General features: G+C 54.6%; 3 protein-coding genes across 5 annotated transcripts; 2 read left to right on the top strand and 1 right to left on the bottom strand.

Annotated features, from left to right (window-relative positions):
• Positions 1-3988: 3988 nt before the first annotated feature.
• Positions 3989-9338, top strand: LOC102086427 (dehydrogenase/reductase SDR family member 4). 3 transcript variants are annotated; one of them, XM_065036261.1, is made up of 8 exons: positions 3989-4286; positions 4682-4859; positions 5557-5658; positions 5736-5806; positions 5893-5944; positions 6435-6591; positions 6857-6912; positions 7000-9338. In XM_065036261.1, exons 1-7 carry the CDS (start codon positions 4018-4020, stop codon positions 6868-6870), a joined length of 843 nt encoding a protein of 280 aa, XP_064892333.1. In that variant the 5' UTR covers positions 3989-4017; the 3' UTR covers positions 6871-6912; positions 7000-9338. The 3 variants fall into 3 exon arrangements, with proteins under 3 accessions (XP_064892333.1, XP_064892332.1, XP_064892330.1); XM_065036258.1 differs by having other exon boundaries at positions 4012-4286; positions 6435-6569; XM_065036260.1 differs by lacking the exons at positions 5736-5806; positions 5893-5944 and having other exon boundaries at positions 3998-4286; positions 6435-6569.
• Positions 9339-11578: 2240 nt separating this feature from the next.
• Positions 11579-18012, top strand: LOC102086244 (olfactory receptor 14A16). The gene is made up of 3 exons (XM_065036267.1): positions 11579-11722; positions 12046-12363; positions 16791-18012. Exons 1-3 carry the CDS (start codon positions 11579-11581, stop codon positions 17736-17738), a joined length of 1410 nt encoding a protein of 469 aa, XP_064892339.1. The 3' UTR covers positions 17739-18012.
• Positions 18013-25795: 7783 nt separating this feature from the next.
• LOC135575874 (olfactory receptor 14A16-like) lies at positions 25796-32447 on the bottom strand. The gene is made up of 2 exons (XM_065036257.1): positions 31445-32447; positions 25796-27017 (listed from the first exon to the last, which is right to left on the bottom strand). The coding sequence occupies exon 2, from the start codon at positions 26991-26993 to the stop codon at positions 26070-26072; it is 924 nt and encodes a 307-aa protein (XP_064892329.1). The 5' UTR covers positions 26994-27017; positions 31445-32447; the 3' UTR covers positions 25796-26069.
• Positions 32448-63502: the final 31055 nt, after the last annotated feature.

The raw sequence follows: 63502 nt of genomic DNA, 5'->3' as shown, positions 1-63502 counted from the left end.
TCCAAGTATGCTTTCAGGGTTGTGCATGTGCACAGAGCAATTTGGAAAGAAAAGGGACTTTTGAACTCTCAAGGCAAACATATCCAACATGCGGAGGAGATATTGAAACTACCAGAAGCAGTTCAACTTCCTAAGAAAATGGCAATCATGCATACTAAGGCACACCAGAAAGTGAGCTTGGAATTGGGAAAGGCTGACGGACAGAGAGGCAAAACAAACGGCTCAGCACAAGGTAAAAACAAAGTGCTCCAGTCCTTGGTGGGCAGGGCTCTTTAACAGGTAAGCCAGAGCATACTAAAGAGAATCGAAACTCATCGTAGACTTAGAGGAGTCATATCATAAGGAAGGGTGGGCTCACACCCCCCAGGAAAACTTATCATCCCCTCTCATCTAGTTTGGCCTTTAGTAAGGGAAGAACATAAGAAGGGACTTTGGGGAGTAGAACCACTATGCAAACATTTGATTAGGGAAATAGGAGCTAGAAATTTGTATATCACTGTAAAACAAGTGACAGCAGTGTGATCTTTGCCTCCAGACTAATCCCCAAAATATGCCCAAGCTAGAAATGGGTCAAATTGGGAAAGGGAATGGGCCTGGACTGTAATGGCAAATTGAGTTTTCAGAACTCCCAGGAAAAGGGGAGTACCGATATTTGTTGGTATTAACTGATACTTTTTCAGGTTGGACAGAAGCATGCCCTACTAGAACAGCAAAAGCTTAGGAGGTGACTAGAACATTGATACATGAAATAATACGAAGGTTTGGAGTTCCAGCTGTTATATCCTCTGATTGAGGGCCACATTTTATTGATATGTATGTGAAGTCTTTTGCAGAGAACTTTGGAACCATAATAGGAAGGTCCATTTCAAGACCTCCTGATATCTTTCACTGCTACCAATATTAGAGAACAGAATGCCTGGATTCACTATTCTAGAGTGAAGAAAGCCTGCGAAACACCATGGAGGGTAACCCGAGTGCAACCTGGAAAACTATATTTTTCACAATCACCTTTTAGTCCCTATGGGTGACCAGCCTGGGTGGTGCTCACCGCATTGGGAAGAAGAAACCTCAAAGAACAAAACAAGTAGAATTTTTGGTAGATATGGGGGCAACACTAATTAAAACCTGGAAAGAAGAAACTCCAGCCATGATGGGAAGGGCCTTTTCTTGTTTTGTTAACTACAGAAATGGCTGTTCGGACTGCAGAAAAAGGATGGACACACGTCTCTCGAGTTAAAGAACTACTGATGGAGGAAAGAACCCCAAAAGTGTCTCAAGAACCGGGGGAACTGAAATTGAAATTGACACGGGATCGGTGATGTAACTACTATTAGTATTATTAATGTGAATGCCCAGTATAAATGAAAATGAGAATGGTTTAATAGTTAAATGTGTTGAACAAAGTTGTATATGTAATTCTCTTTTTATATTTGATGTTTAGGTTGTAAATGGACTGTGGCATAAGCATATCCATAAAGGGAACTTACCAACAGGATTATGTCATAAATGTCTAAGAATAGAAGATAAGGAAACCAGAGCTAGGTTGAGGATTCTAGTCGTCACTGAAAGAATAGAAAAAGAATAGCGAAGAATGGTGGGAGGCATTTACTGAAGGGGTGAATGGAAATTTATAGAGTTCACCAGTGATGAGAAGAATAGTGTAGAAAGAGAAATCAAATTCCATGTTGCTCCTGTTGTCCCTGGGAAGCGAAGGCCAAGAGATGGGAAACGATAAAAAGTCGCCACACTAATGGCAGAAATAGGAAAGGTGGGGACACGGCCCTTGCTGCCAAGAAGATGACGAACTCGGCTGTCAGCTGCAACCTGGTCTGCCAGAGAGGCAGAGGGTGTACAAACCTGGACCTGATCCTCTTGCTAGGAGTGGTGACTTATTGCTCCCAACCTAGCCTGGCTAATCCCTGCACCAAGTGCTATGAGCATGTGAGAATAGGAGGACTAACCCAATATGTTCTAAATTATCACACTCATATTAATTCTGGATGTTATGATAGAACGAAATTGGAGAAGTGTGAAATCCAAGGGCAGAAATTATGGGTAGCAACTAACCCAGGGAAAGGTGTAGGCTCTGTCTCCTGCCCTAGGGGAGAACAGAATATCTGCTTTACACAAGCTGGTATGTGGGGCTATTCAGATGGAGGGGGAGTGCAAGATCAGTATAAGGAGGAGTTAGTTAAGAGTGCCACTCAGGAATTAAAAAGAAAGCAAGAGAAACAGAAATTGGTACAGAAAAGCAGTGATTGGTATGAAGAAACAAGGCAAAAAGACAAGGGATTAGAATTACCAACAGTAGGGAAAAACCTGTTTATAGATCTTATGGAAAAGATAGCCCGGGAATTAAATGTCACCTCGTGCTGAATATGTGGGGGGTCTCAAATGACTGAACACGTTGGACGAACCTCTTGTAAGTTAGTATTGCGGGCAAATTCATCAAAAACCTCTATTCCTCCCACTTGGGGGCCAGGTCCACCTCATGGATATTGGTCTCAAAATTGTAGCCTGGTGGAAGAAAATGGGGTTCATGATAGTATGTGCATTTCTGGGTTTTCTGTTTGTACCATGTATGATCCCGTGCTTTATTCGGTTAATACATTCAGTAGTCCAAGGCATGCAAATCTCAGCCATGCCTATATATCCTGAAATGGCAACAAAAGGAACGGGGTATAAATTAATGGTTTTAAAAGATAACACCAAACTGGACCTAGCCGCTGCTGGGCAAGTGCTAGCTGACTTTGAAACCAAAGCATGAATCAATGGGATAAAAAGAAAAAGGGGGAATTGTGAGAAATGCAGTTGTAGTTCGCGCTGAGATGTTTAATGTTTACAGATATAACCAAATGAGGCTTGGGCTCTGAACCTGGAAAAAGGAAAGGTGGTTAAGTTCTATGTAAAGAGTTATTAAACTTGTTTATGAAGTTATATTGATAGAGGAAACTAACATTTTAAGGGTTAACCAACCACATAATAAGGGCTTATTAATGAACTGACACTTTAAGCCACATAATGAATATCTAGTTTAGAGCTGTAGGTAACCAATTGTTTTAAGAAAAAAACAGAACCTCATCAAATGCCGAGATCAGAAGTTTTACAGCACCAACTGTAACCTTGAGGAGACAAGATCGCCAAGATTTACAGCAAAAGGAGGCGCCAATCTGGTTTCGGTCGACTTGGCAGCTAGGGTTCCAGTCAATTCAACATAATGAGCCAAAGGTACAAAGTTCACAGTGATGAAGCTGAAGGAGCTTCATCCAAAGACCCCAAAGACCCCTCCTCAAAGCCACCAAGTGACACTGTGCAGGCGTAACAGGGCGGGGTCAAGGGGGCGACTGCGGAAATCGTTATCTGAGACTCATTTTAAAAAGACGCGGGAAAGGTTATGAATATGTACAGGCGTTCCTGGGGTCATTATGAATATGTAACACCTTACTGTATTTAACCACACCTCTTATTGTTAAAAAGTGTGCGTGCTGGGCGGAGCGAATCCCCCGCGCACCCAGCGCCGTTTTGCTTATGCTCTAATGAACACGTGTTTAAGGAATACAATTAAGGAATTGGATTAAACGTTGTTTATCCATAGAAAAAGCGTAAGTTAGTTATTTCAATAACCTTTCCGAAACTCGCTGCCCTCCCTCTGCGCGCCCCGGGCTGAGGAAGCGCCGAGCGGAGCCGAGCGGAGCCGAGCGGAGCCGAGCGGAGCCGAGCGGAGCCGAGCGGAGCCGAGCGGAGCCGAGCGGAGCCGAGCGGAGCCGAGCGGAGCCGAGCGGAGCCGAGCGGAGCCGAGGCGCCAGAGCGGAGCTGAAGGGACCCGAGAGGACCCGAACTCTTCCGAGAAGAGCCGAACCCACCCGAAGGTGCCCGAACCCCCCAGAAGGGGCCCGATTTGCGCCAGTAGCTCCCAGTTCTCCCCAGTTCCCCCAGCGCCCCCCCTGCAGTGCCCCCCAGTCTCTCCCAGTCCCCCCCGTCCCTTCCATCCCCCCTAAGCCCCCCGTCCCAGTCCCCATGGCCGCCGTCCCCCCCAGTCCCCCCACTGCTCCCAGTCCCCCCGCTAGTTCCCTCCCAGTGTCCCCGGGGGCACAAAGTCCGGGCGCCATGTGGGGCAGAGCGGCCGTGGGGAGGCTGTGGGGACGGGGCATGGCGGCCAGGGAGACCCAGGCGTTCAGGGAGGGGACCCAGGCGTCCGGGGGGACCCAGGAGTTCGGGAAGGGAACCCAGGGGTCCGGGCGGCCGCTGGCGGGGAAAGTGGCCTTGGTGACAGCGGCCACGGCCGGGTGAGTGACTCATAGATCTGCCGCATAGAGCTGTCCCATAGATTAGCCCCATAGATCCCGCCCCATAGAGCCCCCAACCCCAGAGAGACCCATAAGTGCCCCATAAGTGAACCCCAAGCGTCCCATAGTGACCTATAAATGCCCCATAGTTCCCCATAAATGCCCCATAGACACCTCAGCCTCATCTATCCAGCCCCATAGATCACTCACAGTGCCCCATAAGTACACCTTAATGACCCCCAAGGGCCTCATAATGACCCCCAATTGCCCCATAGAGACTCATAAGTGCCCCATAGACCCCCCAGGCCCCCAGCTCCAGCCCCATAGACCCCCAGCCCTATAGACCCCCCAGCCCCATAGCTCCTGCCCACATCTGTGCCCCACATCTCCCCCAGGATCGGGCTGGCAGTGTCGCGGGCTCTGGGGGTCGCGGGGGCCTCTGTTGTTCTCAGTTCCCGCCGTGCCCCACACGTGGAGGCTGCTGTGGGGCAGCTGCGGGGGGAGGGGCTGGAGGTCAGCGGGGTCGTGTGCCATGTGGGGCAGCCCCACAGCCGGGAGGTGCTTGTGCAAAAGGTGAGACTTGGGAGGCCCGGACGCCTGGGTCCCCTCTGCCCCATGGGTCCCGGGAACTTATGGGTCATAATTATGGGTCACAGGGGTGGTTATGGGGCACAACGGGGGGACCACGGGGGGAGTTGTGGGTCGCACTCGTGAGTCCCGCATGCCTGGCTCTGCCCTGCCCCACTGTTCCTGGGCAGTTATGGGTCGCTATGGGGATCCAATTATGGGTCACAGGAGGCTTATGGCACACAATGGGGGGTTCTGTGTCACACTTATGAGTCCCAGATGCTTGGGTCCCTCCTGCCCCACACATCCTGGGCACTTATGGGTCACAGTTGTGCGTCACAGGGAGGCTATGGGTCACTATGGGATGTGGTTATGGGTCACAGGAGGGTTGCAGGTCACACTTATGGGTCCCGGACACCTGGGTCCCTTCTGTCCCCCACAGGTCCTGGTCACTTATGGGTCACAGGGGTGGTTATGGGGCACAGTGGGGGGGTTAGGTGTCACTGTGGGTCACACGGGGTGGTTATGGGTCACACTTGTGGGTCTTAGACGCCTGGGTCCTTCCCGGATGCCTGGGTCCCTTCTGTCCCACAAGTCCTGGCCACTTATGGGATGCTATGGGGGTGGTTATGGGTCCTGGGGCTTGTTATGGGGGGCGGCGGTTTGTCCCACTTGTGGAGCCCGGACGCCTGGATCCCCGCAGGCCCTCGACACCTACGGGGGCATCGACATCCTGGTGTCCAACGCAGCCGTGAACCCTGCCCTGGGCCCCACCCTGGACGCTGACGAGTCGGTGTGGGAGAAGGTGAGCCCCACCCCAGTACCGCCCCGCCCCGGCCCCACCCCCACCACACCCTTTGATCTCTGGCCCTGCCCCGGAAGCTCTTCCAGGTCAATGTGACGGCAGCTGCCATGTTGGTTCGGCTGGTGGTGCCGCACATGGAGCGCAGGGGGTGAGTGGCCGGGGGCGGGGCTTGGAAGGGGGGTGGGGAGGGGTTGTGGCCACGCCCCACAGGGTTAAGCCCCTCCCACCGCGCAGGGGCGGGGCCATTGTACTGGTGTCGTCGGTGGCAGCGTATTCGCCATTCCCGGTACGGACTGGTTTGTACCTGGCGGACTGGGGGTTATACTGGGGAACAGTGGGAAGATATTGGCATAAACTGGGTTGTGATGGGTCATACTGGGGGATACTGGATTATGTGGGTCTATACTGGGTTGTACTGGGCTATGCTGGTTTACACTGGGTTATAGTGGGGAATACTGGGGGATTTTTCTGGGTTACACTGTGGGTTAAACTGGGAGATACTCTGCTGTACCGGTTTATACTGGGTTATACTGGTCTTTACCAGGTTGTAAAGGGTCATACTGGGTTATACGGGACTACGCTGGGGGACAATGGGGCGTTATTCTGGTTTACACTGGCTACATGGGTTTATAGCTGGTGATACTGGTTCGTGCTGGTTTATACTGGTTTCTACTGGGTTGTGCTGGGTTATACTGGGGGATTATTCTGGGTTATACTGTGGGTTATACAGAGTTACACTGGTTCACGCTGGTTCATGCCGGTTTACACCGGAGCAGGCGCTGGGTCCCTACAGCGTCAGCAAGGCGGCGCTGCTGGGACTGGTGAAGGTTTTGGCCAATGAGCTGCGGCCCCGCGGGATCCGCGTCAACGGCGTCGCGCCCGGATTGGTCCGGACCCACTTCAGCGCTGCTGTGAGGGGCGGGGCCAATGGGGGTCAGTGGGGTGGGCATGGTCAGCAGCGCATGGTGGGCACTCAACGGGGGGGTGGAGCCCGGGGGTGTGGCCTGAGAGTGGGAGGGGCTTAAGAGGGCATGCCCTGGAGTGGGTGGGGATCACATGGGAAGGGGGTGGGGTCCCAGGGGGTGGTGGAGCCAAAGGCGGGGAGGGACTGGAACCTCGTGGAAGTTCAATGGGGTGGGCGTGGCCTCAGGGGGTGTGGCATATGGGGCGTGGCCATGACCACATCCTTCCCCTGCAGCTGTGGGAGGATGAGCCCACGCTGCAGCGCGTCATGGCCGCCATGGGCATCGACAGGTGAGCCGGGCCTGGACGCCTGGGTCCCCTTCCCCTCCACCCTCCCCTGTTCGTTGACCCCGAGTGACCCTGTGACCTCTCACCCAGGCTGGGCACCCCAGAGGACGTGGCCAAGGTCGTAACCTTCCTGTGCTCACCTGACGCTGCCTACGTGGTGGGAGAGACCCTGGTGGTGGCCGGGGGGGCGCCCTCCCACCTCTAGGGGGAGCTGGGAGCCCCCGGCGGGTTGGGCCACAGGGAACGTGTGGGGCCTGCAGGGCTGCTGTAGGGGGCGCTGCAGGGGGGAGTTTGGGCTGAACTTCAGGGGTTTGGGGACGTTTCTGTGCGTTTGGAGCTCCAATAAAAATGCTGGGACTGGCGGCTGAGCCGAGGGGGTGTTCTGGGCGGTCGGGCAGTGACGGGACCGTGAGCTGAGGGGAGAACAGAGTTGAGGTCAACGCAACCAGTTGGGGCCGGTGTCTGGTGGGTCCCTCAGGTCAGTTCTGTGACCCGTGCCCTTCAATATGTACATCAGCAACTTGGATGAGACTTAATTTTGTGCCCCCAAAATATGGAAATTTGCACCCAAAGCCCTTGATTTTTCTCCTCCCAAAGTCTTCACTTCTATGCCGCAAAATCTTCACTTTTGTGGTCAAAAATCTTCCCTTTTCTGGCCAAAAAAAAAAAAGCAAGCATTTCTGTGCTCAAAAATCACTTGCTTTGAAAACCCACCATTTTACATATTAAAGAAACCATAAACTTTTATTTTTTGGGAAAATCCCTGATTTGTCTCTTTACTCCCAGGAAACACTCCCCACACAAACAACCAAAACTGACCATTTTTTGCCTTTTTTTATCCAAACCCGCTTTTTGCCACATTCTGCCCTGCCCAGTACTATTTTACAACCCAATTTTAACCCCCCCCCAGACTATGGATTTTACCCCCATCTGGGGGTCGGAGGGATCACCCGGATGCCTGGGTCCCTCCTTGGCAGTGGCGTGCCCCCTTGTGGCTGCCACGTCCCATCTCCACCTCTCCCCTGATTGGCCGCCACCTTCACCCGCCTCCCTCTCCCTCAGCCAATCACAGTGCAAGATCCACTTTTTCCCCTCTCCTGATTAGTCAAGAGCTCGAGCTGGGGGGGGGATGGGGAAGACCCAATTCCAGCCCAATTTGCCCTAAAATGCCTCATCCTGGACTTTGAGGTTCTCCAGGATTTCTAGAGGTCTAGAACCTTCTCCAGATGCCTGGGTCCCCTCTTCCTGGATGCCTGGGTCCCTCCCAGACCCTTTAATTCCCCCCCGTGGGCATCCCGGTTCCCCAGGGACACCCCGTCTGACCGGAGAGCTCGTCTTGCAGAACCTCAGCAAACCAAGGGCCCTCAGGTCTGACTGGATCTCATCCCAGCCTTCCTGTCCCAAGGAGCCACCAAGGACACAGGGCCAGGCTCTGCACCATGGCACATGGCTGGAGGACACAAGACTATGGGTGGAATGGGAAAGAGAAGAGGTTCAGTCAGGACACAAGGACAATGTTTGCCCCATGAGCTCAGCCAGGAACCCAGAGGGGAGTCACAGTGTCATTTCTTGTGGGTTTTCAAACTTGGACTGTATCAAGGCTTGAACACCTTGGTCTGACCCAGTTTGTGACAGGCTGGACTGCAGACTCCTGAGGTCCCTTCACCCTCAGCTCCCTAACGATCCCATGATGATGTTGGGCCCTGGTTCTGACTGGAGATACTGAGGGACATGAATCCTCCTGTGCTATGGGTGACCATCTAAACCAACACCTAGACCAGTGAAGAGAGGTTGACACCTCTCTTCTGGGCAAAGACTGAGGAGTCCTGGGCAGGGAAGATTTTGGGGGCATGGGGCTCTGCATCATTTAATGTCAACGAAAATGAAAGTAAGAACTGAGGACAAAGACAAAGCAAAGAAAGGTGTCAGCACACATTTCAGCTTTTTTAAGTTTGGGGGGGAATTTCCTGTTTCTGAAAAGGAAAGTGTTCTCCAGAACTGGAATGGCTGTAGGACACAGATGTCTTCAGGTCCAGGGACACAGACACCTGGTGCCAGTGCAGATGTCCCGGGACCCGCTGCCTGGCTCCACCTGCACTGCAAGGTCCTCTGGTGTCCCTGGGCCCTGTGGGACAGATGGCAATCCCAGGACAGCACCTCGGGGGCACTGGGCCCTACGATGGCGCTGGCTGTTCCTGGTCAGACACCTGATGTCTGCCTGGGACGCTGCAGCACCATGAGCTGGTCCAGACCACGGGTGGTGCAGAGCGAGCCTGGCTCTGGAGCAGCACTGCGGGTTTGCAAAGGGTGTGGGGCTGAGTCCCCCAGCCGCACGGGCCAGCGCTGCAGACTCTACTCAAGGACGTCCCCGTGAACAAACAAACCAGGATCAGTGCAGAATGGACATTAAAAATCAAACATTTTATTCACTTTGCCTTTCTGCTTTGATATTTTTCACTTTGACTACCTGTCTGAATTTTCTCTAATTAACCACATTAGATCTGAAGGCTAAAGGAAAATCACACTCAGTCTTGGCTCCTTGGAGTGTTTTCCATGTCACTGATCTCTGCACATGTTCCCATGGTTTCAGTCCCTCTCAGCCCCTGGACAGCGAGGGCTCCGTGGACACCAGGGCTACGTGGTCACGAGGGCTCCGTGGGCACCAGGGCTCCGTGGACACCAGGGCTCCGTGAACACCAGGGCTCCATGAACACCAGGGCTCCGTGGACACCAGGGCTCCGTGGACACCAGGGCTCCGTGGACACCAGGGCTCCATGGACACCAGGGCTCCATGAACACCAGGGCTCCGTGGACACCAGGGCTCCATGAACACCAGGGCTCCGTGGACACCAGGGCTCCGTGGACACCAGGGCTCCGTGGACACCAGGGCTCCATGGACACCAGGGCTCCGTGGACACCAGGGCTCCGTGGGCACCAGGGCTCCATGGACACGAGGGCTCCGTGGACACCAGGGCTCCGTGGACACCAGGGCTCCGTGGACACCATGGCTCCGTGGACACCAGGGCTCAATGGACACCAGGGCTCCGTGGACACCAGGGCTCCGTGGACACCAGGGCTCCGTGGACACCAGGGCTCCGTGGACATGCGGCTCCTCAGTGCTCCAGATAACCTCAGGACCCGGGGCCAGTGCTTTTTCACGCCGAGCAGCACATAGGACTCAAGCTCTTCATGGTTTCCTCGGCTTTTGCTCCAAACTCAGAATCAGTGGGAACCAGATGGAGCCTCTTGGTCTGAATCCAATTAGACAGAAAGAGACACTAATGAGAGACCCCCCTTTGAGCAGACTGGGCTGAACTTTGTTCAGCTCTAAGTAGATGTAAGAAAAGGTGCTGCGAGGCTGCTCCAGCCCAGGTGACAGCGGGGCCGCTCTGGTCCCTTCACCGTGTGGCCTGGGGACAGAGGAGCGAGGGTGAGACGGGCAGGAGCTCTGGGGACATTTCTAGTCAGGCTGTGCAGCAGACACCCCCGTTGCTATGGAAGCGAGGGCTTTCCAAGGCCGGCCCCCCGCGGCGCAGCCCCTGTCGCTATGGTAACGGGTCCTTCACCGAGGGCGGCGCGCTCTATGCGGGTGGTCCGGCTGAGCGCCGGGCGGGAGTTCGGCGCGGCCGGTGGGTGACGGGCTGGGTTCCCCGGTTCCCCGGGTGGGCAGCGGGAGCTGTTGGAGGTGCAGGGGCGGAACCTCTCGGCGCCCGGATTCCCCGAGCGCGGCTGTCGGGGCGGGCCACGGAGGAGCTGGGCTGGGAGCTCTGAGGAGCTTCCCGCATCCAGCCCCGGGCCGGGCGGAGCCACGTCCTGCCAGAGCAACTCAGGCCTGGCACCAACACAAGGGATCAGAAGGAGAGTGCGGCAGTGGAACGAGAACAGCTCTGGAAGAGCAAGCGCTGGTGCTCCCTGGCACTGCTGCCGTTCCCCGACTGTGTTCCCCTCTACCCACGCACACGAACTGTCCCTGCAGCTCCACAAAGGCCTTTGAGAAAGGATCTCAGGGAAAAAAATTGTCTTGGAAAGTCCTTTATTTCATTTAAAGACCCAGAGAGCAGGGCTCGTCATTTGCCCAGCCATTAGGTATGAAAAGAAAAGCAGACAGTGAATCAGTAAAGGATGAAAACATGAACACAATTTTAAAATCGCACCATCACAACAAATAAAGAAGACAGGTCGAGCCTGCAGTGAGTTACATTAAGGCTGCTATGCAGCAGATAAGGGACAATTTATTGCTTCAGAACAACATCCAGTCATCAGTTTCCACATGGAGCCGCACATAATGTGAGGCCATATAGCTGAAATCAGCACGGAGAGAAGACTTTTGTAGGGAGGCGGCTGGTGGGTGCCTGGGGAGCCCTCCAGGCACCGAGGGTTTCCCATCCCTCTGCCCCTTCAGGCTTGTCAGGCAAGGACGGGGCTGAGCAGGGGACACTGCTCTCCTGCACCCCCTTCCCTGCTCCATGCTCTCCCCACATCCCCATCAGTGGCCGCTGCCTGTCAGGAGGCTGCTGCAGCGACTCCTGTGCCAGCTGCTGGGAAGCCGGACGGGAGGCTGGGCCTCAGTGGCCAGAGCCTTTTTTGCAGGGTGGTCTTTCAGCGCTTCACAATGAGGAAAGTGTGTTTCTTACAGGCCAGGAAAATACTGGTCCTGCTGCCAGACATCATGGACGCCGTGCAGTATGCCAGCACTGATGTCAAGAGGAAGGCCCTGGTAGTCTGCAGGAACATGACGGGTCACCTGGGCAGGGAGGAGGCGAGCCCCATCACTCTGCAGCTGGCGGAGAGCCTCCTGCGCCTCTTTGATGATGTAAGGCTGCCGTGGGAGCCCCTGCCCCAGCCCTACAGATGGGCACTCGGCAAAGACAGCTGCCCCTCAGCCCAGCCCTGTGGGCAGCCCTCGGGCAGGGCTCCCCTCGTGCTCCTCTTGCGTGGCCTTTCAGGGCTCTGGGGCCATTCAGCCTCAGCTGCGGCTCTGGCCCACGGCTCCTGTGGTGGGGATCCGACCCCTCACATCAGCCACGCTGACGCCCTTGCTCACCGTGGGCTGGGAGTGGCTGTTGCTGAAGTTCCCCATCCTCCTCCCTACCAGGAGTCCAGCCTGGTGCGGGAGGTTTCCATCAGCCTCTTCAGAGATGTGCTGGAGACTGTGGTGGGGAGAAACAAGAAGATGATGAGGAGGACAGTGAAGCTGGTCCTGCTCCCGCTGTTCCTCCGTATGCAGGACCAGAGCAAGAGCGTGGCCAAGGTGCAGTGACCAGAGTTGTTGGGAAGGGTCAAGAGGAGGGAGGGTGCCAGGTGTCCTCCCCTGGGCTGTGGTGCCATCTCCCAGCCTCTGCTTCTCTGCAGGCCTCTAGGGACACCCTGCTGGCCTGTGCAGAGTTCCTGGGCTGGAGGAAGCTCAGCACCCTGGTCCAGACGCATCAGACACATCGCATTGGAGAGTGTTTGGTGAGAACACCCCCCCGGGCCCCAGCGCCGGGCTGGACGAGGGCTGCCCCAGGTGCCTGTGGGGAGGGCTGTGCAGCTGAGCCTCAGCTGCCCTGTTCCAGCCCGGAGCCCACAGCCTGCAGCCACATCCTCCTTCCCTGCCTTGAAGCACAGACCCGCCAAGGGCTCTTCTCCAGGCCCCTCTCCCCTCCCTGCCCCCAGGTGCTAAACAAGACCCTGGCACATGTTGGCCCTGGCAGTGGGACAGAGGGGTCTCAGCACTGCCAGGCCCCCCGTGCCCTCTGCTCTCTCTGAACCTCAGCCCCACGGGGCTCCAGTCTGGGAGGGAAGAGGCCACTGGTAGGAAGGACTGGTCCCGGTGGCTGGGCAGTGTCTGGATCAGACCCATGCCCTTGTGCTCTCGCCAGCTCCAGCAGCACAGGGACGGGCCAAAACTACAGCTCTGTCCAAGATCCTCCAGAAACATCCAGTATTGTTTACATGTTATTTTAGTCTCCTTCTAGGCCATTAAAGTACCCAAGGGGAATTTGGGGTGATTGACCTGGAAAAAGCATTGGGTTGCTTAAGTAAGGCTATGTCTATGTCCTAATCCAAACTGCAGTTTTCTTGTCTCCCATCCTGATGACGCCCTTACCAGTGTCTCCTCTGACCCTCACCCCCAAGGTCTCACCTGACTTGTTCATCCCATAGAGGAGCTCCACATATCTAAGCAGCTCCTTCACATGGAGGACATTCCCACTGCTGAGCTGGCTTGTATCTTCTGATCATCCTATTTCCACACACCACCCCAATCATGTGAACTGTCCCAGAATGCCTCAGCTGTTATTACTTCAAACAAAGGGATGGCATGTGGGGCTCTGGCTCCTCCTCTCTGCACCTCAGGCTGAGGACATTGGTGCCCGTCTGGGCTGCAGCAGCTCAGCTGTGGCACCATGGCTGGGAGCAGGCTTGTGGTTGGGAAACGTGCACAAGACCTTCGGTGTGCAAAGGCTTTTCTTCAAGTAGAGGCTTGCTGGAGTGGATGGAAGAAGAAATGAAGTGCCCACAAAGAGAGTGAACCCTGCTCTCCCCAAGGCCAGAGGGAAACAGATCTGGGCTGTGCAGTCTGAGCAGGAGAAAGGTTTGCTGTCTCTTGTGTCTCTGCAGCCCTGAGGCCTGTGGTGGAGGTGAAGCTGATCTTGGGAAGGAAGAGTTTCTTTTGAAAATGTTCTTGGGTACTATACAGGCACATTGTGGCCTGATCCATGATTATATCATCAAGGGGATAGTTAAATGATGTGGGAGACAGCAACCAGTGTAGTTTAAGAGGGAATGTACAGGATTGGAGATCCTGGTGTGATGTGTTTTGCATTCATGCCTTGCCCAGCACCTACCTGACAGAGGTGGAAGAGACCTTATGTCACTGGACTGATGTGTTTCAGCCACTGGACCAAAGGCACCAAATCTGTTAAAGATGCCCTGGATGTTACCTAGACAATTGTTCTGAATGGGGACAGGGTTCCTGTGTAGGACCTGTGTTGTCTATGTCAGCTACATGCAGTTGTGCTGGAGAGACCTGGCACCTTTCCTAGCATTACAGGCCTGTATTTGGACATCAAATTGAGATCCAGCAGCCCTGAATCAGGTTAGGCAGTGGAAGAATGTATGTAAGACAAGTGCTGTTGTACTCAAAGAAGATGTAAAAAACACAGCTGGTGGTGAAGAGAATGAGGGAGACTCAGCTCTCCTTATGGCACCTGACTTCATTTGCTCAGCTAAATACCTCTGCAGTGTGCCCTGAGAATAATGAAGGAATAGGTTGTCACCCTGAAAGTGGGCTTCTGCTGTCATTTCCCCTGGCCAATGGACTTGCCCACCAGCCTCCAAGAAGATGCCCTCAGATGCCTCCCCGTCTCTCAGCATTGCTCTCTTAGACTTTGCATCTAGCTCCAGGCACCTTGGACCACTGCTGGCACTTCACGTATTACCAGGTGTTTGTTTCTGAACAGCTCGCTCCTGCCCTCCATCTCCAATAATTAACTTGGAGCTCAGACAAGGGTATTTTGTACACACTTGAATTAGGGCAAGAAGAATCCCACCACCTGTGGGTTTGTATTAGGTGTTAGGAAATAGAGTGCCTTAGCTTACTGAACTATTTGGTATACTTCTTCTTATAGAACTTGTTTAGAAATTGCTTATATAGAACTTGCTTAGTATAACTCACTTAGCATAAGTAACCAAGTAGGCTTAGGCCTCAAGGTGTGAACTTTCCAACTTTCTGACTAAACGGGCCTCAGAGCTGGTTCAAGCTAGGAGATAAAGGAGCTTTTGGTCATCAGCAGGAACTAAGTCCCTAGAGATAAGTAACAAAATGGGATGGCGCATCTAAAGACAAAAAACTGGAGAATATTTTGGTTATTGCAAAAGTCTATTTTTCTTCCCAGCTGAACACGCAAAATAGCAAGTGAAGGACAGGTCTTAGATTGACATGTAGTCTGGTTGGTGAAAACACAAACAATTACCCACAGAGACAAGAAACGGCCCACCTGATGAAAGCAAAGAGTTCCGATGAAGAATAGGGAGACCCCAGCCACTAATTTTACACTTGGCTGGAATTGACCCAAAGGTGTGGGAAGCTGAGCTTTTATGGGTAAAGCTGCCCAGGGTTTTCTTTGGTTGGGGTCCCTTTTCTGGAGGTCCCAGCTAAAGCTGCTCTCTACACTGTACTTTACCAATACATTATCTATTTAAGAAGAATTTCTGGAATCCATGTCTGAGTCTCCGCTTTGGCAAACCTAGGGAGAAGGAATTTTCTGTAACATAAGCATGGGAGGGAGCTGAGTCCCCTTCTAGCCCCAGGACTACAAACCCAGGATGAGATGCCCCAATTTACTCAGCTGGATGCTTTTCCTCAGCAGGGGTAAAGGAGATGTCTTCCTGACCATGACTAAGGATGGGCCAAGAAATGGTGATCCCTGGACCTAAATCTAATTCTGATAGGAGAAGTTACACAGTTGGAAAGAAGTGTCCCCTGCCAGCTGAGGGAGGGAACATCAGTGATGATTCAGCCTGTTTCACAGTAGGTTCCTCTGGGACACCTACAGGGGCAAAGGAAGTGTCACCTTGTGCTGCTCCTGTGCTGCTGAGCTGGGCTGGGCTCCTGGGACACAGGGAGCTCATGGAAGCAGCAGTGCTGCAGAGAGACAGCTCTGCCCAGGAGCAGCTCCTCTGCACATGCAGCAGGGCTGAGGGCTCTGCCTGCAGCACCGGGGGGAGATGGAAAAAGTAGATATTAAAGGCTTTTGGAAGTATGAAGACAACATACAGCTCTCCAGAGGCAAAACCTTTAGAGCCCCCAACATAATAAGTCTGTGGCTGCAGAGCTCTGCAGCAGATGGGGTTGCCAGAGTGGTCACCTGAAGATGGTACATCCCATGGCTGAGAGGATAAGGCAGGACAGCTCTCCCTGTTTCTGCAATGTGAAGAAGAAAATGCTTGAGAGCAGGATTTTTCTAAGGGGATTTTTCAAGAGAAAGGTCAAAGCAGGGGCTACCTGAAGGGGAAGGCACTTTCTGGAGCCTGTGCTTTCAGTTTGCTGCTGTGACACAGTGGCAAGTTGTACAGTGATGGAGTTGACAAGTTTGTACAGGAGACTGTGACTCCTAGAGCATTGTACGGGGGAGCTGTAGGCTGGCAGCTAAGCCATGAAGTTATTTCACCACCTCAGTGTACAATCAAAAATGTTTTGGTGTCCTCAGGGTTTATCTGAGATGTTCTGTACGACTTCGAAACCCTGACATACCCTTATACAGTGCACTGTCCCCCTGAGGTGAGCAGGCACTGGACTCCTCTGCTCTCAGCAGTGTGTGGTTTCTTCTCAGGGGAACATATGGGAGTCACTGTCCTCCAGCTTAAAGAGCTGCCAGACAGGGTAGCTGAGACCAGAGCTGATGGAAAGGCCAGATCGTTTAACCCTGCACTAAGGGGAGGTCCCATTGCCTCTAAGGACCGAAAAGGTTTCATTCTCAGAGAAGTACAAATACCAAATAATTCTGTCTTTAAAGCACTCCTCAGGTGTGGTGGCGTAATGAGAACTGAATACACCATGCAAAATCCCCACAGCTCTTCTCTTGAGTTGGGTGAACTGGGAGCAAAAATGTTGGAAAGCTCTTTGATATCAGGTTACTTAATCTGATATCAGTCCTTATTCCTATTTACCTGTTGCTGTAGGGCCAGACTGACTCCTGCAGAGCATAAGCAGAGCCCCTGAGCTAGCACCAACCACAGCTTAGGACAGGGACCTGCAAAAGTCTTCCTGAAACAGGAGACGAAGTGTGTGTTGGGGGGGGAGTGCATTGGGCACACCATGATGTTCTATGAGAAAAAGCATAGGTTTTCTTCAGAAAAATTGTACCCTTGTCTTTCACTGTCTTTTCCTCTGTGAATAGGTCCCCAAGTCCAAGAGGCAGAAAATGTCCAACAGCAGCTCCATCGCCCAGTTCCTCCTCCTGCCGTTCACAGACACACGGGAGCTGCAGCTCTTGCACTTCTGGCTCTTCCTGGGCATCTACCTGGCTGCCCTCCTGGGCAACGGCCTCATCATCACCACCATAGCCTGGGACCAGCACCTCCACACCCCCATGTACTTCTTCCTGCTCAACCTCTCCCTCCTCGACCTGGGCTCCATCTCCACCACTGTCCCCAAATCCATGGCCAGTTCCCTCTGGGACACCATGGCCATCTCCTACACAGGATGTGCTGCCCAGGTCTTTGTCTTACATACTGCAGCAGAGTTTTATCTCCTTGCCATCATGTCCTATGACTGCTACGTTGCCATCTGCAAACCCCTGCACTACGGGACCCTCCTGGGCAGCAGAGCTTGTGTCCACATGGTAGCAGATGCCTGGGCCAATGGGGTTCTCATGGCTCTGCTGCACACGGCCAATACATTTTCACTGCCGCTCTGCAAGGGCAATGCCCTGCACCAGTTCTTCTGTGAGATCCCCCAGATCCTCAAGCTCTCCTGCTCAGAAACCTACCTTAGGGATGCTGGTTTGCTTGTGGTCGGTGTCTTAACAATATTTGGGTGTTTTGTATTCATTGTGCTATCCTGTGTGCAGATCTTCAGGGCCGTGCTGAGGATCCCCTCTGAACAGAGACGGCACAAAGCCTTTTCCACGTGCCTCCCTCACCTGTCTGTGGTCTCCCTGTTTGTCAGCACTGGCATGTTTGCCTACCTGAAGCCCTGTTCAATCTCTTACGCGTTGCTGTATCTGGTGGTGTCATTTCTGTACTCAGTGGTGCCTTCAACACTGTACCCCCTCATCTACAGCATGAGGAACCAGGAGCTCAAGGATGCCCTGAGAAAACTAATGGCTGGATTTCAAAAGCAATAAACTGCCCAGCTTCTTCACATCACCCATGATATAACTCATGACATGTCCAGCCTTTCTTTTGTACAGTTTGTAGTTGCAGATTTTTGTTTGGAGTTTGGAGAAGGCTTGTTTCATTTTGCTGTTTTTATCCAGTGATAATATCGTTCAGAAACAAATGTCATTATTCATCCCAGTTCTAATTTACCATCTACCTTTACAGTCTGAGTCACAGACCTTGTAAACGAGAAGCCATGCTCTCTGTGTATTTAAACAAAATAAAGGACCATGCAGTGAATTGTTTGTCTCAGATCCTGCCTCTTAGACCTTTGTGAAGATGAAGGAAAAGTGTCTGAGTGCAGAGGTGGAGGGAAAAGAGTCTTAGCACAGCAACACTGCTAGGGAGCACCAGCCTTGTTCTTTCCAGAGCTGTTCTCTTTCCATTTCTCCTCTCTGCTTCTGTGCCCTTGTGTTGGTGCAAGACCTGAGTACTCCCAAGGCTTGGTCACAGTCCTGTGGCTGCAGACAGGGAGAGGCAATGGGCACTTTTGTGACAGAGCTGGCCTCAGACAGCACTTCCATTAGCAAGGGGATCTCCCTAGCACAGTGCCTGAAGCTTTAGGTCTTCTTTCAAAGTTTTTCTAAAGAACACGCCTAAGGAACAGACTCTGTAAAGGCTCTTTGTTGTGTTTGTTTCTCTGTGGGCTCAGTGTGATATCAGGGTCCCAGTGTGGCTTTCAAGAGACTTCGAGCTGGTCTGGTTTTTCTTGTTGGTGGCCAGCACCCACACAGATGGTGAACAAGGCAGGGTCCCTCTGAGCTCCTTTCATGGTCACCTAAGAGCTGGTCTGGGAGGCCATCAGTGGCAGTGTCTACCATCAACTGCGTCTGCCTCCCAGCCTGACCAGTATGGCCCCTCAGAGTCAGCACAGTCCAGGCACTGAGGCAAACCTGCTCTACAAAGCAAACCCCCCTGATCGGGGGCTGTGGGGAGTGTGGAGATAGGGTGCAGGAATGGTTGGCCAGGCCAGTGCAGATGTGACCTCTTTGGTGAAAGGCTCTGTGGGGAGATGGGATGTCCCAGAAGAGCAGGGCACCATGTATGTGCAAGAGAGGCACAGAAACAGTCTATCATGCTGCTGTGTGCCAGCTTGGGGCTGTTGTCTCTTGCAGCCACCATTTTGATCATTGTCCTCTCACCACGGCTCAGAGAGCTTGTTCTTCCCCTGGTGGAAGGACACCAGATGACTAGGTCAGAAGTCCAGGTGTGCACTGAGAGATGTGAGCATGTACACCCTGTAGGGGGGGAGATGAACCCAAATGAGCTCAAATGTCATCAGCTACTCCAGTGGAGGCCATGAAAGCCTGTGGGACTGTGTATAGAGGTTACTTCATGTTGAGAGTAACTTCCCCAAGAAAACACCTGAATGCAGCACTTTGATGTGCTTGAACCGAAGTCCCTGTGTCCTCCCTGGAGACCTGCTACAGCTCTACCACCCAGACCCAGTTGCTGCACAGTTTTGTGACTGATGACGGCACCATCTCCGCTCACAGACGTGTTAGAACTCTTGCAGGTAATGAGTGGGTTTTTTGTGGGTTTTTTTATGTGTATGTGTTTTTTTTGCTAGTTTGTTTGTTTTTCTAGTGGCCACACCCTATGAGCAGTACTGGGCTGTATGCCACCCACATGGTTTTGCAAGAGCCATGGACTGGATGGTCTGTCTCCAGAAGGCAGCTTCACCTTGGCTGTGGGGATTTCTATCCCCTGCAATAATCATTTCATTCTTGACCCAGATACAGTTTTGTGGCCTCAGTGTAGCTGGTGACGTCTTCTGTGATTTTTCCCCATTGCTGGAGATCTCCTGCAGTAACACTGTGACACTCATGCTTTCATAACCTGCACTTTAAACCAGGTGTGCCTGTGGATGCATCACTGCTCTCTGACCCGGTGTAGACAGGCAGAAGGACTCCACCTGCTCCTCTCACCTCTCCTCACCTCACCTGTGCCACTGTTTTTACAGCATCCTTATCCTTGATTGTGGGATGCCCAGAACAGCCCTCCCAAGACAGTCTGAGGAAGTCTTTTTTCTACACCACCCTCACATCTCTGCTCACAGAATCCCAAAATGTCAGGGGTTGGAAGGGCCCTGGAAAGCTCATCCAGTGCAATCCCCCCATGGAGCAGGAACACCCAGATGAGGTTACACAGGAAGGTGTCCAGGCGGGTTGGAATGTCTGCACAGAAGGAGACTCCACAACCCCCCTGGGCAGCCTGGGCCAGGCTCTGCCACCCTCAGAAGGAAGAAGTTTCTTCTCAAATTTAAGTGGAACCTCCTGTGTTCCAGTTTGCACCCATTGCCCCTTGTCCTATCACTGGTTGTCACCAGAAGAGCCTGGCTCCATCCTCCTGACACTCACCCTTTCCATACTGATCCCCATGAATGAGTCCCCCCTCAGTCTCCTCTTGTCCAGCTCCAGAGCCCCAGCTCCCTCAGCCTTTCCTCACACGGGAGATGCTCCACTCCCTCCAGCATCTTGGTGGCTGCGCTGGACTCTCTCCAGCAGTTCCCTGTCCTGCTGGAACTGAGGGGCCACAACTGGACACAATATTCCAGGTGTGGTTTCTCCAGGGCAGAGTGGAGGGGGAGAAAAACCTCTCTTGACCTACTAACCACACCCCTTCTAATAAACCCCAAGGTGCCATTGGCCTTCTTGGCCACAAAAAGGCCCCATAGCCCGTGGCCCCATAGACTTGTACATGTGGTATAGTAGGTTGCCAACCATTTCTGCTTGGAGTGCTGGGGCCTCATTTTGTTCCCCATCCTTGTCTTCTGGCTCAGGGGGCTGGGTACCTGCAGCACAACTGTTCTGGCTATTAAAGACTGATGCAAGAAGGCATTTAGCACCACAGTCTTTCACTCATCTTCTGTCAGTTCCTCGGATCAGTTGACTGAAGCCAGCTCTGCAGGAGCCGGGAGCGAAATCTCGAAGCTACAGAGGTAAGAGAGGGTAAAGAGAGGGGTTTCTGGTCGCGTTTTCGATTCCGCTACCCGGGAGTCCCCGGCAGCCCTTGTGGAACCGGCTGACGTGGCGCGACCGTTACCACGGTGACGGGAGTCACACCCCTCCCCCTTGCTTTGAAAAAGCCTCTTGGAGGGCAGCGACAAGTCGCTGCCCATCAGGCGCTGGAAGGTGAAGTGCTTGTGAGGCAGGTGAGCACCACCCACACGGTGCTGCAGCAGCGACTCGGGCTGCTCGTGCAGTAGGGCTCAGAGTTTCTGTCACTCCTCGCTGTTAGACCTCTCACTTGTTGCTGGTGACACAGACTGGGGTGTGGCAGGGCAAGTAGACTGGACACAACTAGCTCTTGTAGGTGAGTTTGTCCGGGGTTACATTTTGTTTTCTTGTCCCCAATTTAGCTAAGGGTAGCAATGGTTTCTAGAAAAAGGAAAGCTGTTGCTGCCGTTAATACAAAGAGTGTGTCTACACAGACACTACCTGCCAAGAAGGATGCAGCCACCCAGGCTTCTGGCTGCGCAGAGTGTCTGTGCCTGGCATTAGTATCCGAGAATGGTATGGGAGGCACCTGTGTACAATGTGACCAGGTGAATGACTTATTGTGCCTAGTGGCAGAGCTTAAGGAAGAGGTGGAGAGACTAAGGAGCATTAGGGAGAGTGAAGAAGAAATAGACTGGTGGGGTCAGGCTCTTTTGACTCCTAAGGGTGTGCAACAGGAGATGGCAAAGCCTTGTCCCTCCTGCCATAAGGCGGATACAGCAGATCTAATTAATGGGGGGGAATGGAAACAGGTCCCTGATCAGAGAGGTAAAAGAACCCTCTCTCAAACCCCATCACCACCCTTGGTGCCCCTAACAAATAGATATGAGGCCCTGGACCCTGAAAATCAGGCAGAGGACACCCAAGAAGATCCACCTGGAGAGCCCTCTGGATGGACCTCATCAACAAAAAGAATCATAACTGCAGCTGTAAGAGGAAAAAAAAAAAGAAGAGTGGTAGTAGTCGGCGACTCTCTTCTGAGGGGAACAGAGGGCCCTATATGTCGCCCAGACCCATCCCACAGGGAGGTCTGCTGCCTTCCTGGGGCCAGGGTGAGGGACATTAATAGAAGACTTCCAGAGCTAATTCAGCCCTCAGACTACTATCCCCTGTTAGTAGTCCAAGCTGGCAGCGAGGACATCAACAGAAGAAGTATCAAGATAATTAAAAAGGACTTTAAAGCACTGGGTCAGTCAGTTCATGGGACGGGAGCACAAGTGATATTTGCCTCAGTTCCTGTGCTAGCTGGGATGGATGAGGAACTAAATAAAGAGAGGAGCAGAAAAGCCCATCTCATCAACAGGTGGCTTAAGGATTGGTGTCACCGTCAAAATTTGGGGTTTTTTGACCATGGGCCAAGCTCCGTGGTACCCAGTCTCCTCAAATCAGATGGGCTTCATCCTTCTAGGGAGAGCAAGAGGACTATAGCCCATAAGCTGGCAGGGCTGATCAGGAGGGCTTTAAACTAGGTTTGAAGGGGGAAGGGATTGAAACTGGGCTCTCCAAAAATCAGCCTACGGATGGAAAGCCCGAATTAGGGAAATCAGCAGCCCACTTGAAGTGCATGTACACTAATGCACACAGTATGGGCAACAAACAAGAGGAGCTGGAAGCCATCGTGCAGCAGGAAAGCTATGACATAGTTGCCATCACAGAAACATGGTGGGATGACTCATATGACTGGAGTGCTGCTATGTGTGGCTACAAGCTCTTCAGAAAAGATAGGCAGGGTAGGAGAGGTGGAGGGGTGGCTTTATGTGTTAGAGAGTCACTCGACTCTGTTAAACTTGAGGTCAGCAGTGACAAGGTTGAGTGCCTGTGGACCAGAATCAGGGGGAAGTCCAACAAGGCTGACATCCTCGTGGGTGTCTGTTACAGACCACCCAACCAGGACGATGAAGGAGATGAATTATTCTACAAGCAGCTGGCAGATGTCTCAAAATCGACGGCCCTTGTTCTTGTGGGTGACTTTAACCTGCCGGATATCTGCTGGGAGCTCAGTACTGCACAGAAGAGGCAGTCTAGGAAGTTCCTAGAGTGTATAGAGGACAATTTCCTTCATCAGCTGGTAAATGAGCCCACCAGGGGCAAGACCCCGCTAGACCTACTGTTTACAAACAGAGAAGGGCTGGTGGGAGATGTAGTGGTTGGAGGCCGCCTGGGGCATAGCGACCATGAAATAATAGAATTTTCAATACTCAGAGATGCAGGGAGAACCATTAACAAAACCTCTACGCTGGACTTCCGGAGGGCAGATTTTTGCCTATTCAGAAGTCTAGTTCAGAGCATACCCTGGGAAACAATGCTTGAAAACAAGGGGGCCCAGGAGGGTTGGACATGATTCAAGCAGGTGGTTTTGAGTGCACAGGAACAGGCTATACCAGTGTGCCGAAAGGCTAGCCAGCGGGGGAGACAACCGGCGTGGCTAAACAGGGAGATTCTGAATGAAATCAGGAATAAAAAGAGACTTTACCGACTGTGGAAAAAAGGGCTGGCTACTTATGAAGAATTTATGGAAATAGCTAGATCATGCAGAAAAAAGATCAGGGAAACAAAAGTGCAATTTGAAGTTAACTTGGCCAATTCTGTCAGGGATAATAAAAAGTCCTTCTTCAAATATGTTAATAACAAAAGGAGGGGCAAGGAAAACCTCCATTCTCTGTTGGACTCTGAAGGAAATATAGTTAACAAAGATGAGGAGAAAGCTGAGGTACTTAATACCTACTTTGCCTCAGTTTTTACCAGTAAGACAGGTGGCCCGCAGGACAACTCATCTCTGGAGGTGGTTGACAGAGATAGGAAGCCAAATAGGCCCCTTGTATTCCAGGAGGAAATAGTTGGTGATTTACTGAGCCATCTGGATCCTCACAAGTCTATGGGACCAGATGAGATCCATCCTAGGGTGATGAGGGAGCTAGCAAAAGAACTTGCCAAGCCGCTCTCCATCATCTTCCAACAGTCCTGGCTCACTGGGGAGGTCCCATATGATTGGGACCACTTAAATTTGAGAAGAAACTTCTTCCTTCTGAGGGTGGCAGAGCCTGGCCCAGGCTGCCCAGGGGGGTTGTGGAGTCTCCTTCTGTGCAGACATTCCAACCCGCCTGGACACCTTCCTGTGTAACCTCATCTGGGTGTTCCTGCTCCATGGGGGGATTGCACTGGATGAGCTTTCCAGGGCCCTTCCAACCCCTGACATTTTGGGATTCTGTGAGCAGAGATGTGAGGGTGGTGTAGAAAAAAGACTTCCTCAGACTGTCTTGGGAGGGCTGTTCTGGGCATCCCACAATCAAGGATAAGGATGCTGTAAAAACAGTGGCACAGGTGAGGTGAGGAGAGGTGAGAGGAGCAGGTGGAGTCCTTCTGCCTGTCTACACCGGGTCAGAGAGCAGTGATGCATCCACAGGCACACCTGGTTTAAAGTGCAGGTTATGAAAGCATGAGTGTCACAGTGTTACTGCAGGAGATCTCCAGCAATGGGGAAAAATCACAGAAGACGTCACCAGCTACACTGAGGCCACAAAACTGTATCTGGGTCAAGAATGAAATGATTATTGCAGGGGATAGAAATCCCCACAGCCAAGGTGAAGCTGCCTTCTGGAGACAGACCATCCAGTCCATGGCTCTTGCAAAACCATGTGGGTGGCATACAGCCCAGTACTGCTCATAGGGTGTGGCCACTAGAAAAACAAACAAACTAGCAAAAAAAACACATACACATAAAAAAACCCACAAAAAACCCACTCATTACCTGCAAGAGTTCTAACACGTCTGTGAGCGGAGATGGTGCCGTCATCAGTCACAAAACTGTGCAGCAACTGGGTCTGGGTGGTAGAGCTGTAGCAGGTCTCCAGGGAGGACACAGGGACTTCGGTTCAAGCACATCAAAGTGCTGCATTCAGGTGTTTTCTTGGGGAAGTTACTCTCAACATGAAGTAACCTCTATACACAGTCCCACAGGCTTTCATGGCCTCCACTGGAGTAGCTGATGACATTTGAGCTCATTTGGGTTCATCTCCCCCCCTACAGGGTGTACATGCTCACATCTCTCAGTGCACACCTGGACTTCTGACCTAGTCATCTGGTGTCCTTCCACCAGGGGAAGAACAAGCTCTCTGAGCCGTGGTGAGAGGACAATGATCAAAATGGTGGCTGCAAGAGACAACAGCCCCAAGCTGGCACACAGCAGCATGATAGACTGTTTCTGTGCCTCTCTTGCACATACATGGTGCCCTGCTCTTCTGGGACATCCCATCTCCCCACAGAGCCTTTCACCAAAGAGGTCACATCTGCACTGGCCTGGCCAACCATTCCTGCACCCTATCTCCACACTCCCCACAGCCCCCGATCAGGGGGGTTTGCTTTGTAGAGCAGGTTTGCCTCAGTGCCTGGACTGTGCTGACTCTGAGGGGCCATACTGGTCAGGCTGGGAGGCAGACGCAGTTGATGGTAGACACTGCCACTGATGGCCTCCCAGACCAGCTCTTAGGTGACCATGAAAGGAGCTCAGAGGGACCCTGCCTTGTTCACCATCTGTGTGGGTGCTGGCCACCAACAAGAAAAACCAGACCAGCTCGAAGTCTCTTGAAAGCCACACTGGGACCCTGATATCACACTGAGCCCACAGAGAAACAAACACAACAAAGAGCCTTTACAGAGTCTGTTCCTTAGGCGTGTTCTTTAGAAAAACTTTGAAAGAAGACCTAAAGCTTCAGGCACTGTGCTAGGGAGATCCCCTTGCTAATGGAAGTGCTGTCTGAGGCCAGCTCTGTCACAAAAGTGCCCATTGCCTCTCCCTGTCTGCAGCCACAGGACTGTGACCAAGCCTTGGGAGTACTCAGGTCTTGCACCAACACAAGGGCACAGAAGCAGAGAGGAGAAATGGAAAGAGAACAGCTCTGGAAAGAACAAGGCTGGTGCTCCCTAGCAGTGTTGCTGTGCTAAGACTCTTTTCCCTCCACCTCTGCACTCAGACACTTTTCCTTCATCTTCACAAAGGTCTAAGAGGCAGGATCTGAGACAAACAATTCACTGCATGGTCCTTTATTTTGTTTAAATACACAGAGAGCATGGCTTCTCGTTTACAAGGTCTGTGACTCAGACTGTAAAGGTAGATGGTAAATTAGAACTGGGATGAATAATGACATTTGTTTCTGAACGATATTATCACTGGATAAAAACAGCAAAATGAAACAAGCCTTCTCCAAACTCCAAACAAAAATCTGCAACTACAAACTGTACAAAAGAAAGGCTGGACATGTCATGAGTTATATCATGGGTGATGTGAAGAAGCTGGGCAGTTTATTGCTTTTGAAATCCAGCCATTAGTTTTCTCAGGGCATCCTTGAGCTCCTGGTTCCTCATGCTGTAGATGAGGGGGTACAGTGTTGAAGGCACCACTGAGTACAGAAATGACACCACCAGATACAGCAACGCGTAAGAGATTGAACAGGGCTTCAGGTAGGCAAACATGCCAGTGCTGACAAACAGGGAGACCACAGACAGGTGAGGGAGGCACGTGGAAAAGGCTTTGTGCCGTCTCTGTTCAGAGGGGATCCTCAGCACGGCCCTGAAGATCTGCACACAGGATAGCACAATGAATACAAAACACCCAAATATTGTTAAGACACCGACCACAAGCAAACCAGCATCCCTAAGGTAGGTTTCTGAGCAGGAGAGCTTGAGGATCTGGGGGATCTCACAGAAGAACTGGTGCAGGGCATTGCCCTTGCAGAGCGGCAGTGAAAATGTATTGGCCGTGTGCAGCAGAGCCATGAGAACCCCATTGGCCCAGGCATCTGCTACCATGTGGACACAAGCTCTGCTGCCCAGGAGGGTCCCGTAGTGCAGGGGTTTGCAGATGGCAACGTAGCAGTCATAGGACATGATGGCAAGGAGATAAAACTCTGCTGCAGTATGTAAGACAAAGACCTGGGCAGCACATCCTGTGTAGGAGATGGCCATGGTGTCCCAGAGGGAACTGGCCATGGATTTGGGGACAGTGGTGGAGATGGAGCCCAGGTCGAGGAGGGAGAGGTTGAGCAGGAAGAAGTACATGGGGGTGTGGAGGTGCTGGTCCCAGGCTATGGTGGTGATGATGAGGCCGTTGCCCAGGAGGGCAGCCAGGTAGATGCCCAGGAAGAGCCAGAAGTGCAAGAGCTGCAGCTCCCGTGTGTCTGTGAACGGCAGGAGGAGGAACTGGGCGATGGAGCTGCTGTTGGACATTTTCTGCCTCTTGGACTTGGGGACCTATTCACAGAGGAAAAGACAGTGAAAGACAAGGGTACAATTTTTCTGAAGAAAACCTATGCTTTTTCTCATAGAACATCATGGTGTGCCCAATGCACTCCCCCCCCAACACACACTTCGTCTCCTGTTTCAGGAAGACTTTTGCAGGTCCCTGTCCTAAGCTGTGGTTGGTGCTAGCTCAGGGGCTCTGCTTATGCTCTGCAGGAGTCAGTCTGGCCCTACAGCAACAGGTAAATAGGAATAAGGACTGATATCAGATTAAGTAACCTGATATCAAAGAGCTTTCCAACATTTTTGCTCCCAGTTCACCCAACTCAAGAGAAGAGCTGTGGGGATTTTGCATGGTGTATTCAGTTCTCATTACGCCACCACACCTGAGGAGTGCTTTAAAGACAGAATTATTTGGTATTTGTACTTCTCTGAGAATGAAACCTTTTCGGTCCTTAGAGGCAATGGGACCTCCCCTTAGTGCAGGGTTAAACGATCTGGCCTTTCCATCAGCTCTGGTCTCAGCTACCCTGTCTGGCAGCTCTTTAAGCTGGAGGACAGTGACTCCCATATGTTCCCCTGAGAAGAAACCACACACTGCTGAGAGCAGAGGAGTCCAGTGCCTGCTCACCTCAGGGGGACAGTGCACTGTATAAGGGTATGTCAGGGTTTCGAAGTCGTACAGAACATCTCAGATAAACCCTGAGGACACCAAAACATTTTTGATTGTACACTGAGGTGGTGAAATAACTTCATGGCTTAGCTGCCAGCCCACAGCTCCCCCGTACAATGCTCTAGGAGTCACAGTCTCCTGTACAAACTTGTCAACTCCATCACTGTACAACTTGCCACTGTGTCACAGCAGCAAACTGAAAGCACAGGCTCCAGAAAGTGCCTTCCCCTTCAGGTAGCCCCTGCTTTGACCTTCCTCTTGAAAAATCCCCTTAGAAAAATCCTGCTCTCAAGCATTTTCTTCTTCACATTGCAGAAACAGGGAGAGCTGTCCTGCCTTATCCTCTCAGCCATGGGATGTACCATCTTCAGGTGACCACTCTGGCAACCCCATCTGCTGCAGAGCTCTGCAGCCACAGACTTATTATGTTGGGGGCTCTAAAGGTTTTGCCTCTGGAGAGCTGTATGTTGTCTTCATACTTCCAAAAGCCTTTAATATCTACTTTTTCCATCTCCCCCCGGTGCTGCAGGCAGAGCCCTCAGCCCTGCTGCATGTGCAGAGGAGCTGCTCCTGGGCAGAGCTGTCTCTCTGCAGCACTGCTGCTTCCATGAGCTCCCTGTGTCCCAGGAGCCCAGCCCAGCTCAGCAGCACAGGAGCAGCACAAGGTGACACTTCCTTTGCCCCTGTAGGTGTCCCAGAGGAACCTACTGTGAAACAGGCTGAAGTCATCACTGATGTTCCCTCCCTCAGCTGGCAGGGGACACTTCTTTCCAACTGTGTAACTTCTCCTATCAGAATTAGATTTAGGTCCAGGGATCACCATTTCTTGGCCCATCCTTAGTCATGGTCAGGAAGACATCTCCTTTACCCCTGCTGAGGAAAAGCATCCAGCTGAGTAAATTGGGGCATCTCTTCCTGGGTTTGTAGTCCTGGGGCTAGAAGGGGACTCAGCTCCCTCCCATGCTTATGTTACAGAAAATTCCTTCTCCCTAGGTTTGCCAAAGCGGAGACTCAGACATGGATTCCAGAAATTCTTCTTAAATAGATAATGTATTGGTAAAGTACAGTGTAGAGAGCAGCTTTAGCTGGGACCTCCAGAAAAGGGACCCCAACCAAAGAAAACCCTGGGCAGCTTTACCCATAAAAGCTCAGCTTCCCACACCTTTGGGTCAATTCCAGCCAAGTGTAAAATTAGTGGCTGGGGTCTCCCTATTCTTCATCGGAACTCTTTGCTTTCATCAGGTGGGCCGTTTCTTGTCTCTGTGGGTAATTGTTTGTGTTTTCACCAACCAGACTACATGTCAATCTAAGACCTGTCCTTCACTTGCTATTTTGCGTGTTCAGCTGGGAAGAAAAATAGACTTTTGCAATAACCAAAATATTCTCCAGTTTTTTGTCTTTAGATGCGCCATCCCATTTTGTTACTTATCTCTAGGGACTTAGTTCCTGCTGATGATCAAAAGCTCCTTTATCTCCTAGCTTGAACCAGCTCTGAGGCCCGTTTAGTCAGAAAGTTGGAAAGTTCACACCTTGAGGCCTAAGCCTACTTGGTTACTTATGCTAAGTGAGTTATACTAAGCAAGTTCTATATAAGCAATTTCTAAACAAGTTCTATAAGAAGAAGTATACCAAATAGTTCAGTAAGCTAAGGCACTCTATTTCCTAACACCTAATACAAACCCACAGGTGGTGGGATTCTTCTTGCCCTAATTCAAGTGTGTACAAAATACCCTTGTCTGGGCTCCAAGTTAATTATTGGAGATGGAGGGCAGGAGCGAGCTGTTCAGAAACAAACACCTGGTAATACGTGAAGTGCCAGCAGTGGTCCAAGGTGCCTGGAGCTAGATGCAAAGTCTAAGAGAGCAATGCTGAGAGACAGGGAGGCATCTGAGGGCATCTTCTTGGAGGCTGGTGGGCAAGTCCATTGGCCAGGGGAAATGACAGCAGAAGCCCACTTTCAGGGTGACAACCTATTCCTTCATTATTCTCAGGGCACACTGCAGAGGTATTTAGCTGAGCAAATGAAGTCAGGTGCCATAAGGAGAGCTGAGTCTCCCTCATTCTCTTCACCACCAGCTGTGTTTTTTACATCTTCTTTGAGTACAACAGCACTTGTCTTACATACATTCTTCCACTGCCTAACCTGATTCAGGGCTGCTGGATCTCAATTTGATGTCCAAATACAGGCCTGTAATGCTAGGAAAGGTGCCAGGTCTCTCCAGCACAACTGCATGTAGCTGACACAGACAACACAGGTCCTACACAGGAACCCTGTCCCCATTCAGAACAATTGTCTAGGTAACATCCAGGGCATCTTTAACAGATTTGGTGCCTTTGGTCCAGTGGCTGAAACACATCACTCCAGTGACGTAAGGTCTGTTCCACCTCTGTCAGGTAGGTGCTGGGCAAGGCATGAATGCAAAACACATCACACCAGGATCTCCAATCCTGTACATTCCCTCTTAAACTACACTGGTTGCTGTCTCCCACATCATTTAACTATCCCCTTGATGATATAATCACGGATCAGGCCACAATGTGCCTGTATAGTACCCAAGAACATTTTCAAAAGAAACTCTTCCTTCCCAAGATCAGATTCACCTCCACCACAGGCCTCAGGGCTGCAGAGACACAAGAGACAGCAAACCTTTCTCCTGCTCAGACTGCACAGCCCAGATCTGTTTCCCTCTGGCCTTGGGGAGAGCAGGGTTCACTCTCTTTGTGGGCACTTCATTTCTTCTTCCATCCACTCCAGCAAGCCTCTACTTGAAGAAAAGCCTTTGCACACCGAAGGTCTTGTGCACGTTTCCCAACCACAAGCCTGCTCCCAGCCATGGTGCCACAGCTGAGCTGCTGCAGCCCAGACGGGCACCAATGTCCTCAGCCTGAGGTGCAGAGAGGAGGAGCCAGAGCCCCACATGCCATCCCTTTGTTTGAAGTAGTAACAGCTGAGGCATTCTGGGACAGTTCACATGATTGGGGTGGTGTGTGGAAATAGGATGATCAGAAGATACAAGCCAGCTCAGCAGTGGGAATGTCCTCCATGTGAAGGAGCTGCTTAGATATGTGGAGCATCTCTATGGGATGAACAAGTCAGGTGAGACCTTGGGGGTGAGGGTCAGAGGAGACACTGGTAAGGGCGTCATCAGGATGGGAGACAAGAAAACTGCAGTTTGGATTAGGACATAGACATAGCCTTACTTAAGCAACCCAATGCTTTTTCCAGGTCAATCACCCCAAATTCCCCTTGGGTACTTTAATGGCCTAAAGGGAGACTAAAATAACATGTAAACAATACTGGATGTTTCTGGAGGATCTTGGACAGAGCTGTAGTTCCGGCCCGTCCCTGTCCTGCTGGAGCTGGCGAGAGCACAAGGGCATGGGTCTGATCCAGACACTGCCCAGCCACCAGGACCAGTCCTTCCTACCAGTGGCCTCTTCCCTCCCAGACAGGAGCCCCGTGGGGCTGAGGTTCAGAGAGAGCAGAGGGCACGGGGGGCCTGGCAGTGCTGAGACCCCTCTGTCCCACTGCCAGGGCCAACATGTGCCAGGGTCTTGTTTAGCACCTGGGGGCAGGGAGGGGAGAGGGGCCTGGAGAAGAGCCCTTGGCGGGTCTGTGCTTCAAGGCAGGGAAGGAGGATGTGGCTGCAGGCTGTGGGCTCCGGGCTGGAACAGGGCAGCTGAGGCTCAGCTGCACAGCCCTCCCCACAGGCACCTGGGGCAGCCCTCGTCCAGCGCGGCGCTGGGGCCGGGGGGGTGTTCTCACCAAACACTCTCCAATGCGATGTGTCTGATGCGTCTGGACCAGGGTGCTGAGCTTCCTCCAGCCCAGGAACTCTGCACAGGCCAGCAGGGTGTCCCTAGAGGCCTGCAGAGAAGCAGAGGCTGGGAGATGGCACCACAGCCCAGGGGAGGACACCTGGCACCCTCCCTCCTCTTGACCCTTCCCAACAACTCTGGTCACTGCACCTTGGCCACGCTCTTGCTCTGGTCCTGCATACGGAGGAACAGCGGGAGCAGGACCAGCTTCACTGTCCTCCTCATCATCTTCTTGTTTCTCCCCACCACAGTCTCCAGCACATCTCTGAAGAGGCTGATGGAGAGCTCCCGCACCAGGCTGGACTCCTGGTAGGGAGGAGGATGGGGAACTTCAGCACCAGCCACTCCCAGCCCACGGTGAGCAAGGGCGTCAGCGTGGCTGATGTGAGGGGTCGGATCCCCACCACAGGAGCCGTGGGCCAGAGCCGCAGCTGAGGCTGAATGGCCCCAGAGCCCTGAAAGGCCACGCAAGAGGAGCACGAGGGGAGCCCTGCCCGAGGGCTGCCCACAGGGCTGGGCTGAGGGGCAGCTGTCTTTGCCGAGTGCCCATCTGTAGGGCTGGGGCAGGGGCTCCCACGGCAGCCTTACATCATCAAAGAGGCGCAGGAGGCTCTCCGCCAGCTGCAGAGTGATGGGGCTCGCCTCCTCCCTGCCCAGGTGACCCGTCATGTTCCTGCAGACTACCAGGGCCTTCCTCTTGACATCAGTGCTGGCATACTGCACGGTGTCCATGATGTCTGGCAGCAGGACCAGTATTTTCCTGGCCTGTAAGAAACACACTTTCCTCATTGTGAAGCGCTGAAAGACCACCCTGCAAAAAAGGCTCTGGCCACTGAGGCCCAGCCTCCCGTCCGGCTTCCCAGCAGCTGGCACAGGAGTCGCTGCAGCAGCCTCCTGACAGGCAGCGGCCACTGATGGGGATGTGGGGAGAGCATGGAGCAGGGAAGGGGGTGCAGGAGAGCAGTGTCCCCTGCTCAGCCCCGCCCTTGCCTGACAAGCCTGAAGGGGCAGAGGGATGGGAAACCCTCTGTGCCTGGAGGGCTCCCCAGGCACCCACCAGCCCCCTCCATAGCAGGGAGGGGGACTGGAGCCATTACTCCACATGGGGACGCCCACCGAGGCCAAGCCAACGCATTGCCTGCTGCTCCAGCCCCCACCTGCCAACGTGGGTCCAGCTGATTGTGCCTCACTCACCATCCCAGGTGCCTCTGAAAGCGTGATGAGGCTCTCGAGCACCAGCGAGAGCATCGCCAGCATCGGATGGCTCAGGACACTCTGGCCTTTGTACAGGGCAGCAAACTTCTCGCTTGCAAAGTCCGTGCGCAGCAGCAGCTAAAGTGAAGGCAGCAGTGAGAGACCAGCAGAGCCGGCGGGGCTCCCTCCACTGTGTTGGCACGAAGGAGGCACGACACGGGCAGTGGCAAGTGTCTCCTCTCCCCAGAGCTGAAGGCCCTCAGCCTGTGCAGAGACCATTCCTCTGCCCCAGGCCCAGCAACCGGCCTGTCTCTGGCTTCTGCTCCTTTCTCTGCCCCTGGCCCAGGTTTCCAGGGGGCACAGCCGGGCAGGGCAATGCAGGCGGGGGTGAGCACAGCGCTGCCTGGGCAGGGGCAGACTTGCTGTGTTTTCACCAGGGCTGAAACCGCACGGGGCAGCCCCAAGCATCTGGCACAGGGTCTGGTGGTGCTGGGCAGGACCCTGCTGACCCTGAGAGGCCGTGTCCATATGGCCTGGGGGAGCTGGCCACTCGGAGGCCCACAGACGGGGAGGGGGCTGTGCCTGGTTCCCCGCGGAGGCAGGCACAGCCCTGAAGATGAGCTGGACACTCACAGCCAAGAGACAGATGCAGGAGTCCTCCGTGGCACAGCTGAACACCTTGCTCAGACGCAGGTCCTGGAGCACGCTGTGCAGCTCCGTCAAGACGCTCCACAAAGTCCCAGGCATGGAGATCATCACCTCCCACATGGCCAGGGCAGTGCTGCAGACCCCGAGCGCCCGTCAGCGGGGCTGCCTCGGCCACGGCAGCATGTCCAAGCCAGGTCCTCCAGAGCCAGGCGGTGCTGCAGCCCTGGCCCTGCCCACCATTTTTGCTCGGTGTGTCCCGGGGCCCTCCCCGGGCAGGCAGGAGGGAGCCTGAGGTGGTGTTCCTCTTCGGGCAGGGAGGAGCATGGCGGCTTTGGGCTCCAGGTTGGCGGGTTTTGGCTGCTGCGAGCCTGGCTGACCCACTGGGGCTGGGATGCGCGGTGGCATGGAGGCCCTGCTCCTCGGGGATGTCCTGCACTTTTCCATGGGTCTGGCAGCCAGAGAATCCCTGTGCCCTCCTCCCCACAGGGAACAAGCCCCCAAGGCTGTCAGGGCCAGTACCTGTCACATGTTGGAGAGATCTCCAACAGGCTCCTCACCACTTCCCTGGGGCACCGCTCCGTCAGCAGGAGGAGGAGTGAGGCCAGGCTGTGCCGGGCTGGCTCCGTGGACACGCACTCCATGTTTTTGTGGATGTACCTCATGAGCTTTGGCACCTGGATGTGACACGGGTGAGGATGCTGCAGCCCCTGGTGCTGCTGCAGCCATTCCCCAAGCTGCCACTGAAACTGCTGCCCTCCCCATCCTTCTCCGCTGCCTTGAAATGGCTTCAGGTGCCCGAGAGAGCTGCTTTAGGGAAGGAGGGAAGGACAAGGCCTGACAGGGCTCACGGGCAGGACAATCCAGCCACCGGGCACTTACATCCGTCAGCCAGGAGGCCGGGTCTCCCATGGCCCTGTCCAGGACCCTGCTGCCCATCTGCCTGTCACAGATGTCCTGTGCTGTCAAGGCCTCAATGGCCACCATGAGGATGTCTGTCATCTGAGCAGGCTGGTGGTTTTCTGCAAACACCTACAGGAGGAAGCAAGGGAGGGAAGACACGTCGTGCTGGTGCTGCTTGGCTGAGCAGCACGAGCAGCTCTGGCCAGAGATGCCCGGCAGTGCTGTCAGCAGTGCCTGCAGGGAAGCTGGAAACGGGGTGTGCCGTCACTGCAGGGGGCAGGACTAGAGCAGAGGCTCCCCAGGTGGAGGGAGGAGGGTTGGGAGCAGGGGCATCATGTGTTTGCCCTGCAGGGAACCAGGGCTCCCTGGTGTCCAGGACGGCTGGAGCGGCTGCTGGGACACTGCAGTGCCACCCTCGCGCACTCCCTACTTGGGGAGAGCAGGAACCCCCTCACCAGGGACGGTGAGGCCACGCCAGCCACACTGATTCTGGGTCCCTTTGCTCGCACACGTCTCCTGACCATGACACAGAGAAGAGTCCCTAAAGGGCGGGAGCTCGTTACCCTGGCCATGTTGCTGCTGTCGAGTGAAGAAATCAACCAGGTGCTGGCAGCGTCCCATTCGGGTTGGAGCTCTGGTTTCTCCTCTGGCAGAGTCTCATCTACACAGAGGGGAAACACAGAAGAGTCAGTCGGACACGGCACCTTTGCCAACAAGCAAGTGAGGGGGAAGGACGGGAACTCAAGGGAAAGGCCTCTGTGCTGTGGGGCAAGGGGGAACTTCAGGGAAAGGCCTCTGTGCTTTGAAGTGCCGGGGCTGGCAGCGAAAGTCGTGGGCTGTGCTCGGGGTCTCCTCGCCAGCTCCGCGCTCCTGTCCTGTCCCGTCGCTGTCTTGTCAGACAGTGCAGGGCCGCGGCCACGCCGGCTGTATATGGCACCGTGTGGTGTCACAGAGTGGGTCACAAAGGGCCTCCTGTGACCCACCACCCAGGCCGGGAGGGGCAGGGCGTCCACTTGCCTCTTTTATGTGGCATTTAAAATGTCGACCCTCGGCCATCTAAGTGTCAATTAAAAATAAAGCCAGGGGAGCTGGGGGAAGTCTGGCCCGTGACTCTTCAAGTCTCTCCTGGACATCTGCTGGTGGCTCGTGAACCAGACAAACTCTCACAAACAGGGGTCTGTACACGCAAATTTAGGTGCACAAAGCTCGTGCCCATTTGATTGCTGCATGGAGATGAGAATGTATCTGAACCACAACTGCGAGGACAGGAAGGGCAACACCGCACCTGCTGTGACAGAGACAGTCGGTCCAAACCAGAAGGAACGACAGCTCAGCTGCTCCCTGGCCTGGCCCAACACGTACAACCCCCCTCTGCCCTCGCAGTTCCACGGCACCCGCACAAGGATCATTGAACAGTCACCAACAGACGCTTTACACGTGCAATGTGAATCCACTTCTCCACAATCTTGTCTCTTTGCTGTGTTTCGAGCTCTTTGCTCTCCAGGATGGTGCTGACCACGCGGTTGGTGATGGCGTTGAACGGCAAGATGGTGGCTCTGATGCTCCCTGCCAGGTGCTTGTTCTCCTGCCTGTCCCTTCGGGACCAGACGCAGCCCAGACAGTGGTGGGGCACAACTTCCCTGAAGAGCGTCTAGAGGGAAACAGGTGTCCAAATCAGCCTGGATCTCTATTGCCCACAGGAAGAAACGCTTGTTTACAGTACAACTTGGATCTAAATCTAATATGGTATTTAAAGGGAAAGATTTGGTTTCTCTTACTTTAAAATACACACTATGGCGTAATTCTTTAGGCTTGATGCCCTACAAGAACTCTCAGCTAAACAGTCCTGGCAACATAAGAGACACCTCTGTATCTCTTGCGTAACCAAGGGGAAAAATTTTTATGTCATGGTATTTTTGAAGGAGATCGATACAAACAACCCAAAAATACTCAAAATACTCAAATACTCAAAACACTTTCAAATGTTTTTCCTGGTAAAAACAGGAGGCAGAGGTAGGAAATGCGCTTCTCAAAGTCTTTAAAATACCAGCCTGGCCACTACACCAAAGCAAGTTCTTATGTTATTGCCTTTGATCCCAAAGAAAGTGTAGAAACATCCTAACACAACGTGGAAGTTCTAAACACCTCCTGCAGAACTGGCTCACACTGCCACAGCTGCACTGATTGCAGCGAAGTCAGGACATTTGAATCAGCTGGGGACTTGGCCTGGCAAAGGTGCCTGTGCATTTCAGCTCATTTCACTGACCACTCAAGCCTTCGTGCTTGGAAATACCTTTGGAAAACAGAACAGAGCTGTAATTGTTGCAGAAATGCAGCCAATTAATTTCTCATTGGGCTGAGAAAGCAAGACGAAAATAAGACCCAAACCTCTGTTCACTGAAGTTTTGTACAAGTTTCTGCTGACTTTTCAGAGACCTTTGGTAGTCAAAACACCACAACTACTTGTTTGGGAGACCTGAGGCAGGTTCCTAACAGCAGGAATGAGCCACAGCCCAGTCTGAAATAATTGTCCAATGTTCAGCTTCTCAGGCCATAAGCTAAACCCTTATTTCTGCACTAATTACCATCTGACCCACAGCCGCTACTGGTCAAACCTTTTTTACACATCGAGAAAAGAAGAGGAGTCAATACAAGGAGAGATTATTGCAGATGATCCAGCCACACAACTGTGGTGGTTGGTTGGTTGGTTGATTTTTCTAAACAGGGAGAGCGGTCAGTGATAAAAGTTCACGTGCAAAAGATCCGTGTGGAATTCAGCTCCCTGGAACAGGCTTCCGAGTCCATGAGCAGCCGCCCGAAATGCCACCGCGCCAGCTTCACTGACCCCGAGCCGTCTTGCTCCTTTGGTGGCAGCTGTGCATTTAGTTTGTCTGTACAAAGCTGAAGTGATCCAGAACATGCTGGCCCAGATACAGGCTTTAATAACCTGACTAAAATGTGTTGTCATCTTTTTTTCTTCTCTTCATTGGGTTAAAAGGGAAAGAATTGCAGTGATGCAAGAATTCAGCTTATCTACGTGTCTCTTGGTTTTCTTTAACGCTACATTCATTCTATCTGATTTCAACATTTCCATTACTAACAAAAACGTTTCAATGATTTACAGCCTGCAAGTGATGCGTATCACTAGTGATCTATCAATACTCGCTCTCGGTGGGATTCACCTTCATACTTGGCCCCCCGTCCTTCCCATTGCTCACTCTACCCATCTTCGTGTATTTTCCTTTCATTACATTCTTTGAGACAGACTTCTGCCCGTTTGCAAAACTACCAGGACAAGACAATAGAAACCCTGGCTGTGACCTTTGGGCACTATTACAATGCACAAACAGACTGTGCAAGAGAATCATAGGATCATTTTGGTTGAAAAACACCTTTAAGATGATGGAGTCCAACCGTTCCCCACCCCGGCACTGCCCCGTGTCCTGAGACCCTCATCTCAGGTCTGCTCAGCCCTGCAGGGATGGTGACTCCACCACTGCCCTGGGCAGCCTGTTCCAGTGCCCCACAGCCCTTTCCGTGAGGAAATGTTTCCAAGATCCAAGCTGAACCTCCCCGTGTAACGTGAGGCCGTTTCCTCTCCTCCTGTCCCTTGTTCCTCAGGAGAAGTCCCGGGGCAGCCGTTCTCTCGGCACTCTGAGGCGCGACCCCCCGCCCCGTGTCCCCGCAGGCCCGGGGGAGGGCGGGGGCCCAGCCTGGCTCATCCCGTGTGCAGCCAGGCCCGCAGCTGGGCCCGCACACGGCGCTGTCTCCGGGCCGCGGGCAGAGTGTTCAGCTCCTGGGGAGCAGCCGGAGCTGCCGAGTGCTCAGAGTGTTCAATAAAATACATGAAATTAACTGCACAGGCACAGAACTTGTGAAGGGAAGGAGGTGGGGAGGAACTTCAGACTGTTATTACTCGATTCTGTCACAGAAATACGTTCGCGAAATAGCGTGTGCACGTGCACACATGGAGCGCCTAAAAGGAACCAGCTTCTGCAATTTCTGGGATTTTTTTGTTTTTCAAGAGAGAGTGTTTTTGTGTCTGTGTGGTTTTGTTTGTTTGTTTGTTGGGGGAGTGCTTGGTTCATTTTGTTTAGGTTTTTGGTTTGGTTTGTTTGGGGTTTTTATGAAAGGTTCTGGGGTGAAGGGAATTATTAACGGTTTTATGTAGGTTGGAGGCTGGGGAGTTTTTTTAAACAATTTCTCACCAGTGTCTCCAGCCAGACTTCAATCGGCCCCTCCTCTGTAAACATGCTACCTGGCAGGACAGACCAACCCCCTGGCTCCAAGCTCCTTTCAGGCAGTTCAGAGATCAGAAGGTCTCCCCTCAGCTCCTGTTCTCCAGCTGAACCCCCCAGGTCCCTCAGCCGCTCCATCACACTTGTGCTCCAGCCCCTCACCAGCTCCGTTCCCTTCTCTCCGCTCGCTCCAGCACCTCAAGGCCTTTCTTGGTGAGAGGGGCCCAGAACTGCCCCAGGATTCGAGGTTTGGCCTCCCCAGTGCCCAGCACAGGGACGGTCGCTGCCCTGGGCCTGCTGGCCACACCAGTGCTGGGACCAGCCGGGATGCTGGTGGCCTCTTGGCCACCTGGGCACAGTGGGGTGATAGCACATGGAACTCAAAGTGCTCTTGCTTGACATCCAACGTCGAAATTTTTCAAAAACCCCAGTAGTTTCCTGCTAAAGATGATCTTTTTTCTGCCTGTTAATTTCTACGTTTTATTCGTAGATGCCGATCGCTTGGTCGCTGGTTCCTCTGGAAATAATATTAGAATCTCTCACATACGCTCACATACGCCAGTTGAAAAGCTACATTATCTTACTTGTCTACTAATGCTATTTAATAGAGAGATTTAAATCAGCACAGAGAATGCCACATTGTACATCTAGTGTTGCAAACATCATCACTGAGCATATATTATTCTGATATGATAATAAAGACAGGTGGATTCCTCTTGGAAACTTTTGTTTCTTCCTAGAATGTTTTCCCTTTTCTATTTCTTCCATTGTCTGGAATGCTCTTCCTATTTCTCTTTCCATTTTTCCCATCCTAGGAGGTGTGAATGCAACTTCTACCATCAGCTCTTTGGGACAGAGACGGAACTCCAGGTGTTTACTTGTTTCTAGCTGGGAGTGAGCAAATCCAGTGGTTTTGGCTTTTGCCGGGATTCAGAGCAGCACGTGGAGGGAGACAGATGTGTCGGGGATGGCTTTTAATGCAATACTTGCAGAATCAAGAGAAAAAAATAATACAAACAAAAGAAAACCACCTTCTCTGGGAGATGAGGAAGCTGTAATAACGGTTTCTGAAGGGAACATCTTTCAGAGTTTTCCAGTAGCCTACAATTTTTGACTTCAGGGGAGTTTGCTCCTAACACGCATCTTCTACATGGACCTTTGCAAGTGAAAAATGTGGTTCTATCCTGGATAAAACTGGATATCAGAAACACTCCTACGGGAACTGCACTGACGGAAGCTCTGTTTGCCTGGGAGAGTCCAGGAAGCTTCCTTCCAGCTTTAGCCGTGAGGTTGAACATCTACTTACTCCATCAGCTTCTGAAGCCATTTCTACCAAAGAAGAAGTTGCTGGGAGTTTTATGTATATTTACTAGTAGTCCAGTAGTATTTTGTTATTTTATTAATCTGTGTTTCTCTCACTCCAAATTTCTCCCTTCACTTTTGATTCTCTCCCCTGTTGGGCGGGGAGGGGGTGAGTGAGCGGCTGCCGTGGTTGTATTGCCAGCTCGGGTTAAACCACGGCACTGGTGAAGGTACAGAGGAAGATCTGTCATGGTGGGGTTAGGGGCACATGAGCTCTGTGGAGCAGCTGAGCCAACTGGGCCTCTTTAGTCTGCTGAGGGGAGGCACAGGGTACTGGAAAAGCAGGCGACACCAGGCGGGTGGTGCTGACCTGCAGCAGGACACCCAAGGACTCTCAGTGATCTCCACCTTTGGAGGTTTTCAGCTCAGCAAAATGTCACCCAGCCTCACCCTGGGGTTGGTGATACCCTACCAGAGAGTGCCCCATCGGTCCCTTTCCCAAAACCCCTTCCCTGCCCCTGTGCCGCAGGAGACAGCTGTAGCTGAGGGTCTCTGCAGCAGAGGCCCATGGGACAAGTCAGGGTGACGTTGTCCTGTGCTTAGGAGGTCTCCAGTCCCACCGTGATTCATCTTGATGTTTCCTGACCAGTGTCATTACCCACGTGGTGCTTTAGGCTGTGAAGAGAATCAAAACGAGGTGACTTTCATTTTCCGTGCTGGAATGCAGGGTAGGAGATCAGAGCTGCCAGGATCTCTGCTGCACAGTTCAGACCTCAGAGATTCTGTCAGGGCACACCAGGGCTCCGGAGCAGCGGGTACCAGTCACAGCACCACGTTCTAATTTTGCCTTCCTTTGTGCCTTTTCAGAAATCTGGTATCTGTACCTTCTTTGGCTAAAAGAGAAACAACCACCATATTCCACCTCTCAGCCTCTTACCAAAACCAGGGAGAAAATATATTGATCAGGCATCATAAAAAGGCAATTCTGTCTAAGAGGTGTAACCTTTAAATACCCCTGAGATATCATTAAAACAAAGGGATAGCCCTGAGAGCAAAGCCGCTGCTCAAAGAACTTCATGCCAGAGGCAAACTACTGAAAAATTACACCTGCTTTGACAAGTGAAAAGAACTGCTGGGAAGGATGTGAAAAGCTTCGGCTTTTCTCCTGAAGAACAGGGAGTTCCCTTACAGCACGGTCCTCTTTCTCCTGTTAGTGACAGTGGCGCTAACTCCAAAACACGCTTGAGAGCTGCTTTATTTTCCCTTCTGTCCAAAGCTCATCCCGCTCAGCCCTGGGAAGGACTCCTGCCAGTCTCTGCAAACCCCATCTCTCCCACCTTCTGTCATCCACAGGTTTCTGTTCGCCCCAGGACACTTCTCCCCGTCCCTTCAGCACACTGACAGCTCTCTGCTTTTCAGCTGCATGAAGTCAGGCTGCTCCCTTCAAAGTCTTCCCTACAAAAGTCTTCTCTCCGTGCTGATTTCAGCTATATGGCCTCATATTATGTGCGGCTCCATGTGGAAACTGATGACTGGATGTTGTTCTGAAGCAATAAATTGTCCCTTATCTGCTGCACAGCAGTCTTAATGTAACTCACTGCAGGCTCGACCTGTCTTCTTTATTTGTTGTGATGGTGCGATTTTAAAATTGTGTTCATGTTTTCATCCTTTACTGATTCACTGTCTGCTTTTCTTTTCGTACCTAATGGCTGGGCAAATGACGAGCCCTGCTCTCTGGGTCTTTAAATGAAATAAAGGACTTTCCAAGACAATTTTTTTCCCTGAGATCCTTTCTCAAAGGCCTTTGTGGAGCTGCAGGGACAGTTCGTGTGCGTGGGTAGAGGGGAACACAGTCGGGGAACGGCAGCAGTGCCAGGGAGCACCAGCGCTTGCTCTTCCAGAGCTGTTCTCGTTCCACTGCCGCACTCTCCTTCTGATCCCTTGTGTTGGTGCCAGGCCTGAGTTGCTCTGGCAGGGCTGGCTGTTCCCTGACACAGGCACCGAGTCCCGCGGGAGGAGGGAGATGGACAGAGAGCAAACCTGACCCAGCACCTGGCGTGCAGTGCCGGAAATGGCGACGGGAGAGACAAATGTCCTGGGCACCTTCGCAGTCTGCCCGTGCACCAAGGGCACAGAGCGGCCTCCTCCCTCCTGCCTTTGCCTGTCCTGGCTCTGCAGTTCACCCCGCTGGAGCGCGTCCTCCCCCTGTATGGTCACGCAGCTCAGCCAGCTGTGTCCTCTGAGTGTCCTCTCCCAGCACTTTCCAGCTCAGCCCAGCCCCTGCCCAGCTCTCTCACAGCCCTGGCTTTCTCTCCAGCCCAGCCCAGCAGAGCAGCCCAGGCTGGGCTGGCCCCACGGCTGTGCCCAGCGCAGGGGCTGCAGAGCTCTGGGCACTCAGCCCACAGCCCCAGCCCCTCTGAAGGGCACAGCAGCTGCTGGAGGCACAGACGGGTCTCAGCCTCCCCCACAGCACCAGGGCTGGACCTGGACATGGCACAAGGACATGGAGACCACTGGAAATCCAGGACTGCTGGTGTCAGCTCCAGGAGATGCCCAGCACAGACGGCCTGTGCCCCTCAGTGCCAGCCCCTCTCCCCAGGCCAGAACGAGAGTGCTGGTCCAGCAGCAGAGCAGCCAGCCCCAAATGAGCGTCTGCGGAAACAGGTTTCTCTTTCTCCGGCATTCCAGCCTTCAGACACAGAAACGCTCCCTTGCTCTTCTCCAGGGACATCCCTTTCCCCAGGTGAGGGTGTCCAGGCTGCTCTGGCTGGTCCTGGTTCCCTCCCCGTGCTCCCCGCAGGGCCCTGATCTGGCGATGCTGCTCTGCAGAGCGAGGGGCTGTGGTGCCCTGGGGTCGTGGGGTGACTCTGCACTGGCCACGCTGGTTGGGGTGGGAAGCAGACCCAGCTGGATGAGCATCACCGCTGCTGAGCCCTTTGCGTCTTCCCAGCTGGCTCAGTAGCCAAGGACAGGACCGTGGGGCGTCTCTAATGGCACAAAGGGCAGGACAGGGCTGCACTAGATCCAGCCAGGGCCTTTCCCAGAGGGTGTCCTGAAACACTCTCCAGTCTTATGTTCCTTTGCCTGCTGGCTCCTCACAGCCTCTCTTCTCATTAGCCCATGACCTCCTGAGGTTCACCTTTTTGTCTGGGAGGCTCCTCCTTGGCTGGTCACTCATTTTATGAGATGCCAGTCACTGCCAGTTGGGACTCATATGCTGTCCCTGGAAATCTCCTGACATCACCTGGCAGCTTCTGGTTCTTCTCCAGGATAGCATTTGCCATAAGACCCAAGGCAGGTGCTGTCTGCATGGACATGTGTCACCACAAAGAGAAGCATTTTCCCATCCTTTGGTTCCTAACACATCACCCTGGCACTCTGAGCTTGTTGCTGTGACTCCATTAGGCATCCCAAGAGAGCAAAAGTCCCTCTGAGGGAGCAGCTTCTCGGGTGTATTCCTGACACCAGCTTTGGAAGGGTACCCAGCCTTCTGGCCCTGCCCTGAGGAGCCCCTGTGCTCACGCTGGTGCCAGCAGTGAGGCCAGATCTCACACAGTGCTTCCCATGGCCTGCTCCTGTCCACAGCCACAGGGATGCCACTGTAGCGACAACAGGACTGTCACAAGGTACACAAGACCTTAGCCGCAGCACAAATGCAGGAGCACAAGAGGACAGTGGAAGTGAGGAGAGACCAGCACTGAAGAGGCCATGTCCTGCATGTCCGTGGCTCCAGGGAAGCAGCAGCTCTGATGACAATCAGGTGGCAGAGAGGCAGCACCTGCTTGAGTCAGCAGGATGCAGCCTCTGGGTCCCACGGCAGCTCCTCCATGTGGCAGCTGGGATTTTGGCTCCTTAACCCTTTCTTCCTGATGGGGCTGTATCCCCAGCTCCAGAGAAGATTGGAAGAGATGGGAGCTCAGACAAATTATTTAATTCTGGGTTCTTTATTTATGCACGAAGACTGGTTCTGTACGTACGTGTGCCGGTTTCATCTGCGATAGAGTTAAACTTCTTCATGCTTGTATGATGCTACGGATTGCCCTTGGGATGAGAACAGTGTTAGTAACACACGGATGTTTTAGTCACTGTTGAGCCGAGCTTACAGAGCGCCAAGGCCGTTTCTTTTCCCCACACACCACAGCAGCAAGTGTGCGGGCAGTGGCAGAGGCCAGGAGTGACACTGCTCGGCCCGCTCAGGATGGTCCCCGTGGGAGGGGCACCGTGGGACTGGGCTTTGTCTTCCAGCTTTAGTGAAACAAAAGATATTCAACTATGGCCATTTTGGAGAGAGAATTTATTCTCTTTGGCTCCCACAGATCCAGCAGCCCAGCCACCACCTGCTCCGTTCTGGTCTTCGAAACTCTGTTAGCAGGTTGTAGAGCGTCTGAGTTGCCAAGCACTTGACGCAGGGATCAGGGTCTTCTGTCAAGGGCTGGAGGTCTGCAAGAGAGGGACGCAGAGCAGAGATGAACCCCCACTGCCTGCAGAGACCCCCCAGGAGTCCCCTCCAGACTATGCCAGCCCCACGCGTCTCTTCCCCTGGCCAGGAGGAGCAGATGAGACCAACAGACCAGCTGGAAGCTGCTGCTCCGGGACGCGCCAGGTGCCCCTGACATGTCCTCTGCCCCTGAAGCGTTTTCCTGGAGGAGGACCAGGCATGGCAGCGCCCTGCCCAGGCCCTGTCCCCTGCCCAGCAGCACAGCATGGCCCCCACTCACATCTCCTGATGTCGTCCAGCTTCCGCTCCCTATAGCTGTTGTTCCTCAGGTACCGTGCGCCAAGCCCTGTGCACAGAGCTCCTGTCAGGCCTCTGCTCCCCAGCACGCTCCCGGCAGCACGGCCCCGGCCCTGCCGGCTCGGCTGCACACCCTGCACCCCTGGGCAGGGCTGGCCCAGGGCAGGACGGGACCCGAGGCCGCTGGGGCTGAGCAAGGCTCCCAGCGAACGAGCCCCCTGCGTGCCGGGCCCTCCTGGAGGCAGCCGGGGCTCTGGCAGCCCCAGGGCCCCGGCCCCTTCTGCCCGTGCAGTGGTGGGGACGCGGGCCAGGCTGCCAGCAGAGGGTCCCCGGGGGCTGTGTCTCACCGATGAACCGGACGGCCTCCAGTCGCACGGTGGCCTGAGCGTCCTTCACGTACAGCAGGCTCTGACACAGCTGTAGTTCCGGCCCGTCCCTGTCCTGCTGGAGCTGGCGAGAGCACAAGGGCATGGGTCTGATCCAGACACTGCCCAGCCACCGGGACCAGTCCTTCCTACCAGTGGCCTCTTCCCTCCCAGACAGGAGCCCCGTGGGGCTGAGGTTCAGAGAGAGCAGAGGGCACGGGGGGCCTGGCAGTGCTGAGACCCCTCTGTCCCACTGCCAGGGCCAACATGTGTCAGGGTCTTGTTTAGCACCTGGGGGCAGGGAGGGGAGAGGGGCCTGCAGAAGAGCCCTTGGCAGGTCTGTGCTTCAAGGCAGGGAAGGAGGATGTGGCTGCAGGCTGTGGGCTCCGGGCTGGAACAGGGCAGCTGAGGCTCAGCTGCACAGCCCTCCCCACAGGCACCTGGGGCAGCCCTCGTCCAGCCCGGCGCTGGGGCCCGGGGGGGTGTTCTCACCAAACACTCTCCAATGCGATGTGTCTGATGCGTCTGGACCAGGGTGCTGAGCTTCCTCCAGCCCAGGAACTCTGCACAGGCCAGCAGGGTGTCCCTAGAGGCCTGCAGAGAAGCAGAGGCTGGGAGATGGCACCACAGCCCAGGGGAGGACACCTGGCACCCTCCCTCCTCTTGACCCTTCCCAACAACTCTGGTCACTGCACCTTGGCCACGCTCTTGCTCTGGTCCTGCATACGGAGGAACAGCGGGAGCAGGACCAGCTTCACTGTCCTCCTCATCATCTTCTTGTTTCTCCCCACCACAGTCTCCAGCACATCTCTGAAGAGGCTGATGGAGAGCTCCCGCACCAGGCTGGACTCCTGGTAGGGAGGAGGATGGGGAACTTCAGCAACAGCCACTCCCAGCCCACGGTGAGCAAGGGCGTCAGCGTGGCTGATGTGAGGGGTCGGATCCCCACCACAGGAGCCGTGGGCCAGAGCCGCATCTGAGGCTGAATGGCCCCAGAGCCCTGAAAGGCCACGCAAGAGGAGCACGAGGGGAGCCCTGCCCGAGGGCTGCCCACAGGGCTGGGCTGAGGGGCAGCTGTCTTTGCCGAGTGCCCATCTGTAGGGCTGGGGCAGGGGCTCCCACGGCAGCCTTACATCATCAAAGAGGCGCAGGAGGCTCTCCGCCAGCTGCAGAGTGATGGGGCTCGCCTCCTCCCTGCCCAGGTGACCCGTCATGTTCCTGCAGACTACCAGGGCCTTCCTCTTGACATCACTGCTGGCATACTGCACGGTGTCCATGATGTCTGGCAGCAGGACCAGTATTTTCCTGGCCTGTAAGAAACACACTTTCCTCATTGTGAAGCGCTGAAAGACCACCCTGCAAAAAAGGCTCTGGCCACTGAGGCCCAGCCTCCCGTCCGGCTTCCCAGCAGCTGGCACAGGAGTCGCTGCAGCAGCCTCCTGACAGGCAGCGGCCACTGATGGGGATGTGGGGAGAGCATGGAGCAGGGAAGGGGGTGCAGGAGAGCAGTGTCCCCTGCTCAGCCCCGTCCTTGCCTGACAAGCCTGAAGGGGCAGAGGGATGGGAAACCCTCGGTGCCTGGAGGGCTCCCCAGGCACCCACCAGCCCCCTCCATAGCACGGAGGGGGACTGGAGCCATTATTCCACATGGGGACTCCCACCAAGGCCAAGCCAACGCATTGCCCGCTGCTCCAGCCCCCAGTTGACAACGTGGGTCCAGCTGATTGTGCCTCACTCACCATCCCAGGTGCCTCTGAAAGCGTGATGAGGCTCTCGAGCACCAGCGAGAGCATCGCCCGCATCGGATGGCTCAGGACACTCTGGCCTTTGTACAGGGCAGCAAACTTCTCTCTTGCAAAGTCCGTGCGCAGCAGCAGCTAAAGTGAAGGCAGCAGTGAGAGACCAGCAGAGCCGGCGGGGCTCCCTCCACTGCGTTGGCACGAAGGAGGCACGACACGGGCAGTGGCAAGTGTCTCCTCTCCCCAGAGCTGAAGGCCCTCAGCCCGTGCAGAGACCATTCCTCTGCCCCAGGCCCAGCAACCGGCCTGTCTCTGGCTTCTGCTCCTTTCTCTGCCCCTGGCCCAGGTTTCCAGGGGGCACAGCCGGGCAGGGCAATGCAGGCGGGGGTGAGCACAGCGCTGCCTGGGCAGGGGCAGACTTGCTGTGTTTTCACCAGGGCTGAAACCACACGGGGCAGCCCCAAGCATCTGGCACAGGGTCTGGTGGTGCTGGGCAGGACCCTGCTGACCCTGAGAGGCCGTGTCCATATGGCCTGGGGGAGCTGGCCACTCGGAGGCCCACAGACGGGGAGGGGGCTGTGCCTGGTTCCCCGCGGAGGCAGGCACAGCCCTGAAGATGAGCTGGACACTCACAGCCAAGAGACAGATGCAGGAGTCCTCCGTGGCACAGCTGAACACCTTGCTCAGACGCAGGTCCTGGAGCACGCTGTGCAGCTCCGTCAAGACGCTCCACAAAGTCCCAGGCATGGAGATCATCACCTCCCACATGGCCAGGGCAGCGCTGCAGACCCAGAGCGCCCGTCAGCGGGGCTGCCTCGGCCACGGCAGCATGTCCAAGCCAGGTCCTCCAGAGCCAGGCGGTGCTGCAGCCCTGGCCCTGCACACCATTTTTGCTCGGTGTGTCCGGGGGCCCTCCCCGGGCAGGCAGGAGGGAGCCTGAGGTGGTGTTCCCCTTCGGGCAGGGAGGAGCATGGCGGCTTTGGGCTCCAGGTTGGCGGGTTTTGGCTGCTGCGAGCCTGGCTGACCCACTGGGGCTGGGACGCGCGGTGGCATGGAGGCCCTGCTCCTCGGGGATGTCCTGCACTTTTCCATGGGTCTGGCAGCCAGAGAATCCCTGCGCCCTCCTCCCCACAGGGAACAAGCCCCCAAGGCTGTCAGGGCCAGTACCTGTCACATGTTGGAGAGATCTCCAACAGGCTCCTCACCACTTCCCTGGGGCACCGCTCCGTCAGCAGGAGGAGGAGTGAGGCCAGGCTGTGCCGGGCTGGCTCCGTGGACACGCACTCCATGTTTTTGTGGATGTACCTCATGAGCTTTGGCACCTGGATGTGACACGGGTGAGGATGCTGCAGCCCCTGGTGCTGCTGCAGCCATTCCCCAAGCTGCCACTGAAAATGCTGCCCTCCCCATCCTTCTCCGCTGCCTTGAAATGGCTTCAGGTGCCCGAGAGAGCTGCTTTAGGGAAGGAGGGAAGGACAAGGCCTGACAGGGCTCACGGGCAGGACAATCCAGCCACCGGGCACTTACATCCGTCAGCCAGGAGGCCGGGTCTCCCATGGCCCTGTCCAGGACCCTGCTGCCCATCTGCCTGTCACAGATGTCCTGTGCTGTCAAGGCCTCAATGGCCACCATGAGGATGTCTGTCATCTGAGCAGGCTGGTGGTTTTCTGCAAACACCTACAGGAGGAAGCAAGGGAGGGAAGACACGTCGTGCTGGTGCTGCTTGGCTGAGCAGCACGAGCAGCTCTGGCCAGAGATGCCCGGCAGTGCTGTCAGCAGTGCCTGCAGGGAAGCTGGAAACGGGGTGTGCCGTCACTGCAGGGGGCAGGACTAGAGCAGAGGCTCCCCAGGTGGAGGGAGGAGGGTTGGGAGCAGGGGCATCATGTGTTTGCCCTGCAGGGAACCAGGGCTCCCTGGTGTCCAGGACGGCTGGAGCGGCTGCTGGGACACTGCAGTGCCACCCTCGCGCACTCCCTACTTGGGGAGAGCAGGAACCCCCTCACCAGGGACGGTGAGGCCACGCCAGCCACACTGATTCTGGGTCCCTTTGCTCGCACACGTCTCCTGACCATGACAGACAAGAGTCCCTAAAGGGCGGGAGCTCGTTACCCTGGCCATGTTGCTGCTGTCCAGTGAAGAAATCGACCAGGTGCTGGCAGCGTCCCATTCGGGTTGGAGCTCTGGTTTCTCCTCTGGCAGAGTCTCATCTACACAGAGGGGAAACACAGAAGAGTCAGTCGGACACGGCACCTTTGCCAACAAGCTTCCCCAAGCATGAAAAGAGCTTGAAGCTCAGCACGGCTGAGGAGGACGGCGGTGCTGGGGCCGGCTCCCAGCTGCTCTGGGCAGCCCTGGTGTTCAAGCAGCGCCGTGTCCCCCACCTGCAGGGCTGCGCTGTGCCAAGGAAACGTGATCCCGGCATCGAGCTGGTCGCGCTCACTGGCCCAGACCCTTGCCCAGCCCCGAGGCGGCCCCGCACTCACCGGTCTGCATCGGCTGGACCATGGTGGCCTCGCAGGGATCCAGCAGAGAGCTGCTCTCCTGGGAAGCCTCCACCTCTTCCCAGGCCACCCTGGGGGTGTTGGGGGGGGTCCTCTCTGCCATTGTGTGAAACTGGAAATGGAGGGAAGTGGGGGGGAAGGACGGGAACTCAAGGGAAAGGCCTCTGTGCTGTGGGGCAAGGGGGAACTTCAGGGAAAGGCCTCTGTGCTTTGAAGTGCCGGGGCTGGCAGCGAAAGTCGTGGGCTGTGCTCGGGGTCTCCTCGCCAGCTCCGCGCTCCTGTCCTGTCCCGTCGCTGTCTTGTCAGACAGTGCAGGGCCGCGGCCACGCCGGCTGTATATGGCACCGTGTGGTGTCACAGAGCGGGTCACAAAGGGCCTCCTGTGACCCACCACCCAGGCCGGGAGGGGCAGGGCGTCCACTTGCCTCTTTTATGTGGTATTTAAAATGTCAACCCTCGGCCATCTAAGTGTCAATTAAAAATAAAGCCAGGGGAGCTGGGGGAAGTCTGGCCCGTGACTCTTCAAGTCTCTCCTGGACATCTGCTGGTGGCTCGAGAACCAGACAAACTCTCACAAACAGGGGTCTGAACACGCAAATTTAGGTGCACAAAGCTCGTGCCCATTTGATTGCTGCATGGAGATGAGAATGTATCTGAACCACAACTGCGAGGACAGGAAGGGCAACACCGCACCTGCTGTGACAGAGACAGTCAGTCCAAACCAGAAGGAACGACAGCTCAGCTGCTCCCTGGCCTGGCCCAACACGTACAACCCCCCTCTGCCCTCGCAGCTCCACGGCAGCCGCACAAGGAACATTGAACAGTCACCAACAGACGCTTTACACGTGCAATGTGAATCCACTTCTCCACAATCTTGTCTCTTTGCTGTGTTTCGAGCTCTTTGCTCTCCAGGATGGTGCTGACCACGCGGTTGGTGATGGCGTTGAACGGCAAGATGGTGGCTCTGATGCTCCCTGCCAGGTGCTTGTTCTCCTGCCTGTCCCTTCGGGACCAGACGCAGCCCAGACAGTGGTGGGGCACAACTTCCCTGAAGAGCGTCTAGAGGGAAACAGGTGTCCAAGTCAGCCTGGATCTCTGTTGCCCACAGGAAGAAACGCTTGTTTACAGTACAACTTGGATCTAAATCTAATATGGTATTTAAAGGGAAAGATTTGGTTTCTCTTACTTTAAAATACACACTATGGCGTAATTCTTTAGGCTTGATGCCCTACAAGAACTCTCAGCTAAACAGTCCTGGCAACATAAGAGACACCTCTGTATCTCTTGCGTAACCAAGGGGAAAAATTTTTATGTCATGGTATTTTTGAAGGAGATCGATACAAACAACCCAAAAATACTCAAAATACTCAAATACTCAAAACACTTTCAAATGTTTTTCCTGGTAAAAACAGGAGGCAGAGGTGGGAAATGTGCTTCTCAAAGTCTTTAAAATACCAGCCTGGCCACTACACCAAAGCAAGTTCTTATGTTATTGCCTTTGATCCCAAAGAAAGTGTAGAAACATCCTAACACAACGTGGAAGTTCTAAACACCTCCTGCAGAACTGGCTCACACTGCCACAGCTGCACTGATTGCAGCGAAGTCAGGACATTTGAATCAGCTGGGGACTTGGCCTGGCAAAGGTGCCTGTGCATTTCAGCTCATTTCACTGACCACTCAAGCCTTCGTGCTTGGAAATACCTTTGGAAAACAGAACAGAGCTGTAATTGTTGCAGAAATGCAGCCAATTAATTTCTCATTGGGCTGAGAAAGCAAGACGAAAATAAGACCCAAACCTCTGTTCACTGAAGTTTTGTACAAGTTTCTGCTGACATTTCAGAGACCTTTGGTAGTCAAAACACCACAACTACTTGTTTGGGAGACCTGAGGCAGGTTCCTAACAGCAGGAATGAGCCACAGCCCAGTCTGAAATAATTGTCCAATGTTCAGCTTCTCAGGCCATAAGCTAAACCCTTATTTCTGCACTAATTACCATCTGACCCACGGCCGCTACTGGTCAAACCTTTTTTACACATCGAGAAAAGAAGAGGAGTCAATACAAGGAGAGATTATTGCAGATGATCCAGCCACACAACTGTGGTGGTTGGTTGGTTGGTTGATTTTTCTAAACAGGGAGAGCGGTCAGTGATAAAAGTTCACGTGCTAAAGATCCGTGTGGAATTCAGCTCCCTGGAACAGGCTTCCGAGTCCATGAGCAGCCGCCCGAAATGCCACCGCGCCAGCTTCACTGACCCCGAGCCGTCTTGCTCCTTTGGTGGCAGCTGTGCATTTAGTTTGTCTGTACAAAGCTGAAGTGATCCAGAACATGCTGGCCCAGATACAGGCTTTAATAACCTGACTAAAATGTGTTGTCATCTTTTTTTCTTCTCTTCATTGGGTTAAAAGGGAAAGAATTGCAGTGATGCAAGAATTCAGCTTATCTACGTGTCTCTTGGTTTTCTTTAACGCTACATTCATTCTATCTGATTTCAACATTTCCATTACTAACAAAAACGTTTCAATGATTTACAGCCTGCAAGTGATGCGTATCACTAGTGATCTATCAATACTCGCTCTCGGTGGGATTCACCTTCATACTTGGCCCCCCGTCCTTCCCATTGCTCACTCTACCCATCTTCGTGTATTTTCCTTTCATTACATTCTTTGAGACAGACTTCTGCCCGTTTGCAAAACTACCAGGACAAGACAATAGAAACCCTGGCTGTGACCTTTGGGCACTATTACAATGCACAAACAGACTGTGCAAGAGAATCATAGGATCATTTTGGTTGAAAAACACCTTTAAGATGATGGAGTCCAACCGTTCCCCACCCCGGCACTGCCCCGTGTCCTGAGACCCTCATCTCAGGTCTGCTCAGCCCTGCAGGGATGGTGACTCCACCACTGCCCTGGGCAGCCTGTTCCAGTGCCCCACAGCCCTTTCCGTGAGGAAATGTTTCCAAGATCCAAGCTGAACCTCCCCGTGTAACGTGAGGCCGTTTCCTCTCGTCCTGTCCCTTGTTCCTCAGGAGAAGTCCCGGGGCAGCCGTTCTCTCGGCACTCTGAGGCGCGACCCCCCGCCCCGTGTCCCCGCAGGCCCGGGGGAGGGCGGGGGCCCAGCCTGGCTCATCCCGTGTGCAGCCAGGCCCGCAGCTGGGCCCGCACACGGCGCTGTCTCCGGGCCGCGGGCGGAGTGTTCAGCTCCTGGGGAGCAGCCGGAGCTGCCGAGTGCTCAGAGTGTTCAATAAAATACATGAAATTAACTGCACAGGCACAGAACTTGTGAAGGGAAGGAGGTGGGGAGGAACTTCAGACTGTTATTACTCGATTCTGTCACAGAAATACGTTCGCGAAATAGCGTGTGCACGTGCACACATGGAGCGCCTAAAAGGAACCAGCTTCTGCAATTTCTGGGATTTTTTTGTTTTTCAAGAGAGAGTGTTTTTGTGTCTGTGTGGTTTTGTTTGTTTGTTTGTTGGGGGAGTGCTTGGTTCATTTTGTTTAGGTTTTTGGTTTGGTTTGTTTGGGGTTTTTATGAAAGGTTCTGGGGTGAAGGGAATTATTAACGGTTTTATGTAGGTTGGAGGCTGGGGAGTTTTTTTAAACAATTTCTGACCAGTGTCTCCAGCCAGACTTCAATCGGCCCCTCCTCTGTAAACATGCTACCTGGCAGGACAGACCAACCCCCTGGCTCCAAGCTCCTTTCAGGCAGTTCAGAGATCAGAAGGTCTCCCCTCAGCTCCTGTTCTCCAGCTGAACCCCCCAGGTCCCTCAGCCGCTCCATCACACTTGTGCTCCAGCCCCTCACCAGCTCCGTTCCCTTCTCTCCGCTCGCTCCAGCACCTCAAGGCCTTTCTTGGTGAGAGGGGCCCAGAACTGCCCCAGGATTCGAGGTTTGGCCTCCCCAGTGCCCAGCACAGGGACGGTCGCTGCCCTGGGCCTGCTGGCCACACCAGTGCTGGGACCAGCCGGGATGCTGGTGGCCTCTTGGCCACCTGGGCACAGTGGGGTGATAGCACATGGAACTCAAAGTGCTCTTGCTTGACATCCAACGTCGAAATTTTTCAAAAACCCCAGTAGTTTCCTGCTAAAGATGATCTTTTTTCTGCCTGTTAATTTCTACGTTTTATTCGTAGATGCCGATCGCTTGGTCGCTGGTTCCTCTGGAAATAATATTAGAATCTCTCACATACGCTCACATACGCCAGTTGAAAAGCTACATTATCTTACTTGTCTACTAATGCTATTTAATAGAGAGATTTAAATCAGCACAGAGAATGCCACATTGTACATCTAGTGTTGCAAACATCATCACTGAGCATATATTATTCTGATATGATAATAAAGACAGGTGGATTCCTCTTGGAAACTTTTGTTTCTTCCTAGAATGTTTTCCCTTTTCTATTTCTTCCATTGTCTGGAATGCTCTTCCTATTTCTCTTTCCATTTTTCCCATCCTAGGAGGTGTGAATGCAACTTCTACCATCAGCTCTTTGGGACAGAGACGGAACTCCAGGTGTTTACTTGTTTCTAGCTGGGAGTGAGCAAATCCAGTGGTTTTGGCTTTTGCCGGGATTCAGAGCAGCACGTGGAGGGAGACAGATGTGTCGGGGATGGCTTTTAATGCAATACTTGCAGAATCAAGAGAAAAAAATAATACAAACAAAAGAAAACCACCTTCTCTGGGAGATGAGGAAGCTGTAATAACGGTTTCTGAAGGGAACATCTTTCAGAGTTTTCCAGTAGCCTACAATTTTTGACTTCAGGGGAGTTTGCTCCTAACACGCATCTTCTACATGGACCTTTGCAAGTGAAAAATGTGGTTCTATCCTGGATAAAACTGGATATCAGAAACACTCCTACGGGAACTGCACTGACGGAAGCTCTGTTTGCCTGGGAGAGTCCAGGAAGCTTCCTTCCAGCTTTAGCCGTGAGGTTGAACATCTACTTACTCCATCAGCTTCTGAAGCCATTTCTACCAAAGAAGAAGTTGCTGGGAGTTTTATGTATATTTACTAGTAGTCCAGTAGTATTTTGTTATTTTATTAATCTGTGTTTCTCTCACTCCAAATTTCTCCCTTCACTTTTGATTCTCTCCCCTGTTGGGCGGGGAGGGGGTGAGTGAGCGGCTGCCGTGGTTGTATTGCCAGCTCGGGTTAAACCACGGCACTGGTGAAGGTACAGAGGAAGATCTGTCATGGTGGGGTTAGGGGCACATGAGCTCTGTGGAGCAGCTGAGCCAACTGGGCCTCTTTAGTCTGCTGAGGGGAGGCACAGGGTACTGGAAAAGCAGGCGACACCAGGCGGGTGGTGCTGACCTGCAGCAGGACACCCAAGGACTCTCAGTGATCTCCACCTTTGGAGGTTTTCAGCTCAGCAAAATGTCACCCAGCCTCACCCTGGGGTTGGTGATACCCTACCAGAGAGTGCCCCATCGGTCCCTTTCCCAAAACCCCTTCCCTGCCCCTGTGCCGCAGGAGACAGCTGTAGCTGAGGGTCTCTGCAGCAGAGGCCCATGGGACAAGTCAGGGTGACGTTGTCCTGTGCTTAGGAGGTCTCCAGTCCCACCGTGATTCATCTTGATGTTTCCTGACCAGTGTCATTACCCACGTGGTGCTTTAGGCTGTGAAGAGAATCAAAACGAGGTGACTTTCATTTTCCGTGCTGGAATGCAGGGTAGGAGATCAGAGCTGCCAGGATCTCTGCTGCACAGTTCAGACCTCAGAGATTCTGTCAGGGCACACCAGGGCTCCGGAGCAGCGGGTACCAGTCACAGCACCACGTTCTAATTTTGCCTTCCTTTGTGCCTTTTCAGAAATCTGGTATCTGTACCTTCTTTGGCTAAAAGAGAAACAACCACCATATTCCACCTCTCAGCCTCTTACCAAAACCAGGGAGAAAATATATTGATCAGGCATCATAAAAAGGCAATTCTGTCTAAGAGGTGTAACCTTTAAATACCCCTGAGATATCATTAAAACAAAGGGATAGCCCTGAGAGCAAAACCGCTGCTCAAAGAACTTCATGCCAGAGGCAAACTACTGAAAAATTACACCTGCTTTGACAAGTGAAAAGAACTGCTGGGAAGGATGTGAAAAGCTTCGGCTTTTCTCCTGAAGAACAGGGAGTTCCCTTACAGCACGGTCCTCTTTCTCCTGTTAGTGACAGTGGCGCTAACTCCAAAACACGCTTGAGAGCTGCTTTATTTTCCCTTCTGTCCAAAGCTCATCCCGCTCAGCCCTGGGAAGGACTCCTGCCAGTCTCTGCAAACCCCATCTCTCCCACCTTCTGTCATCCACAGGTTTCTGTTCGCCCCAGGACACTTCTCCCCGTCCCTTCAGCACACTGACAGCTCTCTGCTTTTCAGCTGCATGAAGTCAGGCTGCTCCCTTCAAAGTCTTCCCTACAAAAGTCTTCTCTCCGTGCTGATTTCAGCTATATGGCCTCATATTATGTGCGGCTCCATGTGGAAACTGATGACTGGATGTTGTTCTGAAGCAATAAATTGTCCCTTATCTGCTGCACAGCAGTCTTAATGTAACTCACTGCAGGCTCGACCTGTCTTCTTTATTTGTTGTGATGGTGCGATTTTAAAATTGTGTTCATGTTTTCATCCTTTACTGATTCACTGTCTGCTTTTCTTTTCGTACCTAATGGCTGGGCAAATGACGAGCCCTGCTCTCTGGGTCTTTAAATGAAATAAAGGACTTTCCAAGACAATTTTTTTCCCTGAGATCCTTTCTCAAAGGCCTTTGTGGAGCTGCAGGGACAGTTCGTGTGCGTGGGTAGAGGGGAACACAGTCGGGGAACGGCAGCAGTGCCAGGGAGCACCAGCGCTTGCTCTTCCAGAGCTGTTCTCGTTCCACTGCCGCACTCTCCTTCTGATCCCTTGTGTTGGTGCCAGGCCTGAGTTGCTCTGGCAGGGCTGGCTGTTCCCTGACACAGGCACCGAGTCCCGCGGGAGGAGGGAGATGGACAGAGAGCAAACCTGACCCAGCACCTGGCGTGCAGTGCCGGAAATGGCGACGGGAGAGACAAATGTCCTGGGCACCTTCCCAGTCTGCCCGTGCACCAAGGGCACAGAGCGGCCTCCTCCCTCCTGCCTTTGCCTGTCCTGGCTCTGCAGTTCACCCCGCTGGAGCGCGTCCTCCCCCTGTATGGTCACGCAGCTCAGCCAGCTGTGTCCTCTGAGTGTCCTCTCCCAGCACTTTCCAGCTCAGCCCAGCCCCTGCCCAGCTCTCCCACAGCCCCGGCTTTCTCTCCAGCCCAGCCCAGCAGAGCAGCCCAGGCTGGGCTGGCCCCACGGCTGTGCCCAGCGCAGGGGCTGCAGAGCTCTGGGCACTCAGCCCACAGCCCCAGCCCCTCTGAAGGGCACAGCAGCTGCTGGAGGCACAGACGGGTCTCAGCCTCCCCCACAGCACCAGGGCTGGAGCTGGACATGGCACAAGGACATGGAGACCACTGGAAATCCAGGACTGTTGGTGTCAGCTCCAGGAGATGCCCAGCACAGACGGTCTGTGCCCCTCAGTGCCAGCCCCTCTCCCCAGGCCAGAACAAGAGTGCTGGTCCAGCAGCAGAGCAGCCAGCCCCAAATGAGCGTCTGCGGAAACAGGTTTCTCTTTCTCCGGCATTCCAGCCTTCAGACACAGAAACGCTCCCTTGCTCTTCTCCAGGGACATCCCTTTCCCCAGGTGAGGGTGTCCAGGCTGCTCTGGCTGGTCCTGGTTCCCTCCCCGTGCTCCCCGCAGGGCCCTGATCTGGCGATGCTGCTCTGCAGAGCGAGGGGCTGTGGTGCCCTGGGGTCGTGGGGTGACTCTGCACTGGCCACGCTGGTTGGGGTGGGAAGCAGACCCAGCTGGATGAGCATCACCGCTGCTGAGCCCTTTGCGTCTTCCCAGCTGGCTCAGTAGCCAAGGACAGGACCGTGGGGCGTCTCTAATGGCACAAAGGGCAGGACAGGGCTGCACTAGATCCAGCCAGGGCCTTTCCCAGAGGGTGTCCTGAAACACTCTCCAGTCTTATGTTCCTTTGCCTGCTGGCTCCTCACAGCCTCTCTTCTCATTAGCCCATGACCTCCTGAGGTTCACCTTTTTGTCTGGGAGGCTCCTCCTTGGCTGGTCACTCATTTTATGAGATGCCAGTCACTGCCAGTTGGGACTCATATGCTGTCCCTGGAAATCTCCTGACATCACCTGGCAGCTTCTGGTTCTTCTCCAGGATAGCATTTGCCATAAGACCCAAGGCAGGTGCTGTCTGCATGGACATGTGTCACCACAAAGAGAAGCATTTTCCCATCCTTTGGTTCCTAACACATCACCCTGGCACTCTGAGCTTGTTGCTGTGACTCCATTAGGCATCCCAAGAGAGCAAAAGTCCCTCTGAGGGAGCAGCTTCTCGGGTGTATTCCTGACACCAGCTTTGGAAGGGTACCCAGCCTTCTGGCCCTGCCCTGAGGAGCCCCTGTGCTCACGCTGGTGCCAGCAGTGAGGCCAGATCTCACACAGTGCTTCCCATGGCCTGCTCCTGTCCACAGCCACAGGGATGCCACTGTAGCGACAACAGGACTGTCACAAGGTACACAAGACCTTAGCCGCAGCACAAATGCAGGAGCACAAGAGGACAGTGGAAGTGAGGAGAGACCAGCACTGAAGAGGCCATGTCCTGCATGTCCGTGGCTCCAGGGAAGCAGCAGCTCTGATGACAATCAGGTGGCAGAGAGGCAGCACCTGCTTGAGTCAGCAGGATGCAGCCTCTGGGTCCCACGGCAGCTCCTCCATGTGGCAGCTGGGATTTTGGCTCCTTAACCCTTTCTTCCTGATGGGGCTGTATCCCCAGCTCCAGAGAAGATTGGAAGAGATGGGAGCTCAGACAAATTATTTAATTCTGGGTTCTTTATTTATGCACGAAGACTGGTTCTGTACGTACGTGTGCCGGTTTCATCTGCGATAGAGTTAAACTTCTTCATGCTTGTATGATGCTACGGATTGCCCTTGGGATGAGAACAGTGTTAGTAACACACGGATGTTTTAGTCACTGTTGAGCCGAGCTTACAGAGCGCCAAGGCCGTTTCTTTTCCCCACACACCACAGCAGCAAGTGTGCGGGCAGCGGCAGAGGCCAGGAGTGACACTGCTCGGCCCGCTCAGGATGGTCCCCGTGGGAGGGGCACCGTGGGACTGGGCTTTGTCTTCCAGCTTTAGTGAAACAAAAGATATTCAACTATGGCCATTTTGGAGAGAGAATTTATTCTCTTTGGCTCCCACAGATCCAGCAGCCCAGCCACCACCTGCTCCGTTCTGGTCTTCGAAACTCTGTTAGCAGGTTGTAGAGCGTCTGAGTTGCCAAGCACTTGACGCAGGGATCAGGGTCTTCTGTCAAGGGCTGGAGGTCTGCAAGAGAGGGACGCAGAGCAGAGATGAACCCCCACTGCCTGCAGAGACCCCCCAGGAGTCCCCTCCAGACTATGCCAGCCCCACGCGTCTCTTCCCCTGGCCAGGAGGAGCAGATGAGACCAACAGACCAGCTGGAAGCTGCTGCTCCGGGACGCGCCAGGTGCCCCTGACATGTCCTCTGCCCCTGAAGCGTTTTCCTGGAGGAGGACCAGGCATGGCAGCGCCCTGCCCAGGCCCTGTCCCCTGCCCAGCAGCACAGCATGGCCCCCACTCACATCTCCTGATGTCGTCCAGCTTCCGCTCCCTATAGCTGTTGTTCCTCAGGTACCGTGCGCCAAGCCCTGTGCACAGAGCTCCTGTCAGGCCTCTGCTCCCCAGCACGCTCCCGGCAGCACGGCCCCGGCCCTGCCGGCTCGGCTGCACACCCTGCACCCCTGGGCAGGGCTGGCCCAGGGCAGGACGGGACCCGAGGCCGCTGGGGCTGAGCAAGGCTCCCAGCGAACGAGCCCCCTGCGTGCCGGGCCCTCCTGGAGGCAGCCGGGGCTCTGGCAGCCCCAGGGCCCCGGCCCCTTCTGCCCGTGCAGTGGTGGGGACGCGGGCCAGGCTGCCAGCAGAGGGTCCCCGGGGGCTGTGTCTCACCGATGAACCGGACGGCCTCCAGTCGCACGGTGGCCTGAGCGTCCTTCACGTACAGCAGGCTCTGACACAGCTGTAGTTCCGGCCCGTCCCTGTCCTGCTGGAGCTGGCGAGAGCACAAGGGCATGGGTCTGATCCAGTCACTGCCCAGCCACCGGGACCAGTCCTTCCTACCAGTGGCCTCTTCCCTCCCAGACAGGAGCCCCGTGGGGCTGAGGTTCAGAGAGAGCAGAGGGCACGGGGGGCCTGGCAGTGCTGAGACCCCTCTGTCCCACTGCCAGGGCCAACATGTGTCAGGGTCTTGTTTAGCACCTGGGGGCAGGGAGGGGAGAGGGGCCTGCAGAAGAGCCCTTGGCAGGTCTGTGCTTCAAGGCAGGGAAGGAGGATGTGGCTGCAGGCTGTGGGCTCCGGGCTGGAACAGGGCAGCTGAGGCTCAGCTGCACAGCCCTCCCCACAGGCACCTGGGGCAGCCCTCGTCCAGCCCGGCGCTGGGGCCCGGGGGGGTGTTCTCACCAAACACTCTCCAATGCGATGTGTCTGATGCGTCTGGACCAGGGTGCTGAGCTTCCTCCAGCCCAGGAACTCTGCACAGGCCAGCAGGGTGTCCCTAGAGGCCTGCAGAGAAGCAGAGGCTGGGAGATGGCACCACAGCCCAGGGGAGGACACCTGGCACCCTCCCTCCTCTTGACCCTTCCCAACAACTCTGGTCACTGCACCTTGGCCACGCTCTTGCTCTGGTCCTGCATACGGAGGAACAGCGGGAGCAGGACCAGCTTCACTGTCCTCCTCATCATCTTCTTGTTTCTCCCCACCACAGTCTCCAGCACATCTCTGAAGAGGCTGATGGAGAGCTCCCGCACCAGGCTGGACTCCTGGTAGGGAGGAGGATGGGGAACTTCAGCAACAGCCACTCCCAGCCCACGGTGAGCAAGGGCGTCAGCGTGGCTGATGTGAGGGGTCGGATCCCCACCACAGGAGCCGTGGGCCAGAGCCGCAGCTGAGGCTGAATGGCCCCAGAGCCCTGAAAGGCCACGCAAGAGGAGCACGAGGGGAGCCCTGCCCGAGGGCTGCCCACAGGGCTGGGCTGAGGGGCAGCTGTCTTTGCCGAGTGCCCATCTGTAGGGCTGGGGCAGGGGCTCCCACGGCAGCCTTACATCATCAAAGAGGCGCAGGAGGCTCTCCGCCAGCTGCAGAGTGATGGGGCTCGCCTCCTCCCTGCCCAGGTGACCCGTCATGTTCCTGCAGACTACCAGGGCCTTCCTCTTGACATCACTGCTGGCATACTGCACGGTGTCCATGATGTCTGGCAGCAGGACCAGTATTTTCCTGGCCTGTAAGAAACACACTTTCCTCATTGTGAAGCGCTGAAAGACCACCCTGCAAAAAAGGCTCTGGCCACTGAGGCCCAGCCTCCCGTCCGGCTTCCCAGCAGCTGGCACAGGAGTCGCTGCAGCAGCCTCCTGACAGGCAGCGGCCACTGATGGGGATGTGGGGAGAGCATGGAGCAGGGAAGGGGGTGCAGGAGAGCAGTGTCCCCTGCTCAGCCCCGTCCTTGCCTGACAAGCCTGAAGGGGCAGAGGGATGGGAAACCCTCGGTGCCTGGAGGGCTCCCCAGGCACCCACCAGCCCCCTCCATAGCACGGAGGGGGACTGGAGCCATTATTCCACATGGGGACTCCCACCAAGGCCAAGCCAACGCATTGCCCGCTGCTCCAGCCCCCAGTTGACAACGTGGGTCCAGCTGATTGTGCCTCACTCACCATCCCAGGTGCCTCTGAAAGCGTGATGAGGCTCTCGAGCACCAGCGAGAGCATCGCCAGCATCGGATGGCTCAGGACACTCTGGCCTTTGTACAGGGCAGCAAACTTCTCTCTTGCAAAGTCCGTGCGCAGCAGCAGCTAAAGTGAAGGCAGCAGTGAGAGACCAGCAGAGCCGGCGGGGCTCCCTCCACTGCGTTGGCACGAAGGAGGCACGACACGGGCAGTGGCAAGTGTCTCCTCTCCCCAGAGCTGAAGGCCCTCAGCCCGTGCAGAGACCATTCCTCTGCCCCAGGCCCAGCAACCGGCCTGTCTCTGGCTTCTGCTCCTTTCTCTGCCCCTGGCCCAGGTTTCCAGGGGGCACAGCCGGGCAGGGCAATGCAGGCGGGGGTGAGCACAGCGCTGCCTGGGCAGGGGCAGACTTGCTGTGTTTTCACCAGGGCTGAAACCACACGGGGCAGCCCCAAGCATCTGGCACAGGGTCTGGTGGTGCTGGGCAGGACCCTGCTGACCCTGAGAGGCCGTGTCCATATGGCCTGGGGGAGCTGGCCACTCGGAGGCCCACAGACGGGGAGGGGGCTGTGCCTGGTTCCCCGCGGAGGCAGGCACAGCCCTGAAGATGAGCTGGACACTCACAGCCAAGAGACAGATGCAGGAGTCCTCCGTGGCACAGCTGAACACCTTGCTCAGACGCAGGTCCTGGAGCACGCTGTGCAGCTCCGTCAAGACGCTCCACAAAGTCCCAGGCATGGAGATCATCACCTCCCACATGGCCAGGGCAGCGCTGCAGACCCAGAGCGCCCGTCAGCGGGGCTGCCTCGGCCACGGCAGCATGTCCAAGCCAGGTCCTCCAGAGCCAGGCGGTGCTGCAGCCCTGGCCCTGCACACCATTTTTGCTCGGTGTGTCCGGGGGCCCTCCCCGGGCAGGCAGGAGGGAGCCTGAGGTGGTGTTCCCCTTCGGGCAGGGAGGAGCATGGCGGCTTTGGGCTCCAGGTTGGCGGGTTTTGGCTGCTGCGAGCCTGGCTGACCCACTGGGGCTGGGACGCGCGGTGGCATGGAGGCCCTGCTCCTCGGGGATGTCCTGCACTTTTCCATGGGTCTAGCAGCCAGAGAATCCCTGTGCCCTCCTCCCCACAGGGAACAAGCCCCCAAGGCTGTCAGGGCCAGTACCTGTCACATGTTGGAGAGATCTCCAACAGGCTCCTCACCACTTCCCTGGGGCACCGCTCGGTCAGCAGGAGGAGGAGTGAGGCCAGGCTGTGCCGGGCTGGCTCCGTGGACACGCACTCCATGTTTTTGTGGATGTACCTCATGAGCTTTGGCACCTGGATGTGACACGGGTGAGGATGCTGCAGCCCCTGGTGCTGCTGCAGCCATTCCCCAAGCTGCCACTGAAACTGCTGCCCTCCCCATCCTTCTCCGCTGCCTTGAAATGGCTTCAGGTGCCCGAGAGAGCTGCTTTAGGGAAGGAGGGAAGGACAAGGCCTGACAGGGCTCACGGGCAGGACAATCCAGCCACCGGGCACTTACATCCGTCAGCCAGGAGGCCGGGTCTCCCATGGCCCTGTCCAGGACCCTGCTGCCCATCTGCCTGTCACAGATGTCCTGTGCTGTCAAGGCCTCAATGGCCACCATGAGGATGTCTGTCATCTGAGCAGGCTGGTGGTTTTCTGCAAACACCTACAGGAGGAAGCAAGGGAGGGAAGACACGTCGTGCTGGTGCTGCTTGGCTGAGCAGCACGAGCAGCTCTGGCCAGAGATGCCCGGCAGTGCTGTCAGCAGTGCCTGCAGGGAAGCTGGAAACGGGGTGTGCCGTCACTGCAGGGGGCAGGACTAGAGCAGAGGCTCCCCAGGTGGAGGGAGGAGGCTTGGGAGCAGGGGCATCATGTGTTTGCCCTGCAGGGAACCAGGGCTCCCTGGTGTCCAGGACGGCTGGAGCGGCTGCTGGGACACTGCAGTGCCACCCTCGCGCACTCCCTACTTGGGGAGAGCAGGAACCCCCTCACCAGGGACGGTGAGGCCACGCCAGCCACACTGATTCTGGGTCCCTTTGCTCGCACACGTCTCCTGACCATGACAGACAAGAGTCCCTAAAGGGCGGGAGCTCGTTACCCTGGCCATGTTGCTGCTGTCCAGTGAAGAAATCGACCAGGTGCTGGCAGCGTCCCATTCGGGTTGGAGCTCTGGTTTCTCCTCTGGCAGAGTCTCATCTACACAGAGGGGAAACACAGAAGAGTCAGTCGGACACGGCACCTTTGCCAACAAGCTTCCCCAAGCATGAAAAGAGCTTGAAGCTCAGCACGGCTGAGGAGGGCGGCGGTGCTGGGGCCGGCTCCCAGCTGCTCTGGGCAGCCCTGGTGTTCAAGCAGCGCCGTGTCCCCCACCTGCAGGGCTGCGCTGTGCCAAGGAAACGTGATCCCGGCATCGAGCTGGTCGCGCTCACTGGCCCGGACCCTTGCCCAGCCCCGAGGCGGCCCCGCACTCACCGGTCTGCATCGGCTGGACCATGGTGGCCTCGCAGGGATCCAGCAGAGAGCTGCTCTCCTGGGAAGCCTCCACCTCTTCCCAGGCCACCCTGGGGGTGTTGGGGGGGGTCCTC

The sequence above is a fragment of the Columba livia genome, chromosome 19 (genome assembly GCF_036013475.1).
Source record: "Columba livia isolate bColLiv1 breed racing homer chromosome 19, bColLiv1.pat.W.v2, whole genome shotgun sequence".
Classification (NCBI taxonomy): Eukaryota; Metazoa; Chordata; class Aves; order Columbiformes; family Columbidae; genus Columba; species Columba livia.
This window is presented reverse-complemented; position numbering and strand designations above follow the sequence as displayed.

What these genes read in the sequence shown, in the direction of transcription:
- LOC102086427 (XM_065036258.1), top strand. Translation starts at nt 4,018, where the DNA reads ATGGCCGCCGTCCCCCCCAGTCCCCCCACTGCTCCCAGTCCCCCCGCT. An exon ending in CCGCACATGGAGCGCAGGGG is followed by an intron (nt 5,807 to 5,892) that starts GTGAGTGGCCGG and finishes CCCACCGCGCAG; the next exon opens with GGGCGGGGCCATTGTACTGG. An exon ending in CAGCGTATTCGCCATTCCCG is followed by an intron (nt 5,945 to 6,434) that starts GTACGGACTGGT and finishes ACACCGGAGCAG; the next exon opens with GCGCTGGGTCCCTACAGCGT.
- LOC102086244 (XM_065036267.1), top strand. Translation starts at nt 11,579, where the DNA reads ATGGACGCCGTGCAGTATGCCAGCACTGATGTCAAGAGGAAGGCCCTG. An exon ending in TCCTGCGCCTCTTTGATGAT is followed by an intron (nt 11,723 to 12,045) that starts GTAAGGCTGCCG and finishes CAGCCTCTTCAG; the next exon opens with AGATGTGCTGGAGACTGTGG. An exon ending in ATCGCATTGGAGAGTGTTTG is followed by an intron (nt 12,364 to 16,790) that starts GTGAGAACACCC and finishes CTCTGTGAATAG; the next exon opens with GTCCCCAAGTCCAAGAGGCA.
- LOC135575874 (XM_065036257.1), bottom strand. Translation starts at nt 26,993, where the DNA reads ATGTCCAACAGCAGCTCCATCGCCCAGTTCCTCCTCCTGCCGTTCACA.